The following is a 71785-nucleotide window of genomic DNA, read 5'->3' as shown; positions in this document are numbered from 1 at the left end:
AAATGTCTGCTCATTATTGGGAACATGTGTTTCTTTTTTGTTGTAAACCTCTTCCCCAATCACTGAGAGAAACACACACTCGCACAAATCTCCAGTGAATACTGGATACAAAGTCATGCACTTTCTATTGGTTCTAATGACCACTCGTGGGAGCACAGCTAAACAGAGAAGGAGAGATTGCAGACAGATGTATGCACAGGTGCACAGCCAAATAAATAATGGGCTGCTATTCATCAGTTATGCCAGATCTCCTGATATGTAGATGTTCTGTTATTATTGTTTTCATCTTGCACTCAAGTATATTGTATACTGTTATAAATACTCTTTTTTAAGTATTCTAGTGTAGTTCTTCTTCACAAAGGTAATGCTTCATATTTATCTTTCTGTGTGACAACCTCACATTCATGAAAACAAACCTATGCAAACTAGACACAAAGTTGAGTTCACTTGTTGGGTCTAACAAGTACGATTCAGCTCAAATGTGTTGGTCACTAGTTGCTGTCCGATGCCAAATCTCTTTCCAGAAACAAAACATCTCATTGACACTTTCAGTGAACATTAGCTGTACTTGCAATCAGATTGACCTAAACACATCTTAATACAAGCTCTAAAAATCCTTATAAGATAACTGAGCTAAGCAAAGTTTTGTGATGGGAAATTAGGCTCGATGGAGGTCTTACATCCCTCCAGGAGAGTGGAGAGAAATATCTGTTGTAGGAATGACTTTTTACTCGGATATTGTTAGTTAATTGCACAAATATTTAGAAAGAAATTGCAAGTAACACTTGCATTATTGAAAATTAATCATGCACTTTTTGAAGTCTTGTAAAGCATACTCCATTGATCTTTATTTTATTTGCAACGTGGGAAAGTTTAAATGCACCAACAGGTTTTAGCAATCAATGAACTCTAAAGTCATGCACTACAGAAATGTGTAACTAAATGTGTAAAAAATGTGAAACCTTTTAACCATATGTCCTTACCATAAATAAACCCTTCTCTAAGGTCACTGCTTATGATCAGAGAGTATTTCTACCCAGGAAGACTTTGTTGTCTAAAGAAGAGCAGCTTAAATGATTAACATAACATAGTACTTTAGATTTAGTAGTCTTCTGGTTTAAAATACGCCAGTGAAAACACTTTGATCACTTTGTTAAGGTTTGATTCAAGTCTGATTTATTTATTAACCCCTTTAAAACTACAATGTAGACAAAAGGGATGAACATTATGGAGATACTCCACCGCAAAATGAAAATGTTGTCATTATTCACTTACTCCCATGTCGTTCCAAACCGGTAAAAGATTCGTTGTCTTCGGAACACAATTTGAGATATTTAGGATGAAAACCAGGAGGATTGTGACTCTCCTATAGACTGCCAAATAAATAACAGTGTCAAGGTCCAGAAAATTATGAAACTCATCATCAAAATAGTCGTTTTTTTTCTTCTTCCTGTACAAAAAGTATTCTTGTCGCTTCATAATGTTACGGTTGAATCACTGATGGCAGATGGACTATTCTGATGATTGGCAGTCTATGGGACAAGCCTCCCGGTTTACATCTAAAATATCTTACATTGTGTTCTGAAGTAAACTAAGCTTGTTACGCATGTTAAGCATGTGAACGACATGGGGCTAGGTGAATAATGACAAAAATCATTTTTGGGTGGAGTAACCCTTTAAAGAAAAAAAATGCAACCAGCCATATTAATTTACAGTACCCTATATTGCAGTATGTAAATATTTTTCATTTATACACTGTAAAAAGGAAACAATATTTTGTTTTTGCAGTATTTGTGTTGTCAATCAGGTTGACGTATTCTTTTAAATGGTCTTAAAAAAAACTACAGCTTCTCTATAATCTAAATCTTTAAGGAATGTATGCAAGGCATCAAGCACAGTCAATCATGTTCTAATGAACACAGAAAGAGTAAAACAAAGCGCTCGTTACAGTTCATTCACACCACTAAAAACCTGACTGTGATGTGGGTTTACAGAGCAAACTCTACAACTGGCAAAGTGCCAAACCATTTCTGCCATAATACAGTTGAGTTAGGGAGAAAAAAGAGCACCCGCTCGTTATCCAGTTAAAGAAGTGAAAGAGAGGGAAAAAAACAGATTTCATGGAAACCTGATGCTCTAATGGTGGGGCCAGTTCTGGAGCTTTAATAAGTCTGATCCATCAAGCAGCCCAATTCTTCTGAATGGTTTGCAAGGTACCTTCTCAGGTACAGGTTTTCACAAGGACCCCCCCTTACATTGGGGAAAGCCAAAGCATTGGTTTCACTTGCACAGAATCACAAGCTATTTAATTTTCTGTTACATTTGGACACAAAATTCATGACATTTTATAACTAACATGGAACCAAAGCAACACTACATGCCTGCTTTCCCCCACTAGACAGAGCACATGATCATAACCATCTCTGCCACTATGTGACTGCCATCACAATGACCTCTCACAAGATTAAAGCTCTACATTCACGAGCTAATCTTATATTGGTTATGAGATTTATCACCGGAATCCAGCAGTACAGTTTATAGTGTTTCTCTGTCTGAGCTGCCATCCACTTTCAAGACAATCAATAAGCAATCAGTAGGAAGCACACTGGGACATTTGGCCTGCATTCTTGAGCACATCAGAGCTGGAGTTGATACGCGAGCGGCCCAATACTCTGAGCGATCGCTGCAGTTTAAAGAGAATTCTCAATCAGATCACTCACTCTTGACACATCGGCGCTGTTTGATCTCCGGCACAGCAGCTTCTGAAGAGTATATAAATAGATGTGCTAGCATAGATAAAATAAGAAGGGTCGAGTCTCTGGACGTCTGAAGAGGAATCCAGGGTACATATAAAATGACTGAGATTATTCATTTAAAGAGCTGATGTGTCTCAGAGCATGAAAAAATCTGCCTACATTAAACAGTACTGAACTCATATAGAGCTGCTTAAAGGGGCGTTTACTTTTACACACACTGTGTTAACGGCGTAACCCCGTAAGCAGCTTTCTCCACACCTTTATTATGTTACAAATACTTTACATAAGCCACATTCCCAGGCAGAAAGCCAGAAAATGTTTGTCTTGTGACTTGGTGATGGTCTGTAAACATGTGTTATAGGTCTGAACTGCAGGTTAATGGGGAAACCTTGTGGGGTGAAGAGAAACGTGGGGTTGAGGTGTGATTTTCACACTTCCTGAACACATAGTCATTACAGAATCCATCAAAGACATCCAAGAGGTGCTATTTGATTAAAAAAACACCCTATGACAAGTGCAAATTGAATTGGTTTGTTGATCCACCCCCAACCATCAGCCTTTCCATGTGGACCCTGATGGATGTTCCTGCCTTGTAAAAGTACTTGAGTCACTCTGTCTTTATTAGTCGATCAGTCGACTAATACATATTCACTCCTAAGCCATGCCTTGTCTGTAATGTATTTGACTTGATAAGGACCTAAAACAGTGTATCACACTTCCACATGATGAGCTGCAGAAATCTGAACAAACACTCACTGTGGATGATGTAGTTCACAGTATATTATTCTAGTAAACTAGATCTGTCTGGTCCTTGAAATTCACACAAATGTGCATTTCAAAATGGTTCTGCTGCTTCTCAGATATGCATAATTCATCAGAGGTTTCCTCAGAACTATTTTAAGAGTAGCATTTACTAAACCCTAGGGAAGCAAAGCTCCGTCAGTATATATATCTAATTTTTGAAAGTGTGAAAGTGTCTATAAAATGACTCTGGTCATAAGAGTGAAAGGAAAAGGGAAAGTTCTCAACAGCTGAAAGAGTGATAGGAAGTTCCCCTCCTCCCGCAGGCAGCATGTGTCAACATACGGACGCATCCGTGCAGATAACATCAGATTGTACCTGTCCAGGACAGCAGTGCCTCATTGAGCTATTGTTCTCATTCAATTCCTCTTGCTAATGATGCAGCACCCCCCCCCTACACCAAACACTCAGATGCAGTCACACACATGCAGATGGACGTAAAGTGTCTACTCACAGCCTCTCTGTGTTTCGGGGTATGTTCCTGGGCATGGTTTTGAGCTTCAGCCCGTGGCAGTCCACTGTGGTGCCGCTGCAAGTGCAGAGCGCAGGGCATGCCGTGGCAGCCTTACACAGCAGCAGAATCTGGATACACACCTCCACCAGTCTGCCTACAGAGTGTCCTCCTCTCACAGGCATGATCTTGTACGCTAGGCTTGTGCTCTCCTGTTTCCAGAATGTGAGAAGAAAAACAAACGGCTCCTGCGCTCACACGATTCACTTTGTGCACAAACTCTCCTTTTCCTCTTCTTAGAGGAGTTGCTTTGCCGCTTCTGTGTGTAATGCGCTCCTGCCTCACTGCTTTACTCAGCAAAGCTCTGCCGTGAAGAAAGAGGGATACTGAACAGCACACAAACAAAAAATCTCTATCCTCGCTTACACACACACACACGGCAGTAATCCATCACAAGGATCTACAAATAGCAGTTCCCGGACTCCTCCCACCCCCTACCCTCTCTCACACCCCTCCCTATCAAACCCTGCTCTCCCCCACCCCTGCCAGAACCTTAAACTCCCCTCACTCAGGCTCACAGGAGCTCCTACAGACAGACGGCGCAGCGATGGCCTCCCCACATGGCACGCTGCAGCCGTCCTCAGGCAATGGCCCCTGTGAAGAGAGTGGCCCGGGGAGGGGTCCACTGGGGAAAGGCAGTGTGCCCATACCCCCCACCATCCCTCCCCTCCCCAAAAGAGCAGTGTATAATCATGATTTGGGATGGGGGAAGGTTAGAAATGCAGAGAGCGAAATGACAGAGCCTTTGTGGAAAGCATGGAGAAGGATTTTTTTTTTGTCACTTGACTTCTTCATTGAAAACCAAACCTTGGCTGAAGTTTGAAGGAGATCTTGTGAGCATAACGTATGCATAACAATTTAAATCTGCTATTGGAACAGAGCTCTTTTTCACAGCCATTTTTCTGCATCTGATTATGACATTAATGTTGATTGTCTCAGTACTACGCTTTGATTAAAAGGGGGTGTTATTACCTTGTAATAAAGTTTATAACAACAAATGCAATGAGATCGTACTATGTTGTTTAGCAACATTAGATTTTTGGAATGTAAGACATTGTCAGCTTTTAGCACTTCATCACCATACTCATACTATACTAGCAAAAGGTCTAATCATGGATATACTGAAAAATGTGAATACTGAGTAAATTAAACCCCTAGTGAAAACATGATTTCCAAACTCTATGACATTCACTATAGGCAATGTTTGAAAACAAAAAGCATGAAAAACATATATCTTCAAGCATTAAGCAGTTCTGTCATGTTGCATATTCATCCAGTGCAAAGGGTCAGAAACACTAACAATAACAATGTGTCCATCTTAATGAAACGTTTTTCTGGACAAAAGGACATGCTGAAAAGACTTCTCCACATTTACCATCTGATTACTTACCTCCACTGCTCCCCCTTGTGGCTAAAATGAAACAATAATTTTGCAAAAGTTTCTCACAGTTGATTACATGCTTTTCTTTATATGGTCTACTTAATAAAAACCCAATGCATTTTTTTAAACAACCAGTTACACATTTACCTAATTTAATTTTCAAAAAGCACCAAAACATGTCACATGTTCTTGATTCATTCCACCACTAAATAGCCTACTTTGTTTTTTTACGTGGAGCTGGAGTGAGCTCTGGGGCTGGAGCCGACACTGGACTGAGCTCTGGGGCTGGATCTGGAGCCCTTCCTGGGCTGAACTGGGGATCTGAAACCTGCCCTGGGTTTAATGGGGAAACAGGAGCCCTCCCTGGGCTTAACTTGGGATCAGGAGCACTCCCTGGGCTTAACTGAGAATCAGAAGCCCTCCCCAGGCTGAACTGGGGATCTGAAGCCCTCCCTGGGCTTAACTGGAGATCAGGAGCCCTACCTGGGCTTAACAGGGAAACAGGAACCCTCCCTGGGATTAACCTGGAAATCAGGAGTCCTCCCTGGTCTTAACGGGGAATCAGGAAGCCTCTCTGGGTTTAACTGAGAATCAGGAGCCCTCCCTGAGCTTAACGGGGAAACAAGAGCCCTCCCTGGGATTAACGGGAAATCAGGAGCCCTCCCTGGGCTTAACGGGGGAACAGGAGCCCATCCTGGGCTTAAATCCGGGAACAGGAGTGTTTCCTGGGTCTAATTGGGGAACAGGAGCCCATCCTGGGTTTAACTCGGAACAAGAGCCCATCCTGCACCAGAGTTAGTTTTGGGACTGCAGCCGACACTGGGGCCTCTTGAACACCTGGAGGGCTTGCCGTATTAATGTTCAATGGGCTTGCCATATTAATGTTCAATGGGCTTCCCATATTAAAGTTTGGCTGACTGGGCTTAGGAACTGCCGGCTGACTGGGCTCGGGAACTGCTGGCTGACTGGGCTCGGGAACTGCTGGCTGACTGGGCTCGGGAACTGCTGGCTCACTGGTGCTTGGAAAATGCCAGCTGACGGGGCTCAGAAACTGCTGGCTGACTGGGCTCGGGAACTGCCAGCTGACTGGTTCCAGATCGATATCGGAGACTCTCGAGACAGGGGTGCCGCTTACAGTGCTGACTGGTTTTCTGTCACTGGGTTGCTACAGCGCAGGAACGAGGAGACCAGGAGTTCAGATCCAAGGAGTTTAATCAACATAATACCAGACAGAGAACTAGGAACTAAGAACACTATTTAAAGGCATGGCTATATAAGGGGAGGACAAGGAACACCTAGGACTAATAGACACAAATGGGGAAAACCTGGAATCAAATCAATGAACAACCTTACAAGGGAACAGGAAGGACCAAAAAGGACATACAGGAACTCAAATCATGGAACATAGATTTGGATTACATCAACACCACCATTGACAGTGTTATACCAGAGAAACAGATCACAACATACCCTAATCAGAAGCCATGGATGAACAAGGAGGTGCGACTTCTGCTGAAAGCCCACAACACTGCCTTCAGATCAGATGACGTTCAGGCCTACAGCAAATCTAGTGCTAACCTAAGGAGGGGCATCAGTAAAGGCCAAGTACTGCTACAATATAAAGGTAGAGAAACACTTTTCCAACTCTGATCCACGACGCATGTGGCAGGGCATCCAGGTCATCAGTAGGGTTGGTTACCGAAACCCGGTGCCAATATGCAAATTCACCAGTCAATCCCCTTAAATTTAATATGAAATTATTCATTTTAATAATGATCTAGTGAGATTTTTGAATGCACAAGCAGTCTGACAAAAGCTGGTGCTCAATATGGAGATCTGATCTCACCATCAACGAATGTGTCTGTGATTACATGAAGAAACAGATGAAACTGAGACAAACTAAATTCAGAAGTACTGTGGTCGTATCTCCAAGATGCTTGAAGAAACTTTATTGCAAAGCAACCTGAAAAAAATGTGCAAAGGACTAATATGCCTAAGACTTTTGCACAGTACTGTACTTTACAAACAACATTGTTATTACTTTATAAAGAATGACCATACAGTCATTCACAGAACTGATTAAAGACAGGGACAGACAGCACTCATTTTAACTAAATATCTGTCATAGTTCATGGGTCAGTGCGTTCATCTTGCGTCTCTGTCTGATTGTGTGCGTCTGTTAACTAGCAGCAGATGCGGTCTATGAGCGCCAGCTGCAGCTCATTTGCGCTGCCTTTAAGTTTGGCTGGCATCCTGTTCGTGTTGTTGGTTCATTGATTTCTCGTCTGTCTCTCTTGTCTATTCGTGCCCTGTCCCTCCAGTTGGGATTCTCTGGACCTTATTCCTCGCCCGCCTGGGTTTCCTGAGCTGGGTTTGAGTCACTGCTGCTTGAGTGGTCTAGACGTGATTCATCTGGGGTTATGCCATCGTCTTCCTACGTTCTCATTGCTGGCTATCTGAGTTACAAATAAACCATTTTTATCTGGCACTTGGATCTCGTGACTCGATCATTGTGACAGAACGAACCAACCAGAATGGATCCAGCGAGCTCGGCAGAATTACGAGACTTTTTAACCAGTAGTAACTCTCGCATGGAACGCCAAGAGGACCAGATGATGGCTATGGGTCGCGCTGTCCAAGCCGTGGTCGCTCAGGTTTCGGAACTTACCACTCAGTTTCAGCGCTTCAAGTTACAGACCGTTTCTTCTCAGCAACCACCTGCGTCCAATCCACCTGCTGCCGTGGATCAAAGCACCCGTTCTCCTGAGCCTCATCTGCCACCACCAGCCCCAGTTGTGTTGCTCATTTTTGGCTAAATGCTCCCTCTATATTTCTCTTCAACCGTCATCGTTTCCCACCGAGGAATCTAAGATAGCGTTCATTATAACTCTGCTCACAGGACAAGCGGCAAGCTGGGTAACCACCGTGTGGGAACAGAGACTTCCTTACTGCACCTCCTTCCAAGCATTTGCGAAGGAGCTGAAGAAGGTATTTGATCGCGCTGCTTATGGCAGGGAGGCAGCTAGACTTCTCGCGGAGCTGCGACAAGGGGATCGCACTGTAGCCGATTATTCTATCGAATTTCGCACTTTAGCCGCAGAGTGCGGCTGGAATTCTGAGGCACAGTTGGACCTGTTTCTTCACGGACTTTCGGACACCATCAAGGACGAGATTGATTCCTCGGATTTAGCCGCGGGGGTGGATAAACTCATTGAGCTGGTTATTCGTGTGGATGCCAGAGTAAGGAGGCGTGACGTCACTCATCATAGCAGCCTGTTATCAGTCACTGAGGAGAGTGAGTTCTCTTTTCCAGATCCCGAGCCCGTGCAGATGGGCAGGTCTTGTCTTTCACAGCAGGAGAGGCAGAGATGCAGAGAGAAGGGTTTATGCTTGTACTGTGGAGCCACCGGTCACGTCATTCTGCAGTGTCCAGTAAAAGCCGGTGCCCACCAGTAGGTAAGTGGTTACTGACGGGTGGAGCAACTCTTAATAAATCCTCTCTTTCGGTCACGTCGCTACCGGTAAGGCTGACAGTCCATTCTCTAACTTTTGACTGTGATGCTTTGGTGGATTCAGGGGCGGAGGGTAATTTTCTAGACATTAATTTTGCGAAAAGACTTAAGATACCTATGGTGGAACTCTCTCAGCCCATCTCTGCGGTGGCACTAAATGGTCAGTCGTTACCCTCCGTCACACATTCCACAGTCTCAGTTAAACTCATCATCTCCGGACAACACAATGAGAACATTGACTTTCTCTTAACTGACACCACTGCTGCTCCTGTGGTTTTGGGGCATCCTTGGCTTGTGCTCCATAATCCCCACATAAACTGGGGAAAAAATTCTGTTTTGTCCTGGAGTGAATATTGTCATGCCTGTCATCATGTCTGTTGTCTGGATGTTCTCCTGTGTCTTGTTCTGTGTTTCAGGATGATCACACTGACCTGTCTAACATGCCAAGTGAGTACCTCGAGATTTACATTACATTTATTCATTTAGCTGATGCTTTTATCCAAAGCAACTTACAATTGCTATAAATGTCAGAGGTCGCATGCCTCTGGAGCAACTAGGGGTTAAGTGTCTTGCTCAGGGACACACTGGTGTCTCACAGTTGATTCGAACCCGGGTCTCTCCCACCAAAGGCATGTGTCTTATCCACTGCGCCAACACCATCCTGACACTCGACCTGAAGAGAGTGTTCAGTAAGTCTCGGGCTGCTTCTCTACCTCCGCATCGTCCTTATGACTGTGCTATAGAGTTATTGTCAGGTACGTCTCCGCCTAAAGGCAAATTATATTCGCTTTCCATTCCAGAGAGGGAGGTCATGGAGAAATATATTTCTGATTCTCTTGCAGCCAAGATCATCCGCCCCTCTTCCTCTCCAGCAGGTGCAGGATTTTTTTCCCGTGAAAAAGAAAGACGGCTCTCTTCGTCCCTGTATTGACTATCGAGGGTTGAATGACATCACGGTGAAGAATACTTATCCTTTGCCATTAATGTCGTCGGCTTTCGAGCATCTGCAGGGGGCGTCATTTTTCACAAAATTGGATCTCTGTAACGCTTATCATTTGGTTCGCATAAGAGAGTGGGATGAATGGAAGACCGCTTTTAATACCCCCAGGGGGCACTTTGAATATCTTGTTCTTCCTTTTGGTCTTTGTAACGCTCCGCTGAATTCCAAGCACTCGTCAACGATGTGTTGAGAGATATGGTAGATCAGCTCATTTATGTCTACCTGGATCACATACTGATATTTTCTCATTCTCTCCAGGAATATGTTCAACACATCAGGCGAGTGCTTCAGAGGATGTTAGAGAATGGGCTTCTTGTCAAGGTGGAGAAATGCGTTTTCCATGCACAGTCTGTTCCTTTTTTGGGATACATCGTCTCAGCCGAGGGGGTGTTCATGGATACCGACAAGATTCAGGCTGTGGTAAATTGGCCAACCCCAGAGTCTCATAAGACCCTGCAGAGGTTTCTGGGCTTTGCCAATTTCTACCGGCGGTTTATTACAAATTTCAGCCAGTTAGCCACCCCTTTGACTTCCTTAACCTTCATCAAGACTGCCTTCAGGTGGTCTAGTGCAGCGGAATCTATATTTTCCAAACTGAAAAGCTGGTTCATTTCAGCTCCCATCCTTATTGCCCCTGATCCTTCCCGGCAGTTCGTGGTGGAGGTTGACGCATCAGAGGTGGGGGCTGGCACAGTTCTATCCCAGTGTTCCCTCACGGATGGTAAGGTGCATTCTTGCACGTATTTTTCTCAGCGTTTGTCCCCCGCTGAGCGTAATTATGACATTTGTAACAGAGAGCTGTTGGCAGTCAAGCTCGCTTTGGAAGAGTGGCGTCATTGGTTGGAAGGTTCGGGGGTTCCTTTTATTGTTTGGAACGATCAAAAAAATCTTGAATACATCAAGTCCGCTAAAAGATTAAACTCTAGGCAGGCTCGGTGGGTTCTTTTTTTCGGTCGTTTTGATTTTTCTATTTTTTACTGTCCAGGTTCTAAGAACATCAAACCGGACGCGTCATCCCGTATTTTTGATGTTTTGGATAACCCATCTTTTTTCCAAACCCATTTTACCGCAGAAAGTCTTTATTTCTGCAGTCACGTGGGACATCGTGTCGAAGGTTCGCACAGCCTCGCAAGGGGTAACGCCCCCACCTGGATGCCCACCGGGTCGGTTGTTTGTGCCAGAGGCTTTAATGTCCGAAGTTATCCGATGGGGTCATTATTCCAAGGTAGCTTGCCATCCTGGGGTTAATCGTACCATGTTTCTCATTAAACAGCGGTTTTGGTGGCCAGCCATGGCTCGTGACAGTAGTCTTTTTGTTTTGGCTTGCTCTGTCTGTGCTGTATCGAAGTCTTTCAATCGACCCCCTGCTGGACTCCTATAGCTGTTGTTAGTTCCTTCTTGACCCTGGTCCCACATTTCGCTAGATTTCGTTTCAGGTCTCCCTCCCTCACAGGGAAACATGGTGGTTTTGACCGTGGTGGACCGGTTCTTGAAGGCAACTCATTTTATTCCTCTGCCTAAATTACCTTCTGCCAGAGAAACAGCGGTTGCTGTCTTAGATCACGTTTATCGCTTACATGGCCTCCCGATGGACGTGGTCTCTGACAGGGGGCCTCAGTTTGTTTCCAAATTTTGGAGAGAATTTTGTAAATTACTGGGGGTGACTGTTAGTCTTTCTTCTGGATTTCATCCTCAGTGTAATGGTCAGACAGAGAGGGCCAACCAAGATCTAGAATTAATGTTGCGATGTTTGGTTTCTCAGAACCCATCCTCTTGGAGCCAGCAGCTCTCATGGGTTGAGTATGCACATAATTCGTTACCAGTTTCAGCTACGGGCCTATCGCCTTTTGAGAGTATCCAAGGAGCGTGTGAAAGTTATGGCTTTATTTTAAATATTTTTCATGTTCTTTAATGTTATCCATAGTTATTTGTGGCTCTTTTTTTTAAAGTATCGTTAAGCACCGGAATCATAAAAAACCCAATCGATACTCAACCCTAGTCATCAGTGACTACAAGCCAAGCAACTCCACTCCAACAGTCACAGACGTCTCCTTCCTTAACTATAGCGTTATATGTGTGCCTCAATCCTGAGCAAGTAATTGTAAGTTTTGAGCACCGAGAACTATATTTTGCAAGCACATTACATTTTATTTTGAACAGAAATTAACAATCGCAAAAAAATAAATTCGTTTGAGCAAAGAAAAAACAATTCCGTGCTCAAAAAATGTATTTGCTTGTTTGCTATTATCCATATGAACGTGCAGTAATAACCCCTCTCACGCAGTTTACTCAGGTGCTCTCCCACAAACTCTCTCTCTCTCTCTCATCCTCTTAATTCTGTGCGCGCTCAACTCTTGACACACGCTCGCTCAACTTACAACAGCGTTACAAGTGTGCCACAAAATCAACCAATCGGAAAATTAAAGGTCAATTGTTATTGGCTGTTGGTTTCCAATCAAATCGCTAGTAGAACCAAAGCCCCCCTGATCCGTGTACGTTTTGATCAATTCATTTCCTATTTAGAATTCAATAACGAATTAAAAAAATAATAATAATAAAAATTTTCAAAGCTCTTTACATTCTTGCATGTGATTTATCAACACCTAGTACATCTTTAAATATACAGCTCATGAAAAATAAAAGTTCCAGATGGACAAACATTAAATGCATAAACCAGTGTAAATCCTGTCGCCCCCTCTAGTGAACATTAAGTGTTAAGGCCTTCATTGCTTGGGTAACAAAAGTCACTAGGATTTTTTTGGGAAGTTAAGTCTGACCAGTTATACAGCAACGAATCAGACGAGTCTGAAAATCTGAGCTGAATTTGGTGAAACATTAAAGTTCTAGTCGGTGTCAATTATTCTCATAATAAATAATAATAATGTTCAAATATATATTGGCTTTCTCAAGCCCAACAAAGACTAAGAAGAGAAACATCATTCAATTTAGTATGTAATAAAACTAATATTACAAATTTATTTTATAAATTTAACTATATTAATTTTCACAATTATTTATTAATGTCACACACACATACTTAGTGACTTTAGACTTCAAAGACGAGAGTAATAATGTTATAGACATATTATTATGGAACTTTTCAGTCTATTATGGTTTTTTATTTCCACTTCACTTTTATCCAAGGAGACAGAACTATTTGCACTGTATTTATGGTGTAACACTATTCATACAATACTATAACCTAGAAATAATTTAAGCAGGACAAATTATGTGACCAGCAATATCTACTTCAAATATTATGCTAATTAACAGTGGTGAGTGGTGGTTTCAGACATGAAAGTGCTGCACTGGCACTGACTCTTATTCTGCCTGAAAGAATTAAAAGTCCTGCTGAAGGTGGAGCGATTCGACCAGCGCCGCCCACATGTGCGCATGAAATATTGAAGCCATAATCCGATTTGTAAACCCCAAATGAAAAAATGAGCTATCGAGCCAAAAACTAATTTTCCGTTTGTTAAACTAAATGGAAAAACTAATAAATTAGGCATTTTTCCATTTCTCGTTATTGAATTCTAAATAGGAAATGATAGGGCTTTGGGTTCTACTAGCGATTTGATTGGAGACCAACAGCCAATCACAATTTTGTGGCACACTTGTAACGCTGTTGTAAATTGAGCGAGCGTGTGTCAAGAGTTAAGCGTGCACAGAATTAAGAGGTTGAGTTCACTTCAATAACTAGGTTTGTTTACACCAAATCCATCTCTGGTTTTGTTTCAAAAAGATCTATTGTTGTCACATTTGAGTATAGGATCCAGTCCAGTTGAAAGTTCCAGCTATGCATGGCAAACTGTGGATGTATGACTATGTTCTTTGAAGACATCAAAGGCTTTATATGGCAAACAAGGTGCTGTTATGTAGGTGCTGTCATTATAGTTGTGAAGACTTTTTGACTTCAATACCTAACATCTGCAACATCTGTTGGAGTTTGTTTGGCCACTCAAACATCCTCCTCTCTGTGTGTGGGGCTGTTACACACTTGATGTTATAAAGGGGATGACTGCGCAACATTTAAGTGAGATTTCAATGTAGCAGGGGGTGCAAATAACAAAGGCAACCAATGAAACAAGTACTATGAAGAGTCTCATTTATTAGTGAGAGTGCAGTGTATAAGTTACAGACTATATAAATAAAACAAGAAAATACAAACACAGAGGGGAAAACAAGAGTCGTCAAAACAAAGAAATAATCAAAACCAAACATTTTCCATAACTATTCTGTAACATTTAAGCTAACTAAAAAAAGAAAATGTGGAAACAAAACAGAAAACTTCAGCATTTATGATGCCTTAATTACACTAACTAAAACCATACAATAGGTGTTTACACATCTTGAGTAGTGAGCCAGATCAGCATCAGACTTCACTCAGTTCTGTGCCTTCAGTCAAGCCATGAAATTCTAGTCAGTGATGATTGATTGTTAATATGTTTGGCATGTGGTTAAGAGCCTTGACACATCTTTGGGTTTGTTCTTTGATATGTACTGCATTATTCATTGCATTTCTGAGACTACACTGTTTCAGCGTTAAGACTTATGTTTTGTGTCAAGTGCAAGTTTGTGAAGACGGTCTTAGCGCTACACTTGTGTAACGCTTGTTCCCGCTAGTAATTAGCCAGAGTGACAAACGCGATGTGTTGTGGTTAACTACTTGGTCATAATTCTGAGTTCTTTACTTGACTTTACATTGCTGCTTTGCTCATGAAATGGGCCCAAGATTGGACTGTGGATGATAGGAAGAAAGTGGCCTGGTCTGACGATTCAAGACTCCTGGTGCATCACGTTGACGGCTGAGCGTGGATACACCGATTGCCAACAGAGGCTATGGAACAACTGTTGGGCAGACACAGGTCAGCAGCGGCTGTATTATGCAGTGGGTGATGTTTTTTTTATGACACTTTAGGCCCCGTAATCCCAATAGCACAATCCCTGACATTAGTCAGGTATCTGAACATCGTTGTGGACTAAGACACCCATTCATGGCAACTGTGTTCCTTCCCAGTGATGGCCATTACCAACAGGACACAATGCCACACTCCCAGCATCAAGGTGGTTCGGAAACACGATGGAGAAGTTAATGCCTTAATGTAGTAGTGTTTGAACAGTGATTTAAAATACATCCTTATAAAGCACTCTGTCTGTTGTTCAATGAATTTAAACAGGGAACTGCGCCACCGCGTGTATGGAAGCATATGGGTAGCAATATTCAATTTGGAATGTAATATGCAAAATGACAATGCATTTCTGTATTTACATTTACATTTGATGTGGCCAGCATCATCGGATTCAAATATTATGCTAATTAACAGTGAGCGGTGGTTTCAGACATTACAGTGCTTCACTCGCACTGACTCTTATTCTGCCTGAAAGAATGAAAAGACCGAGCTGAAGGTGGAGCGATTCGACCAATCAGATGAAAGCAGCGTTTCAGCTCCGCCCACAAGTGCGAATGAAATATTGAAGCCATAAACCGAAATGATCAAAACATACACGGACCAACGTGCTTGTCCATGTTCTCTCACTTGAATCCTCTTCTTGAGATTTGAGTCTCTTGACCTTCTGCAAGCCCCGCCTTGTTCACGCAGTGATTGACATGGCGGGAGGGGGCGGACACGTGATCGGCTCGGAATGCATTTTCAATGTGCACATTGAATTTTGCTACATTCATTGCGGTACATTGAATGAAAATGCAATCGTAAGTGTCTTGACTGTGAGTGTTAATGCATTTAAGAAAAATAGCATTTAAATGATAATTTTGCCACAGTTTTTGCTTGAACATGTTATACATATCTAATCATTTCTGTAATACATTTTTTTATTTTAATTTTGCAACTTATAAAAAGTTAAAATTAGTATTCATTTTACATATTAAAACTGGTGTATGAAATGCCAAATGAAAATTATGTAATTTAATTTTCATTTTCATTTTGCACCAAACGTTGCACAAATGTATTGGAAAATGTAAATGTAAATACAGAAATGCATTGTCATTTTACATATTACATCCCAAACTGAATATCGCTACCCATATGCTTCCATACGCGTGGCCATTTGTGACAAGTGGTTTCATTCTACTTTGAAACAGTTAAAATAACTTTAAACACCAATAAATCATAAAATGTTTGCAAACACATGTTCTGTAGAGTGAAAATTACTTGTGCAGTTTTTTAAGTTTTTGTTTTAAAATGTTTGCATACAAATGCATACAAAACAAAATCACACCATTTTTCACAGGAATCTTGGTTTTTAATTGCAACAATCTGACATTTTAAACCCAAATAAAGTAGCTGTATTGTAAATATTATATATATATAACATACACGTATATATAACATATACATATATATATATTTTTTTTAATTCATATTTTGTTATTTTAAGATAAAAGTTGATCCCTAACGGTACTGTCTGTCTTAAAAATGTACTGCAAATCTAAAGAATGCTGAAGGCGAACAGAAATGAGATATACATCTCTCTGTTTGCAGCGTGTAAGACACGCTTGTCAGGAAAGTGAGTGAAACACACACACACAAACACACGTTTTTATCAAATAATATGTCATTAATAGTGGTTTCCTTCCATGATTTGATACGATTGCATTCACATCAGCAGCGAACTGTACTCCAAACCACCCTTTTTAAGTTCGAAAGACAGCGTTCGCATCATCCAAACGAACTGAACTCTGACATCCATCGAACCCGGGTGCACACCAGAAATGCTAGTGAGAAATTATCCTGAAAGTCATGTGATGGTTGATCTGAGGGGGTGCATGAGAATTTAATTCTTTCTCATTACTCTTCATATATTTTGCTACTCTCAGTCCGGTGTTCCTGTGTCTTGTTTTTCTCCCCATGTGCCTTCCATGACCTAGTTTCTCCTGTGTTCCCTGCTCATATTTGGTTTTCCTGTTCATTATCCCATTTAGTTCCATATGTTTCAACCGTTTCTGAAAGTTTTGTCTTTTTCCTATGGTGATTGAGATCGCTGCAAGATACTCCACCCTAGCCCGCGGGGATTTCCTGTTTTAGGAATTCACTCAGTAATTCTGTGTACACTACATTCGCTGTTCTGGATCAGGGCCCCATGGACCTTCCAGACACCACTGGACTAAACTGGAGGGTAGGGATCCTCCGGTGTCTGGAGAGCGTTCAGCCCCGATCCAGAACCAGCCCACCGTCAAGTCCACTTGCCATTCCAGTGTCAAGCCCGGCGTTCAATTCACTCCCAAGCCTTCAGCTGACAGCAGCAGTTTCCTTCACCTCTGCTCAAAGAAGGAGAATGTGGAAGAAGAGAGCCGCTCCAGTGTCGGCTCCAGTCTCAACCCTCCTCCTGTTCCTAAATTAAGCCCAGAGAGGGCTGCTGTTCCTGTGTTGAGCACAGAGTGTGCTCCTGTTCTTGAGGTAAGCCCAATGAGGGCTCCTGTTCCTAAATTAGGACCAGTGTTGGGGGGGGGGGGGGTATTTGGTGAATATCGAGGCCAGGACCACGGAGGTCAGCATCATGTTTCGTCCATCTAAACTACAACGAATACACAAATATTGCTGGGATTACTGCAAATGTTTATCATAATATATAAAACCATGCCAGGCAAAAAACACATCAAAAATGTCTTGAAATGAAATGCAACATACCTTGAAAAGGGCACATAAGATTATTTAGAAGTGGAGAAGCAGTATCACCAATAATCAATGCGGGAGTGTGACTGTGGTCCCGGGAAGATCTGGTGACGGGGGCAGGTTCAGTTTCAGCTCGAGCATCATGGAACCATCTTTGCTCTCCTTAAAGATACCTACATCGCTTTCTCACCCATATCCTCCCGCATCAAACATAGTAAATCTGTATCTGACATCACAGGTAGCCAAGGGGAAAATAGAGTGTGCACTTTTGTAGTTAAAATCACTACCAGCTGAAGGGGATGTATTTATGTAAACACGTTTTCTGTCTATGCAGCCGACATAGTTCGGAAAGTTCCACAAGTGCCAAAAATCTTCTGCGATAGCTTCCCATAGCGCCACATTACAGCAAGGGAGGAACTCTGGCTGTAGGGCTTTCCAAAGTGCTTTACAGATCTCTGAAACAATTGAGGACACCGTGCACTGCACCAGTTTGAAGGGTAAGAAGAAGGGTCACTGCCAGTCTTTGCTGAAGATCAGTCGGCATACCATTGGTACACTGATGTGAAATAAAAGGCTGTAAACGACAAACCAAATCGTTGAATTGAGTTGTCAACATGTAAACAACATGTATCGGAAATGAATCTGTTCATCTGTGCCCTGCATTTGTTGAACAAGCATGACAATTTCTCCCACCTGTTGTCTTGTTTGGTGCAATGGCCATACATCTTCTCTTGTTCCATTGTTGACTCCTGTATTTTTGTTGATATTTGTTGGTATTGATATTTAACAACTCTAGCTGCAAAAGAAGTCGCTTTCTATTTGCCACCATCACTGCTGCAGCTTCTTCTTCAGCCTTTGCCTTGATACTGTGGGTTACACCAACAACATGCCCATGGACACTGCATACTAGCAGTCTGCATGAGTAATTGCATGTCAACAAGGACAACAACCCAAAAGTATAAATGAAAACGATGCGTAGCCTACAGTATAGGTCTGATGCAGAGGTATAAATCAGTCTTTAGGGGAGTCCAACATATGAGCAAATGGTGGCATTGGAAGAACTCAGAGTCTGGATGGACCCAGAGGAAGATCTGGTAAATGTATGGAGATAAAGCTGGTAAAGTGATAAGTCTGGATGTTTTCAGTGAAAAGGAGAAAGTCTTTTGGAATTGGGGGAGGGTGTTGTCCAGATATAGACAGATAGTGGTAGGAATCTGGGGGAGATGTAACAGAAAAACCAAGGAGGATGGAGAGAGCAATAATTGTTTTGTAAGCATTGTCCACTATTACTAATGGCCACCTGTTAAAAAGTGGTGATTATGGCCATTAACGATTACATGTAATCTGTTTATGTAACCAGATTCTAAAAAAATTAAGTAATTGTAACTAGATTAAATTACATTTTAAAACATGTGTAATCACACTACAGTTACTTTTTATTGATTACATTACATATTATTCACACAATAATAATAATACAAATAAAAAAAATATTCATAATTTATTGGTTCTCCCTATAATTCCTCTTTTTCTTCTTTTAAATGTTTCTTTCTAAAATAGCCTACTGCTTATATAGATTCAGAAAGTCTTCTAGTTTTGTGGACATTCACACAAAGACCAGTCACTAATCAGCTGGCTATAATTACACAGAAAACTGAGAGAGGCCACACAACATTTGACCACTGGATTTACAAAACTCATTTTAATTTTAAGAAGTATTATCTCAACATTTCTACTTTGTATCAAGTACTAATTAACACACATTTTTTTATTTGAATTATCACTCAGTCTGTAACCATGCATTACTATGTCTTTGGAAGGCTTTTACCTTTCAAACACATTCAAATGCACAAATTCACGTTATTTCTTATTTACATGTAATGTATGGATTCACAAACTTTTTTTTTTTTCTCAGCCAAATCTCTTTCACCCAATATATTTATTTGAAATTCCCCTTAGAGATTTAAAGGTAATACGTTGATGATTAAGTATCTTATTTGCATGCTCACGGTTCTCTGGCTTTGGTGGTTTACACATGCAGGTAAACAAATTATTATTATTATTTTTAGTAAACGTTTTATTTTGATAGTTTTTATTTTAAAATTATGTATTTTATTTATTTATTTATTAGCTTTTCATTAAACTTGTTTGGGGTAAACTTGACTTAATGTAATGTTTAGTGCACTTCATTATGTTAATAACGAGATTTTTATATCAATATGGTACAAGAGAATCCTATTTAAATCAAAATGATAAACGAGATAGGTCAAAAGTAATCTAAAAGCGATCAAAAAGTAGTCTGAGTTTACCTAAAGTGAGTAAAGTAATGGACTACGTAACTAACTAAATTCTTCTGTCATGTAATTTGGAATCAGTAACGCATTACAATTCATCAGCAACCTAACGTTACTCAGCTCTGATCGTTTATGTTTAATTATATTTATATTCTAAAAACATTGGTTTCTCTTTGCATTTGCACGACTTCACCAGCAGAAGTCCCCGGCGAGCGGAGTATCGACTCGAGCTCTCATAAACGTTTAGTTTCAACGAGTTTCGAAAAACCTCGCTTCTCCCATCAGCTACTGTAATATATCATAGACAGTAAAATATATATATAATATAAAGTAATATATATATAGTATAATGTATTTGGGGAACAGAATCAAATGATCTTCGTCGTCATCTTGCTCCGCCCCTTGCTCCTCGAGGTTTTCCAGGGGGAGGAGACTACATTACTACGCGTGACGTCACGCTCAGCAACAGGCGTCCGCCAGAGAACGAGAGGAAAAACACTTTGAACTGCAATAACAGACACAGAAAACACACTTCCACGCGAACTTGTATGGGTATCTGAACATTTACTGCTTCTGCGGTAAATACAACACTTAAAGGTATTCGTGATCCGTCGACCAATGTTCGCCAGCAAAATTCTCGCGGAAGGAAAGTTTGGGAAGGCCTCTGACGTCACGCCTCTCGGGACTCTTTAATCTAGTAACGTTACAGGAAAAAAACAAGAAGAAGAAGAACGTTACAGGACTGGGCGGTTTGTTTTGAACAACTATCTGTACTTTTAACTCGTTTTAAAAGGTAAACAGTCGTACAGTCCGATCCGGATTGAAGTCTTGGTGGAAAACATCGCTCCTGATCTCGCGACGCGAAAATGATGCCGGTGAGCTTTCATATTCCCACTTACATAAGAGGAAAAACTCTGTGTTTTGATTCTTTAATGTCTAATCTGAAAAGATATTGCCTGCAATGTTGTCAATCAACCATCGCTCGTGTGACTTTTCTCTTTAATGTTCGTGCTTAATGTAATTGTGCTTCAGTCTTGATGATTTAAAGGGTTATATATTGTGTTGTCTGTCTGTCAGTCTATCTAGAGTTTAATATCCATTGATTTAAATTGTGTTTGAATGTTTCTTTTCCAAATTCATATTAATATAAGTGACCCCCTCCCACACACACACACACACACACACACACACACACTGCATCTCATTACAAGTAAAAAAAAAAATATATGTGTATGTGTGTATATATATATATATATATATATATATATATATATACACATATATATATATATATATATACACACATATATATATATATATATATATATATATATATATATATATATATATATATATATATATACACACATATATATATATATATATATATATATATATATATATATATATATATATATATATATATATATATATATATCTCGGTGGTCTTTACAAGATTATGACTTTATTAAATCTAAATCATCCAATATTATTTGGAGGCATATTAACTGTATTGATGAGTTATGAGGGTCAGTCTTCATTGGCTGTCAGAATCACACACTCTCTCAGCAGGTGTTGAATATGTACATACTTCACGACCAGTAAAGTTTGTTTTATAGTATGAATGTAATACGGACGTCCTTCATCTGTCATGTTGTCCCTGATCCACCTCTCGTCCTCCACATCTGCTGGTGTTCTCCAGATGTTCCTGACCGTGTACCTCAGTAACAGTGACCAGCACTTCTCCGAGGTGCCCATCACGCCGGAGACCGTGTGCGGTGACGTGCTGGGGCTGTGTCAGGAGCCGGGCGAGGCCAGCTGTCACCTGGCTGAAGTGTGGAGAGGCTCAGGTGAGGCTCTGGTGAAGAACAGAGCACCAGTATTACACCGCAGTCTTTCAGAGCAGATCTGATTAGTCAGAACGGGTGGATCTAGAGCTCCCCATGGCTCTGTGTTCACAGAACAGGTCCAGAACCACACAACAGACTAATCTTTGTATTGCTACACGGTAAAGGAATCATCCAGATCACATTGGCTGTGTGAAGCTCTGGGGAAGATTGTTTGGCTCAGAAATCAGTAAGATGAAGATCGGTTCCAGTTGCTAGCAGCTGCCTCTCTCTGTTATGGCTTTCACCACACGTTAGTGCCATCAGCAGATAGTGCTATTGGATGCTACATTGGTGCGATGTGTGTTCTGAGTGTGTGTGTGTGTGTGTGTGATGACTGCAGAGCGAGCGGTCGGCGAGAGCGAGAGGATGATGGATCTGCTGCTGCAGTGGGGACAGGAGAGGCCCGAGGTCCGGTTCTTTCTGCGTCAGGGCAGATCACCCAACCTGCCGACAGGTAACACACCGCAGCTCTCACTGTAGCACTGACTGCTGGAGAAGTACAGGGAAGGACTGCTGTATTCACTTCTGTCACAGACTAACTGGATCTAAATATCACACAGAAGCACATTCACCGTATGGGTTACAATCAAAATGACTTTTCCAAATCTTAGGATTGTTTCAGTTTTTGACAACGTTTTTACAAATATTTCACACCGCTCAACATAAATGGTTGCCAACAGCCAATCTAATTTCAGGAGCTAATACAAATGGCTGGTTATTATGAAATGTAAGGCTGTGTAGATGAGGTTATGCGCCAAACATTAGCAATTTTTGTACTTGCTCCTTCTTCTGGTGGCATTACTGCTATAACAGCAACAACTTTGGACAACAATATTGGAGAATATTTTTTAAGACATTGCACAACTCTATAGTAAATTGTTTTGCTATATAAACATTCAGTCGATTTGAAAGCGTTAGAAGAGGTGAAAGCATGCAAAGCACAAAACATTCAGCACTCGCACAAACCCCAGACTGAGTCTCTCTTTCATATCTTCTTACACTTTAATGAACAAACACACCTTGCCAATTTGAACATTAAAGTGATTTTAACACATTCAAGAACAAGAAGAGGCGACTAACAACTCCGCTTAACCTACTGCTGTCGGTGTCCTTAATGTTATTTAAGTTTAACAATTAATCTGTATATTTAGTTTATTAAGTTGAAGAATATGCGGCGTTATTTTGCAATGAAGTATTCAATTTCTGGACTTGAACATCTACAAATCTAATGCATCTATCTATTTATTTATGTGTGCAGCTGCTTGTAATTAGTTCTTATTTACTGACTGTTCACTTGTTTGTAATGATGTTTGAACTTTATATTTGTTTGTTATATAAATTGTAATGGAAAATCGTAAAATTGAATTGGGATCGAAGATGTTGGTGTCATATAAGTTGATTTATTAGAATACAAGTTAACGGGTCAAAAACCATGAAATCAACAACTATTATTAGTTTATTTGATTGTATTTCTGTGGCAGTGCCAGAAGAGATATTGAGATACTGAATTAACATCCGTGTCTGTGAGAGTAGATGCTTCTGAATTGAGGTGGGCATGGTTCAGGCTTTGTGTTCGGGTGTCTTCTGCAGGATCTCTGGGCTCAAGCTTGTGTTTGTGTCTGTGTTTCAGACTCCAGGAGCGGGAATCAGAAGAGGAACGGAGTCCAGAGGCCCACAGACAGACGGCCGGAGAATGGAGTGAGTCTGTCTGCACTTGTGTGTGTGTAACGTGATCCAGAAGTTCAGAGGGCATGAGAGGAATGCAGTCTGATCGAACAGGAGATAGATGAGCATGTGATGATCTGATGTTTGTGTGTGCAGGTGAGCATGACTCTGTCAGAGCTGCAGGAGATGTCTGCCAGACAGCAGCATCAGATTGACTCCCAGCAGCAGCTCCTGGCCTCCAAGGTACAGGAAAACACATCAGTGGTAGATTAGACATGAACCAAAACAGACGCTGGGAGATATGACCAAAATCCTAAATAATATGACTTTATGATAACCATGTATATTACAATGTATCTTTGTTATTTACATATAAGATCACGGATTCAAATGACATATGACAGTAGGATAAATAGAAGAAGACGGTGTTGTGTTCTTCATCAAGTGCTGAGATGGAAAAGCTCCAGGTTCTGTGACAGAGGTTTTATCTTGATCTGAAGTGAGCAGTGAGTGAATGTGAGCGTCCCGCTGTCCTCTCTCTGTCCTGCAGGAGCAGCGCTTGTGTTTCCTGAAGCAGCAGGAGCACAGGCATCAGCAGACGTCCTCGCAGCAGAAGAAGCTGCAGCATCTGAGGGACGCCGTGGACAAACAGGAGGCGAAGCTGAAGATGGTGCGGGCTCTGAAGGGACAGGTGGAGCAGAAGCGCCTCAGCAACGGGAAGCTGGGTGAGCGCTGCTCAGTATGAGCTCGAGCAGTCTTGCTGCTGATATAACACACATGTTTCTTTGGAGATTCAAGTGAGGTCCGGGAAACAAGCTTTTCAAAGTACACCATGATGCATTCAGCGCTCTCTATATGACGGTTGGTTAAAAATGTTGCCTCCTTTATAAAGATGTGCTTCGGAACAAATGTAAAGTGTTTCTAAGTGCATCATCATGAATCATGTGCGTGTTAACTAGCACAAAAGTTAGCAAGCTCCTCTAAGAAAACTGGAGCAGCCATGAATGATTAATTTGTCAATCAACAATAAATTGATTCACTGACCGTGCACACCATTCTCTGGTCAAGGTCCATCTTCTTATTAAACCTATAGTTCCTGAAACGTTTGCGTGCTCCAGAAAGTCTACAGAGACAGGAATATTCATTATATAAGAGGAACATAAGAGATTTAAATCAAATAATGAATTAAAATCTATAAATTTTATTATTACTCAGACAAAATGCTGAAATATGTCAAATAATAAAACTAAATTGAAATGAAACAAAAATAACGACTTTATTAAACAATTCAAGTCTCTATGCTTAACAGAGACTTTAGACTTTTTAAGATTTTTTTCATGAATCCAATTAAAGGCTCTTTACACATGTAGCATGAGCAGTTTCTGATTTAAATTCGATTGTATAATTTCTCAATCTGAAGTAAAGACAGAATACCCTGACTTCTGCAAACAGCAGGGGCTTGAACGAGACGCAGATTCACGCTCTGACAGCAGGTGGCACTTATGGAGCAGCAGCGATACAACAATAACTTGGTTTACGCTGTAAACAAAGCAACACTGCGCTTATGAAATACTGCTCTTATATGCATTATACAGAGACGAGAGGAAATATGATCTAAGCTTTTCTGAAGATGCATTCATATAAACCTCCACCGACAGCCATGGTAACTGTTTTTGTTGCCTGTATGTCATGTGTGAGGCTCCTAAATCTGACCACATGCTTCCTGTGACTCGTTTGAATATTCTTGTGTACATCAGTGTTTTCAGCGCAGGATTTAAGCTTGTGCAGTGGAGGTTATTCTGTCTGTGTGTTTGTTTTAGTGGAGCAGGTGGAACAGATGAACAATATACTCCTCCAGAAGCAGAAAGAGTTGGTAGTCGCCGTGTCTAGAGTGGAAGAACTGAAGAAACAGCTGGAGACCCTGAAAAACGGGCAGCTGGACGTGCTTCACAGTAACCACAGCTCAGTGGCCGAGCTGGACCGACTCTACAGAGAACTACAGGTGAGAGCTGAGGAGAGTTCATCACCGCCTCAGGCCTCTGTCGAAACATCTCACCTGTGTGTGTGTGTGTGTGTGTGTGTTCACCAGATGAGGAAGAACCTGAACCTGGAGCAGAGCGCTAAACTCCAGAAGCAGAGAGAGAACCTGAACAAGAGGAACCAGGATGTGGCCAGCATGGACAGACGAGTCGGTGAGCTGCGAGATCGCCTGTGGAAGAAGAAAACTGCCCTTCTGCAGAAGGAGAACCTCCCCGTGAGCGTAAGACAGTTTCTCTGTTCACAGCGGTCAATTCAGAGAGGCTGAAGGTTTGGACAGGGACTGTTTGCCTCATGATGAAGGAACAAAAAAGCTGTCACTAATTCAGTGACAATCAATGTAAAGTTGCTATATATAAAGTCATCAGCAAAGGGCTTTTATAGGCTTTTTATTTCTTCTCAAAATGTAAACAATGAGTTTTGAGAGTGATATTGTGCATGTAAATATGTAATATTCACACCATTCGTTCCTTAAAAAAAGTGTGAAAACCCTAAGTTTTTGTGACCATGTAGCTGAATATTTGGATTAGCGTGTGTAGCGATGATCGGTGTGTGGTTTCACCTCAGATATGTTCTTATTCCAGCTGCCTTCAGATGGCCAGACAGCGCCGCAGACAGGACCGGCCCGTGTGGCTGCTGTTGGCCCTTATATCCAGTCCTCTCTGATGCCCAGGGGCCCCGTTAAACAGGACCTGTCCATTAAACACACGTACCCAGACGGCACAGCGACTGTACCTCATCAGCACAAGACCCCTCACCCAGACGCAGGTTTGTAGATCACTGGGCTGTCTGTTCAGTGTGTTCAACCATGTTGATCTGAGTTTCCTCTATCTTTGAGTTGAGATCCAATTGAGATGCTGTAATTATATTATATTGTGCATTCAGCCACAGATGAACAGTTCATAGCTTTATCATAAGAGACAAAAATAGCAAGTATAATTTGGTACAACATTACAAGAAAACTAACTTAGACTTGATGGATAGCATTTTAAAGTTACTATGCACTGTACACATCATATTCTCCTCTGTTTTTTTTTCTTTACAAACTTTTTTTTTATATATACATCTGGAAGATGTTCCCATAGCATTTTCTTTTGTTCATAGAGAAGCAGTGCTATGATAGTAACTGAGATGATCATTCTAAAATATAGAAAATAATCGTATGAATTGAACTTTTACTGTCCATTTCAGTTGTTACTCTTTTAAGGACCTTCTGGTGCATAGCTGTGTTGTTGTGAGAGACACTTCAGTCTAACTCCATTCCTGCAGCTCAGATAGTAGAGCACCGAACTAACAAAGCCAAGGTCATGGTCTGATTCCCATGTAAACACATATCGATAAAATGTGTACTTTGTCTGCCCAGAGTGTAAGTGTATGTGTAAATGATTACTTACTGGTGCTAATCTGGCACCTGCTGCCAATTTCCTTAATTCTGTGACAAACCGTATTTAACTGGCAGCATTCCTCCAGTTTTCACTGAGGTTGCAAGATGGTGGTGACTAAAACCCTGCAATGGGATGCTGTCCAACTGAAAGCCAAAGGGATGACCCTTTCAGCCATTGCAAGAGAAGTTTGTCATTCCAAATCTGTGATTTCTAGACTATTATAGCATTACAATGACCCTTAGTCAAGTCCTCTAAAAAGGCTGGTCTTCCCTGTAAGACAACACGCTAGAGAGGGCAGGGTAATGCAGAGACTCTCAATGGGAAATCGGTTCAACACTGCAGCTGGAATTGCTTTGCTGTTCAGTGCTGAACAGGATATGGATCTGTCTCGTTATGTTGAAGAGAAGTTGGACTGAAAACACACTCTGTAGTGATCAAGTCTGTCATCAGCAGAAATCGTAAGGCTAGTCTAAAGCCCCTTTCACTCAGAGAATCTGAATACATGGATAATGTGTTTTGTGATTTATCCTGGGATCGCTTGATTCTGCTTCATTCACACTGCCAGTAGCTATGTATCCATCCACCTGTTTTCATGCACATTTTGGATTATCACATAAAATACAGCTGGATGGAAACCAAGATGCGCATAAACTATGTTGGAAACATTTACCGAATGACTTCCACCATGCACATTAGGACTGGGACGATAAATCGATGCAGAATCCATTCGTGGATCGATTCTTAGATTTTCAGAATGCATCGCGATTCCTCTGGAATCGATTCTGAGGTGAGATTTTAACAGCAGGTGGCGCTCTAATCTAGTTTTTATCGGCACACTCAAATGCTCATGAAGAAGAGTGCTTAAGAGTGAGAGTCATGTAATTTCACCTCATCTTAGAATGCGTTTATGATGCAAGAGTAATGTAAACACAGCCCACTGTGAACACCTTCGTAATTCGCTTCAGCCTTTTCGAATTTTATGAATGATTATTTTAGGTTCAGGCGTCTGTAAGGATTTGGAAACAAGCAGAGTACGGGTGTTTCTAAAGCATGCAGTGCCATCTGCTGTTCAAAACTAAGCTCAGAATCGATTCAAGAAAGAATCGCCATGCATTCGGAAAATCTCACAATCGATGCTGAATCATTTCTCGATTCGCGATGCATCGATTTATTTTCCCAGTCCTAATGCGCATTGAAAAAGACAGATCACTTCACAGTGCCAGTTTACCAGGAAGTGACAATTTCTTCTCTTTGACTTGTTGGATGGAACCGGTGCTGAATTCGCAAATGTTTTATGCAATATTCCAGTTTTGAGCATAAGTTAAATTCATATCTTTGGATGGAAACATAGCTAGTGATTTTCCGTAATCTGTGTGTGCGTTCACAAACAATGAGGATTGTTCTCGAGCATCAGGCAAGTGCGATTGAGATTCAGTTTTTCCATTCAGTTCTCATTAGATTATCTTCATTCATGTTTCAAAGATGAATGAAAATGTTATGGGTTTGGACATGATGGTAAGTAAATGATGACAGAATTATCATCTTTAGGTGAATAACTAAAAATGCAGCAACTTAACAAGCATCATTCATTTTCATGAAAAGCAATGCATTACATTAATTTTGTGTTCATTTTTGTCACCTGGGCTGGACTTGCTTATTTGTTTTTAATATTATGAAACCCAAAAGATTAATTTGTAAATTGTAAAGGCCTTTTCACACCAAAAGTGAAGTTAATAAGCCTTACTGTGCGTTCACACCGCCGGCAGCGAGAGCTTCAAAGTGGCTGGAAGTCATTCATTTTCAATGTAAGCCAGCGGCGCGTCGCGACTTGGCCGTTGAGAGCGTTGAGGAGAGTTGAAATCAAGGCAGCTTTATGGTAATGAGCTATGACACGGTTGGGCAGCAACCAATCGGAACGTAGAAGTCCACCGCTTGAGAGGATCCCAGAGAACGCAGCTCCGCCCACATTAGTTCCCAAGCACAATGGAGGACCGGTTGATTATTGCTAGTTTCGCGTTTGCAATAATCTATGATGTGTCCCTGTTTGCGTACAGGGACATAAAAAATAAACGTAACTTATAACGTTACCCTCCTTGTGGTTAGTCTGCACGAGATCAACAAGCTTGTTTGCCTTGCGGCCGCTTTAAATACAAAATAAGCATTCGGTCTACGTCAGAGCGTCTGAGCGCTCACAAATCTTTCTGCAGTGTCGTGAGCGTGAGCAGAGGAGTGGTGGAAATTATGATTCTTTCTAGAGATTCCTTAATTTTCAGTTCGTTCACCAAAATGATTCGTTCAGAGATAATTTCTTCGTATTACACAAAATATGCCAGCAGGTGGCAAAAAAGAGTGTATTACGTGTTATGTCTTAAGTCAACCAACGTATTCACTTGTTACAAAAACTGATCTGGCTTTATTAAAATGTGTGTATAATCGCATTCAATATATAAAGTCTAATTAAGTTGTTTAGATGAACAAAGCACGAGGTTTTCTTGCCTAACTAGCATTTTAATTGTTAGGTCAGACAGTTTGTATATTATATATTCACATTCTAAAATCGGGGATTAAACGTGGAGTTGCTAAATATCAAAACAAGCGTATGTGCACAGTACTGTACCCAGGGCCGTATTAAGACAGTGTGGCTCCCCTGGGCACTATACATCAAATGCCCCCCCCCCCGACATAATTAAGGTGATCTCTCAAATCAAATGTAATTTATTAACTTGTCCAACTACCGTATTATTCGGACTATAAGTCGCACCTAAATTTAAGTCGCAGTAGTCCAAAAATACGTCCTGACAAGGAAAAAAACATTTAAGGTTAAGGGACCTCACTCCTATACAGCCTGAATGTGACCATTGAAATGAAACTCAAATGTAATTCTCTCTGTCGTGACTGCATTCAGGTAAGGTGTCGTCAAAGATGTTTAACTGGAAGATGGGTGGTAATGTTGGGTCGTCCAGTCTTCCACGCACGGTGGCCCAGGCATCTAAAAACCAAGGTGACCCTCTACACCTCGCATCCCCACTGGATGTATAACACACAGTTAGTCTCTGCTTAAATGTGTTCTGCCCCCTGTAGCAGATAACTCAGACGTGCTGAAGCGGGACCCCAGGGTGCGCCCGGTCTCCATGTTTGAGTCCATTGATCCACCGGCAGCTTCTTTACGGAAGAACCAGAGCAGTGAGGACCTTGCGTCTCCTTACACTCAGAGCGCTGTCAAGAACACAGTCAAGGTTCCTCCTCCAGTTCCAACTAAACCCAAACAGGCCAATCTTCCCTCTGGTGGCCAGATGGGATACGGCAAGGCTGCCCCCAGTGCCGGCACCTTCCCTGGGAAGAGTAAACCTTCGGCTCAGCAGCTGCCCACTGGATCCCAGTCTGGTAGTACTCTTCCCAAACAGGAGGCTCCCCCAGCTGCAACCGTATTCCCCTTCAGCCTCGAACCTCCTGGGGCCAAAGACTCCGGACAGGTCCTGCGTAAGCCCCAGATGCTGGCCACCAGCTCCATCTACTCCATGTACACGCAGCCACATGGCGTGCAGGGAACGCTGAGCCGACCCCAGACCCAGAACCGTGGCAGCAACTTCATCAGCGGTGAGTGACACTACAACACACATGACTGGATTCATCCCAACAGCCCTTTCACATCAGATTAATAGATGCAGCAACACTATCAGAACAACAGAAGAGTAGGCAAGGGTTATGGTTAGGGGTTAAGAGTGTCACTACAAATGTTCACTAAATCCAAGTACGTTAAACACATTTACTGCATCAACATGTATGTTGTATAAAATGTTAAATACAGTCAAAGCCACCTAATATGATGTGTGACTGATTTGAAGCCATTTGCTTGGTGGAATGTATTCGTGGTGGGATCATTGAAGGTCAGCAGCAAAAAACTGTTGGTAAATGAATTGAGAGCAGGTCCATGATCTGTATTTGTTTTATTTAATACACTGTATCTCAGAGTTAATAAGCCAGTACCACTTCTGGTCAAATCAGAACATGCAAGTAACACCTAGTCACAATATTGACTCTTCTGTATAGACATACATTTTACTGTAGTTAGACAGAACATCGGATACAATTTTTTTGTATTTAATTAGGTTTCTGACTTGTCTGCCAGCTCAGAAAAGCAAAAAAAACAGGTCTTGTGTCGACGCCCCACCGAAGAGAGCGGTTGGGGAGATCAGAGGCCATTAGCATTTAAAGAGACATGCACCGAAATGGCTCGTGTTTTAACTTGCGTCTGACCTTGACAGACTGAACAGAAGAAAATGATCAGAAATGATTCCCACATCAAAGTAGGCGGAGCCCCAGAGCGCACCTCCCTATTGGGTAATAACCACAGAGCACTGGTAGATTGGAGGTGTTCACCAGCAAACTTTTCTGTAATGTTTGTGTTGGCAAGCTGTTTCTAACACCCCAAACAAACTCAAACAAACTTCATTTTGGCTTGATTTTGTTCAAAATGACATCACATTAATTTGTTCTTTGCTTTAGCTTGAAAGTCTTAAACTAGCTTTGAGGGTCTTAAACTAGCTTTCTAATAAACTTGACACGGTGCACTGTGGATATTGTTGGTTCTGTGTCAAATGGCGTTGGATGAAAACAGTATAAAAGCATGAGATTATTTGTGATTATTTTGACCAGTTGACAGTTGTTTTTGTCTTCATGCAGTTTATGGTAAACCAGTGACCCCCGCAGGCCAGCAGTCTCAAAACCAGCCCCCTGAGAACCCGTACCTGGACTCATCCAGTGGCCCAGAAACAGAGACGGACCACAGCGCTGGAGGATCTGCTTCAGAGAACCATGAGAGCGAGCGGACCCCCAGACCCCTCAGTCCCACCAAACTGCTGCCCTTCATCTCCAACCCCTACCGCTGCCAGAGCGACGTCGACTTAGAGGCTCTCCGGAAGAAACTCTACAACGCGCCCAGACCCCTGAAGAAGCGCAGCTCCATCACGGAGCCCGAGGGCCCGGGCGGCCCCAACATCCAGAAGCTCTTGTACCAGAAGACCACTCTGGCGGCGATGGACACCGCAGTGAGTCCTCCTGGAGAAGAGGAGATGCCCGCAGATCCTTACAGCGCTGATGGAGCTTCTCTTGAGGGACCAGAGCAGCCTGTCCCTGAGCCAGTGGAGTCCACAGCCGTCCCAGACACTGAGCGAGAGGACATGCCTCCTCCACCACCCTCACACCCGGCCCCACAGCCCCACGCTTCCTTCCTCTCTCCACCGGACAGCCCTCCTCCTCCTCCTGCTCCTGACAGCTGCCCCGAGGACTTTCCTCCTTATCCTCCTCCTCCGTACCCCAGCGGCGCTGAGCAGGACAATCCAGAGGACTCCTTCAACATGAAGCCTCCTGAGGTCACCGGCCAGGTTCCCTTCCCACCGGTGAGTGCACGCTATACATCATAGACCTCAGCCAGCGGCATCTGGTTATCATCTCAAAATTAAATCTGATGTTTTTTCAGACCAATTTAGATTAAAAGCATATTTTGCCTGGTCTAGTAGGTTCTGCCAGTCATAAGTCACATGACTTTGGTTGCACTTGTTTTATATATATATAGACCACATATCATGTCATTAGCTTTGTATGATAACATGAATGTAAAAGTGAGAAAGGGAACCGAAATAAAACTAGTAGCCTCGACACACAGCTCCTCTGGGCAAAGCAACAATACTGACACTCAATCTAACCTAAATCATTTGAATATATTTCAATCCCAGTTAATCCAAATGTTACCTCAAACTCTCAAGCGATTAAAATGTTCAGTCTAATTAATTACACTATGTGCCAGCTATCTACTCAACATCTCACCATCTACTTAATTGCAAATTAATGACACCTAAACTTTGTCTGAGAAATCTTTAGCATAAAGTTATCAGTTTTGTTGGACTGCTGACTGTCAGTCTGGTTTGGTTTGAGAGGCACAAGCTTGTGATCCTGTCCTGTGTGATGATTGTGAAGTGTGTCCTGGAGAACTTGAAATAAGAGCCAGTCTTGGATACAAGCACGTGTCAGATGCATGAGTGTAAGAGTGTTTTGTGTGCAGGGTAAGAGGACGAACCTGCGTAAGGCCAGCTCAGAGCGCATCGACCACAGCATGAGAGTGCACTTCAATCCTCTGGCTCTGTTACTGGACTCATCGCTGGAGGGAGAGTTCGATCTGGTGCAGAGGGTCATTTATGAGGAAAGTCCCAGTTCACTGTGTGTGAGATGGTCATGAACTGAGGGATGTGGCAGGTGTGTGATGATGGGTGTTTTACAGGTGGAGGATCCCAGTCAGCCTAATGATGAGGGAATCACGGCGCTGCATAACGCAGTGTGTGCCGGCCACACGGAGATCGTTAGCTTCCTGGTGCAGTTTGGAGTCAATGTGAACGCCGCTGACAGTGACGGATGGTGAGTGTTCATTCACATGCTCTTCATCAGTGAACAGCAAGACTCCAAACGTGAAAAACTGAAAAATAGCTCTAACTATCAAGTTTGCAGTTTGCGGTTTTATCCACCCTTTCCAGTGCACATTCAGTACTGTACAATCATCCAGTTCAGTCAAAGCCGTTTTCATGCTTGTCATTTATAGCAGCTGAACGGTTATGTTTGTGATATCTAAAAAAACCTGTTCTCTCTGCATCAGTGTGAATGCAGTGATCACATCACTAATAGTCAAACACAAATAATGCTGGGAAATAAATCCCTTTATTACTTTATATTTGCTTGTATGTTTTGAAAATAGAATTATTTGGTTTATATTTATTCTGAAAGGGATAGTTCACCCAGGAATGTGAATCTGCTGACCCCAGGGCATCCAAGAGTGACTTTGTTTCTTCAGTTGAACACAAACCGTTGCAGTCTGTCAGTCTTATAATGGAAGTGGATGGGAATCACGGCTAAAACATATAATACAACAAAAAAACCATGCACAAACAAATCCAAATGAAACCCTGCTGCTTGTGACGATAGATTGATGTGTAAAGACACGAAACGATCAGTCTGTGCAAGAAACTGAACAGTATTTAAATCGTTTTCTTTACCTCTGATCCATGCAGTGTCCGAACCGTTATAACTCTCCCGAGCACTGTTATGATCCGGGATAGCACCTGTTCCCTAAACGGGATCCATGGTTTTCTCATCTACGGGATCTCTGTTTTTTTGTTGTTGTTGGATTATATGTTTTAGCCGTGATTCCCAAATACATTTGCATAATGTAGCTATAAAAAAATATACAGGCAAAATTATAGAAGAGTTTAAAATCAAATCAATATTTCATGTCCCATTTATTATTTGAGTGATATGCAGGAGGATCTACAGACAGCTGGTCATTAACCCTTACATGTCAAGCCAATGTTAACAGGTTACAATCAGACTGTCCTCAGCCACATGCTATGTGTGTGTGTGTGTGTGTGTGTGTAGGACGCCCCTGCACTGCGCCGCGTCCTGTAATAATGTGCAGGTGTGTAAGTTCCTGGTGGAGTCTGGGGCGGCCGTGTTTGCCATGACCTACAGCGACATGCAGACGGCAGCGGACAAGTGTGAGGAGATGGAGGAGGGCTACTCTCAGTGCTCTCAGTTCCTCTACGGTCAGTTCCTGCTGCTCTGAGCCTCTAGATCCACACTCACACTAGAAACACATTGTTCTCAGTTCCAGCGTTTCATGTCAGACATCACCACTTTATCATGTGCACATCAAACCTCAAATGATGAAATAATGATGATTGTGAGCAAAGATGCATTGTTTTTCCCACAAAATCTCTAAATATTAGGAGGAACTGGAAAATGAGTGGAAATTGCACTAACAAATCCTAACCAGGTGTTTGCCACAGCTGTGAGCACATTCAGAACAGACACAGAGCAGAGAGCTGTCCTTACTTCTGTTTACTGAACACAACTTTCCACTGTTCATTAAGCATTGCATGCATGAGGAGAAAACTCATGAGTGGCCCATAACACGACGCTAGCACAAACCTGAGGATGTAGACTTGGCCTAACATAACTACAGTTTCACTATAATCTCCTGAGTTGAGTTTTTCGGGCATGAGCACATGGAAGTGTGATGTGAGAATGAGAAAGGGCACGAGTCACTTCTGCTCTGAACAATAGAAACACATGTAGACACTCTTATAAACCTACAAGTGCTCTGTTCAGGCCTGGCATGTTTCTGTGCTGTGCAGGCGTCCAGGAGAAGATGGGCATCATGAACCGTGGGCTGGTGTACGGCCTGTGGGACTACGAGAGCGAGCAGGACGACGAGCTGTCCTTCAGAGCGGGCGACTGCATGACGGTGGAGCGGCGGGAGGACGAGGACGAGACCGAGTGGTGGTGGGTGCGCTCGGCCAGCGGAGAGGGATACGTGCCCCGAAACCTGCTGGGGGTGAGGCTCTGCACACGCTCACACTCACACGGGACACGAGGAGCCAGTCACTGCCTTTCACACTACACACATGTCTCAAACTGTGAAGGATTTCTTGTGTTATGTTTTTTACTCAGGAAGGTTGTAATTTAAGATCTAAAAATACAGAGAACATAATCCTCAGCACTCTAGTTTACTTCAATTACTTTAATATTGCTTCTTTAAAGCCTGTTTTTCAGAAAATGTATGCAGTGTTTGCAAATCTAGAATGGATATTTCCAACGGATGTACTAAAGCAGAATACATAAACTGTCTTGAGATGTTTTTGTGGAGCATCTAGTGTGCCTGTGCCTGAGATCACTGCATGTGTGTGTGTGTGTGTTATAATTGATGTTGTTTTTCTTCCTCCTCTACAGTTGTATCCAAGAATTAAACCTCGTCAGCGGAGTCTGGCTTAAGTGCTTGAGCGAGGACACTGTGTCCGACCATCTCCTCGTTTGACCCATGTGTATTGTTGTTGTTACTGTTGATATGTTACAAAAAAAGTCTTTTTTTCACAAAACGATTGAATAGAAATTATGTGTTTAGAATGTACTTTATATTTGTATATGTCAAGAGTTTTTCCACTGAAAGAAAGAAATGTAATAGTGGCCTGTGTTTTGCATCACAGGTATTTCACATAAGCTGTTCTTCAGTACTTTATTGAAAGGAAATTGATAGTGTTGGAGATCTTCTGAATCTTGGGGAACATTTTTCTCATGCACAATGCTTAACAAATGAAATGAAGTAGTTGTACAGTGCTAGTAAACTGGGTCAGACCAGTGGATTTCTGGCCCAGTAGGGAATATAATAGAAAGTGAGTGAGCGTGATCTCTGGATTGATCCCGCCGGAGAGATGATTTTCCTCTGTTCAGCAAACATAACCTGTTTCTACATCTTCATCCTCTCGAGTTATTGGATAAATCAGCTGGAGGTTCAACATGATTAAATACTGTGAACTGAGTTCTCATGAATACTGTCGTCTGTGAAGTGGGTTTTGTCAGTATATAGTAAGACATATATTATGCTGTTTTTCTGCACGATTAATAACTGTTCTGATATTAATGGGTTAGAGTCTGTATTATTAAATGGAGCTTCAGTGGCTTATTTTTACAGATCTTTGTCACATCTTGATTTTCACTGTAGAAAGTAGTGGCCAACAGTCAAATGTAAACCTTGAATGCAACGTTCGTCACTTTGGATGAACATCAAGAGCACACTTTACAGTCATAGTGAGGACCAGCTCCCCAATCATTCTGAATTTAGACATCTTTTATTTGGGTGTATATACATATTTTGGCCATATCACTGTATGTGTCCAGTAACACAGGAACTGGCTGAGCTTGGAATATTAGTCACCACTGCACCATCAGATGGGCAACCTCCACCTGGTTCTGCACCCCTCCTCTTCTCATTCACCAAAATACTGATCGCCATCACATAGTTTCCATCACAACCTCAATCATGCACCTTGTTTGTGCTTCTTTACCGTTGATGTGATTGTTTTCTATTCATCTCCCTCATTGTTTCATTGTTTATTACCATTTAATGTGAAATAAATTCCACTCACTGAAACAACCTCCTTCATCAAAAAGGAGAATGTGCATTCTTCAGCCTCTAAGCACAACTGGATTGTGCAACTACACAATGATCCACATCATAGAAGCACGTCCACATTTGAATGGCTCTTATGGAGTGGCCTAGTCAAAGTCCTGACTTGAACCTAACTGATATGCTATGGTGGGTAGATTGATATGCTAATGATATGGGGGATTGATATGCTAATGATATGGGGGATTGATATGCTAATGATATGGAGGATTGATATGCTATGGTGGGTAGATTGATATGCTAATGATATGGAGGATTGATATGCTAATGATATGGAGGATTAATATGCTAATGATATGGAGGATTGATATGCTAATGATATGGAGGATTGATATGCTATTGATATGGAGGATTGATATGCTAATGATATGGAGGATTGATATGCTATTGATATGGAGGATTGATATGCTATTGATATGGAGGATTGATATGCTATTGATATGGAGGATTGATATGCTAATGATATGGAGGATTGATATGCTATTGATATGGAGGATTGATATGCTAATGATATGGAGGATTGATATGCTATTGATATGGAGGATTGATATGCTAATGATATGGAGGATTGATATGCTATTGATATGGAGGATTGATATGCTATTGATATGGAGGATTGATATGCTAATGATATGGAGGATTGATATGCTATTGATATGGAGGATTGATATGCTAATGATATGGAGGATTGATATGCTATTGATATGGAGGATTGATATGCTAATGATATGGAGGATTGATATGCTATTGATATGGAGGATTGATATGCTATTGATATGGAGGATTGATATGCTAATGATATGGAGGATTGATATGCTAATGATATGGAGGATTGATATGCTATTGATATGGAGGATTGATATGCTATTGATATGGAGGATTGATATGCTAATGATATGGAGGATTGATATGCTATTGATATGGAGGATTGATATGCTAATGATATGGAGGATTGATATGCTATTGATATGGAGGATTGATATGCTATTGATATGGAGGATTGATATGCTAATGATATGGAGGATTGATATGCTATTGATATGGAGGATTGATATGCTATTGATATGGAGGATTGATATGCTATTGATATGGAGGATTGATATTCTAATGATATGGAGGATTGATATGCTATTGATATGGAGGATTGATATGCTAATGATATGGAGGATTGATATGCTAATGATATGGAGGATTGATATGCTATTGATATGGAGGATTGATATGCTAATGATATGGAGGATTGATATGCTATTGATATGGAGGATTGATATGCTAATGATATGGAGGATTGATATGCTATTGATATGGAGGATTGATATGCTAATGATATGGAGGATTGATATGCTATTGATATGGGGGATTGATATGCTAATGATATGGAGGATTGATATGCTATTGATATGGAGGATTGATATGCTAATGATATGGAGGATTGATATGCTATTGATATGGAGGATTGATATGCTATTGATATGGAGGATTGATATGCTATTGATATGGAGGATTGATATGCTAATGATATGGAGGATTGATATGCTATTGATATGGAGGATTGATATGCTATTGATATGGAGGATTGATATGCTAATGATATGGAGGATTGATATGCTATTGATATGGAGGATTGATATGCTATTGATATGGAGGATTGATATGCTAATGATATGGAGGATTGATATGCTATTGATATGGAGGATTGATATGCTAATGATATGGAGGATTGATATGCTATTGATATGGAGGATTGATATGCTAATGATATGGAGGATTGATATGCTATTGATATGGAGGATTGATATGCTATTGATATGGAGGATTGATATGCTAATGATATGGAGGATTGATATGCTAATGATATGGAGGATTGATATGCTATTGATATGGAGGATTGATATGCTATTGATATGGAGGATTGATATGCTAATGATATGGAGGATTGATATGCTATTGATATGGAGGATTGATATGCTAATGATATGGAGGATTGATATGCTATTGATATGGAGGATTGATATGCTATTGATATGGAGGATTGATATGCTAATGATATGGAGGATTGATATGCTATTGATATGGAGGATTGATATGCTATTGATATGGAGGATTGATATGCTATTGATATGGAGGATTGATATGCTAATGATATGGAGGATTGATATGCTATTGATATGGAGGATTGATATGCTAATGATATGGAGGATTGATATGCTAATGATATGGAGGATTGATATGCTAATGATATGGAGGATTGATATGCTATTGATATGGAGGATTGATATGCTAATGATATGGAGGATTGATATGCTATTGATATGGAGGATTGATATGCTAATGATATGGAGGATTGATATGCTATTGATATGGAGGATTGATATGCTAATGATATGGAGGATTGATATGCTATTGATATGGAGGATTGATATGCTAATGATATGGAGGATTGATATGCTAATGATATGGAGGATTGATATGCTAATGATATGGAGGATTGATATGCTATTGATATGGAGGATTGATATGCTAATGATATGGAGGATTGATATGCTAATGATATGGAGGATTGATATGCTATTGATATGGAGGATTGATATGCTAATGATATGGAGGATTGATATGCTATTGATATGGAGGATTGATATGCTATTGATATGGAGGATTGATATGCTAATGATATGGGGGATTGATATGCTAATGATATGGAGGATTGATATGCTATGGTGGGTAGATTGATATGCTAATGATATGGAGGATTGATATGCTAATGATATGGAGGATTAATATGCTAATGATATGGAGGATTGATATGCTATTGATATGGGGGATTGATATGCTAATGATATGGAGGATTGATATGCTATTGATATGGAGGATTGATATGCTATTGATATGGAGGATTGATATGCTAATGATATGGAGGATTGATATGCTAATGATATGGAGGATTGATATGCTAATGATATGGAGGATTGATATTTTTTTGCTTTAAAATGAATGACAAAATAAATACAACTTTTATTATTTGTTTACTCAGGATTCCTGTTTTATCTTGCATTTCATGTGAAGATTTAAAAGTATGTTTGTATGAAATACAAAAACAAAAGAAATCAGGATGGGGGCAAATACATTTAGCATAACACTGTATATTGCTTGTACTGAAGGATTTCAAGGCTTCAGGGATGTATCTTGAACTTTATAAACCTTTTCCAGAAAATGGACCAAACCTTGATGGAGGGATCAACATTGAGGAGTTCATGGAGTCATGTCAAAAGGTAGATTTGTTTTTTACCACTCATTTATTATTTTTATTATCATCATCATCAAAACATGAACAGAACATCGAAATCAGAGATTAAATATCTCCAGGGAATATTCCAGAGAGTAGGTTTAATATTTAGTAGGTTTAATGTTACTAACCGGACAAGCCTGTGTCTTAATTACATTTTTAATAAAATGAACATAGAAAACATCCCATTGAAAATAAAAATAAATACACCTTTTGGAGATGTGTTAGAGGAGAAACTTGGGTTTAAGATTCATGAGGTACAATAAACAGTGCTATGTGTCACAGTAATGCTATATAATGGTGGGCTGCCATGCACTGAAGGGAACACATGAAGCTGAGGATTCACCTCAAGTAAAATAACTCTGCACCACAGCTTCATGGAGAAAGTTGCTATAAAATTTCTTCTACTTTTGAGGCCTGAAAGTTCCAGTTAACAGCTAGGATAATTTATTAAAATGTATTACTACAGTTGCTTTCTGGAATATCCTGCAGGGAAATGTGACTCTTGCCATTTACTCTTCTTTCTTTTCTGTTTATCTGAGGATGCAAGATAATGTTTGTGTGTGTGTGTGTGTGTGTGTGTGTGTGTGTGTGTGTGGCTTAATTTGAATCCATCTGCCTGATGCAATAGTCTTCCGTCACAGAATCCTACTATGTTCACACTGTACTCATATATTAGGCATTTTTATAATATTTGTGTGGGCTTGCTTCTTTATCAAAGGCATGCCTTTAGGGAAGCACTTGATGAGCAAAAGCTCTTTAAATATTTCTGGGGACATCATTATGCAAAAATAAATAATAATTGAATAAATAAAATGCTATTGTTTTATCTGTAGCGTTTATTGAGCCTCATTCATGAAACATGAGTAGATCAATTTTATTTATGTATTTGTGTGTGTGTGTGTGTGTGTGTGTGTGTGTGTGTGTGTGTGTGTGTGTGTGTGTGTGTGTGTGTGTGTAAATCGCTCGAAAGGAACGCCTGAAAAGTTTGCCGTTGATGTCGGCAGATGTCTATATATATATATATATATATATATATATATAAATCACTCTGCACTTTACCACAAGTTAACAGTTTGTTTGTTTTTATTAATATATCATTCAGATATGAATACCTTTTATTGCTGTCACATGATCTTTCTCACCATATTCACCATTGTGATGACTCAAACCGTGATACATATAGTTGGAAAGAGTCATGCAAGGTTAGAAACAGAAGATGTTCAGACAAACAGTGATTTTTCCACTTTATAAAGCAAGTTAACAGTTTTTTTTTTTTTTTACTTTATGTAGGCTATTCATATAAATAACATTCAGATTGGACTTGCCTTTTATTTCTGTCAGCTTACATTTGACCATGTTTGTCATGTGACGACTCAAACCAGCACACAGAGAAAGAAATAGAAAAGAATATGTTCAGAATGAAAGAAAACAGCGATTTTCCAGAATTTACGATTCATGCTAAACTGTAACACAAGCTAACACCCTACAGTTTTTAATGCATTCACATGTTACACATTCAGAATTTTGTTTTTCTACATTAAAAAATTGCTTATCTTTTATTGCTGTCTTTCTTGCCACTCTTACATTACAGTTACATGACGAGGGAGAGAGAGGATGTTAAACACTTTCAAAAAAAAGTAAAAAAAAAAAAAAAAAAAAAAAAAATATATATATATATATATATATATATATATATATATATATATATATATATATATATATATATATATTGGTATGTGTGTGTATGTGTCAATGACGGTTTTTGTCACACTTTCTTCTCCATCAATCGGTTAAAATGATTCACAAATCTCGAATGGTTCGTTGTAGAGTCGACTGAGTCGGTTCTAGCGAATCTCTGAACAGAGATCGATGACGATGTCCGGTGCAGGGTTGCCAAGCCCTCTGTTTCCCGCCAAACTGACACCTTTCATTCATACTATAATAACGGGTTAAGAGTTCTCCTCCTCCACTCCTCTACTCCCCTCGACTTCGAAGGAGGTGAAAACCGCAGAAAAATATGGAAGCATATGGGTAGCAATATTCAATTTGGGATGTAATATGTAAAATGACAATGCATTTCTGTATTTACATTTACATTTTCCAATACATTGTGCAACGTTTGGTGCAAAATGAAAATGAAAATTAAATTACCTAATTTTCATTTGCCATTACACACACTAGTTTTAATATGTAAAATGAATACTAATTTTAACGCTTTATAAGTTGCAAAATGAAAATGAAAATGTATTACAGAAATGATTAGATATGTATAACATGTTCAAGCAAAAACTGTGGCAAAATTATAATTCAAATGCTATTTTTCTTAAATGCATTAACACTCACAGTCAAGACACTTACAATCGCATTTTCATTCAATGTCCTGCAATGAATGTAGCAAAATTCAATGTGCACATTGAAAATGCATTCCGAGCCAATCACGTGTCTGCCCCTACCTCCATGTCAATCACTGCGTGAACAAGGCGGGGCTTGCAGAAGGTCAAGAGACTCAAATCTCAAGAAGAGGATTCAAGTGAGAGAACATGGACAAGCACGTTGGTCCGTGTACAGTTTTGATAATTTCGGTTTATGGCTTCAATATTTCATTCGCACTTGTGGGCGGAGCTGAAACGCTGCTTTCATCTGATTGGTCGAATCGCTCCACCTTCAGCTCAGTCTTTTCATTCTTTCAGACAGAATAAGAGTCAGTGCGAGTGAAGCACTGTAATGTCTGAAACCACCGCTCACTGTTAATTAGCATAATATTTGAATCAGAGCTGGGCACATAATTTTGCCACAGTTTTTGCTTGAACATTTTATACATATCTAATCATTTCTGTAATACATTTTAATTTTAATTTTGCAACTTATAAAGCGTTAAAATCAGTATTCACATATTTCATTTTCATTTTGCACCAAACGTTGCACAAATGTATTGGCAAATGTAATTGTAAATACAGAAATGCATTGTCATTTTGCATATTACATTCCAAATTGAATATTGCTACCAATATGCTTCCATAGAAAAACGCCTCCAGGCTAGTTTTGATCCGTTTTTGGGCTTGTTTTGTTTTGAAGACCTGGCAACCCTGAGCCAGAAACACTTCCGGCGCTGGACGCTCACGCGAGGTAACGAAACTCAACAGAAAACAGAGCGTAATCGCTCATTACACACGAAACAAACACACGAGCGTGTTTAATGATATCAGTTCAGCACATGAGGTTTTAGGAGACACTAGTATCTTTCCTCCTTGTCTTCGGAGTGATTCTGTGTTCAGACTCAAAGCCCCCAGACTCCAGTGACTCTATATGACTCTAATAGCACTAACACATTTGGGAAGTCTCCCTCATCTGACACTTGTGTGGAACAGACTTAAACCTTTTGTCCTGACAGCTCATATGGTGTCATGATTTTTATTATAATTGTGATATTATAATTTCCGGTAATAAAGTATGTGTTTGTTGTGTCAGATGTCCGAGGGTTTCCTGATGGAGGTGTGTGTGGACTCGGTGGAGTCAGCCATCAACGCAGAGCGAGGAGGTAGAGTCTGACTCTGGTGCTGTGGTGCTGTGGTGAAGGTCTGGGCTCAGGTGTGATGTGATGTGTTGTTGATGTCCAGGTGCGGGGCGTATTGAGCTGTGCTCTAGCCTGCTGGAGGGAGGACTGACGCCCAGCACAGGTACCACACACAACAGTTCAGCTCTCAGCTCCTGTAGATTCAGATTCAGTTCAGGCCGACCGATGGGGATGATTCATCACCAGAGCTTGAGAACCTGTCACAATACAAACACACACACAAAAAAAAAACAATTTTGATGTATTTTAATGTATTTGTGGCCATTGGTACCAACATAGCCATGCTCACGCCTGGTGGAAATGGTTTTTTGCTGCAAGACATTGAAAGTAATATGTGAATCTAAATGTAAAATGTCCCTGATTCTTTACCAATGTGAGGTTTTCTGCATCCCAGCATCCCAGAGCTCACGGTTGTGATGGTGCTCAATGGCAGATTTATTCTGCATGTTTTAACAGTGTGGTCTTGGTCTTCAGGTCTGCTGCAGGTGGTGAAAGAGAGCGTGCGGATCCCGGTGTATGTCATGATCCGGCCCCGCGGCGGGGACTTCCTGTACTCAGACTGGGAGGTGGAGGTGATGAAGAGGGACATCGAGCAGATGAAGCTTCACAGAGCAGACGGCCTGGTGTTTGGAGCGCTGACAGAAGACGGACGCGTGGATAATGAGCTCTGCATGGAGCTGCTGGGTACACATTAAACCATCTCTCATACGTCTGGATAGAATAGTGTAGCTTGCTGTTAAAGGAGTAGTTCACCGGAGAAATAATACACTTAGCCAGGGTATGCATGAAGACACAGTTTGCTCTCGTGTGCAGACTCTATTTAATGTGAACAGAGCTGGTCTGAGAACTCCGTGCTTGTTTTATCGGCCTGTCATAGAGAGATTAATATGGCATCACAGCAAGTCCAAGCTTGGCACCTGGTTAAGATTGCAGGGAAAGAGGAATATCAGGCCCTTGGCTCTCAGTCAGTTCTCAGGGACACACAGGAAGTCTTCGCTGATCCACTGCATATGATAATGCACAGGCATTTAAAGGAAAACACCCGAAACCGACTGTTTCAGGCAGAGGATGACGAACAGTTCTGAATGTTTTTTGTCAAAAAAAAAAAAAACTCCTTAGGAAACATAATCAAATAATCGACTGCATGACTGATAATCAGGTTTTAGCAGTGCATCTCTATCTAACACCTGCTGGTTTTTTTATTTTCGTTTTCTCTACAGCGGCTAGTCGACCTTTACCAGTTACATTTCACAGAGGTAAAGGAATATTTGACTGAATATGCTGACAGGTCATTCCCTGAAGCGTCCGTTTCTCAAAAATCCCCTCTTTGGGTGTCTCCTCTCAGCCTTTGACATGGTCCACGATCCGGCGGTGGCATTAGAGGCTCTGATCTCGCTGGGCTTCGAGAGGATTCTGACCAGTGGTTGTGACAGCTCTGCACTGGAAGGTTTACCTGTAATTAAACGCCTGGTGGAACAGGTGAGACATCCATGTACATGTTATATTAGTCATTAAATAACTCACTTTATGCTTGACAGAAAGTTTGTCATGCACATGACACGTTGTCACTGCTTTATGACAAATGTTTTCTCTCTTTACACCAACAGGCAAAGGACAGAATCGTAATAATGCCAGGTATGTGGGTTGCTCGTTGTTTTTAATAACAGGTGTGGTATAGTTCAGGCGTGGTTCTGCATGGTGTTTGTGTTGAGCAGGAGGAGGAATCACCGAGAGGAACCTGCAGAGGGTTCTAGAAGCGTCTGGATCTCAGCAGTTCCACTGCTCTGCTCGCTCCAGCAAGGACTCCACCATGAAGTTTAGGTGTGTGACAGAAGGAAAGACCTTATTCCATTAGAGCAGCTTCGTTTTCCACAACATTCTTTGAAGACTCCCAATTTTGTTTACAGCATTTATTTTAATCCAAGGACAATCTAATAGTTTCTTTAAATTAAAATCAGTGATTATATTAATTATAATAAAAAGTAATATATTAGCATTTTCGGAGTTCGTGTTTTAAGAGTGTAATGTTTTTTTTTTACACATGACATTTCCAGTTAAGATTATGAATTCTTTGTAAAAATGCACTTGGTGTTAATAATTCCAGGTCTAGAAAATGAGGCTTCCTCATATATCCAGGTTTTCCAAGAACATTGGAAAAGTAGTTATTGAGGGTTTGACTTAAAATAAGAATTGTGTAGATTTTTGGTTTTAGCTTATTTTTGTAAGGACTGGGTTTATGTTTATGCTTTCTTCTGTAGGAATTCTAATGTGAGTATGGGAGGCTCTCTGTCCATACCAGAATATGCAGTAAAAGTGGCTGATGTGACTAAAGTACGTACGCTGAACGCCATTGCGAAGAACATAGTCTAGGATACGTGGAGCATCGTTCATTTGTTTCTACAGAAGTCAATAAGAGCTGTACAGCAGTACAAGAGGGACACTCTCTAGAATATTCATGTGAACCTAGTCTATAACAATTTACAATGAAGTTGAAACAAAAATAAAAAACTTGAAATGTGCCATGATCGGTAAAATCTTTTATTAGATTCGACATTTTGCAGGTGTGAAATAAAATCCTTCTATTCTCTTGAGCCATGGCATATGTTCATGCTAATCTTCTAATATTCCCTCTTTAAATAAAAAAAAAACATTTTGAACTTGTAATTTGTTTTGAACTCTTTTTGTAATGGAGATTGACTGATAATCAGTTTGACCAATATTATTGAGTGGTTTGTACATTTATCTACTTCATTGGTTATCTGATGGGTTTTTAAAGAGTGTGATCCATGGGTTCAGCAGGTAAGTAGCTTATTTAATGCATTGTAAATAAGATTTTGTGAAGAGATCTGCCCATTCACACCAACTTAACTATTGTTGAAGAATTACCATACTGCTGGGTTAAAATGAATCCCAAAATGGGTCAGAATATTTCACTTTAACATGCAGAATGACTACAGTAACAACACAGACTATGGTAATAATCAAAACGTGAAAATGTATTGATTACCAAAACATGCAGAAATGGACAACATCAGGAAAAATAAAAACACAGTGCACATATGTATGTGATTTGAGAAAAAGTGTAGCAAGAAGCAGAAACTGAGAGCCCGTCGGGAATAAGTTGTGCAATATAGCAAATGAACAGGACTGTATCCTCTCATTTTCATCAACTATACATTCTGTTCTGCTTTATTTTTACCCAGTATTTTACTAACGTGTTCCTTGGTTTCACATTGCTTGCTAATATTTAAACGTGCACGTGCGTGGGTTAAAGGGATATTTGTCTACATGGGTTAGAGGTATGGGACTATCTCCGGTTAGAGGTTTTTAATGTTATGAGCAGTAGCTATTCCTGTGATTTTCAACACTGATTATGTGGTCAGATGAAGTTTGGCTGAGAAATAAAAATTAAGTATAAAAATTAGACTACTGGGTGATCGTCGTAGCTAGGAAACTTTGTTTTATTTACTGTGTTTCTTACCCTGGTAAATATGTGCTGAAGTGGTGATTGGTTTTGCGTTTGTCTATCGCGGGACTGCCCAGTTTTGGTCTGCTAAATAGTGAGGCGTGGCCAGCTGACTTCAATAACAGGTAATCAGGCAAATATAAAAGCCCTCATGTGAAGGCTCCTCGTGTGAAGACCGACGCGTGTAAAGACCATCGACTCTACCTGTGCTTCTCCACTGAGCAAGGACACCGATAAGGCTCTTGCGTATTGCTTTTCTCCCCTTTCTTTACTTTTTGTGTAGCTTGTTCTCAAGTACTTATTTAGGTCACTTGTAGTCACTATGTGCTTTCAGATCTCTACTATCACTACTAACATGCAATGTATGTCGAAGGAAGGCCTATCCGACAAATCTACAGCCTGTCCCTCTGGCCTTTACTACTACGCTCTCTATTCCAGTTGGTCTCTGGAACTGCCAGTCTGCTGTTAACAAAGCAGACTTGATTTATTCTATTGCTACTCATTTCGGTCTCAACCTCATGGCGCTAACTGAGATTTGGATCAAACCTGAAGATACTGCCACTCCCGCAGCCCTCTCCACTAATTTCACCTGTTCCCACACTCCTCGTACGACTGGGAGGGGTGGAGGTACTGGTTTCCTTATATCAAAAGAATGGAAATTTGTTCAAAACAAGGACCATCAGTGATCAATTCTCCAAACCGCAGACTGAGGATAACTTCACAACGACTATTGCACACTTTCTCTCCTCCTCTCCACTCCACTCCAGACGGACGTTTCCAAACTTATCCTGTCCAATCATCCTACTACTTGTCCACTTGATCCGATCCCCACTCATATCCTTCAAGCGATCTCTTCTTCAGTCATACCTTCACTTACTCACATTATCAACTCCTCTCTTCACTCTGGAACATTTCCCTCAGCATTTAAGCAGGCTCGGGTAAGCCCACTGCTGAAGAAACCATCTCTAAATCCAGCACTTCTAGAAAACTACAGACCGGTATCCCTTCTTCCATTCATTGCAAAGACACTTGAGCAAGCTGTGTTCAACCAGCTCTCTATGTTCCTTGTACAGAACAACCTCCTGGACAGCAACCAATCTGGCTTCAAAAGTGGCCACTCAACTGAGACTGCCCTGCTCTCGGTTACTGAAGCCCTGCGACTGGCAAGAGCAGCTTCCAGATCTTCAGTACTCATCTTACTGGAGCTGTCCGCTGCTTTTGACACCGTTAATCACCAGATTCTCCTGTCCACCCTCAGAAAGATGGGCATCTCTGGAATCGCACTCCTGTGGTTTAAGTCCTACCTTTCTGATAGATCCTTCAGGGTGTCATGGAGGGGTGAAGTTTCTAAATCACATCAACTTGCTACTGGGGTTCTTCAAGGCTCCGTACTTGGACCACTTTCTTCTCCATCTACATGACGCATTACTGCATGTACTTTCAAGCCTCTGCAGCTGATCCAGAATGCAGCAGCGAGGGTTGTCTTCAATGAGCCAAAAAAAGCTCAAGTTACCCCTCTCCTCATCAGGTTACACTGGCTACCAGTAGCCGCTCGCATCAAATTCAAGGTACTGATGCTTGCCTACAAGACGACACTAGCACGGCACCACTATACGTAAACTCACTAGTTCAAACGAATGCGCCCTCCAAAAGTTTGTGTTCTGCAAGTGAACAACGCCTTGTGGTGCCATCCCAAAGAGGTTCAAAATCACTCTCACAGACCTTTTGGCCGTAAGGGGTACGGTCACAGACAGCCGTCTAAACGTCCCAGGGGCAACTCCCATGGAAATGGAAGAGTTGGTACTTAGTGTTCGCCATGATTCTGGCCTGCACTCCCCTCAGCATGGTGGCGTGGGTATACTGTTCCCCATGGCGACCCAAAGAGGACGCAGTTCAAAGTTCCCTTGAAAGGGAACATCTCGGGTTACGAATGTAACCATGGTTCCCTGTGTAGGGAACGAGACACTGCGTCCTCTTGCTCCCTGCCATGCCTTGGACGCAAGCTTCAGACGAAGAAGTGAATGACGGGTTCTCTCGGTGCCTGTCTATAGTCGCACCGGCAGTGACGTCAGGGGCTGTTGCTGGCCAACTCGTTGGTGTTTTTTGATGTTTTTTCAAGGTATGCTTCATACACGGGTCACAATGAGGTGTTCCCCAAGGCGACCCCTAGAGGACGCAGTTCAAATTTCCCTTGAAAGGAAACATCTCGGGTTACGAATGTAACCATGGTTCCCTGTGTAGGGAACGAGACACTGCGTCCTCTAGCTCCCTGCCATGCCTTGGACGCAAGCTTCAGACGAAGAAGTGAATGGCGGGTTCTCCCGGTGCCTGTCTATAGTCGCACCGGCAGTGACGTCAGGGGCTGTTGCCGGCCAACTCGTTGGTGTTTTTTGATGTTTTTTCAATGTATGCTTCATACACGGGTCACAATGAGGTGTTCCCCATAGCGACCCCTAGAGGACACAGTGTCTCGTTCCCATGGTTACATTCTTAACCTGAGACGTTTTCTCAGTGCTTTCAAGTTTGGTGGTCTCAGCACGACCATGACTGGTGGTCACAAGTCTCCCAAGTCCGGTGGTAGTGATTACACTTATATGTCTTTTATGTTTTTCTTTGTACTATTTTAAAGAAATTACTAGTTTTAGAGATAGGAAAGGGGTTATCTAAATAAATGTACATTGTAACTAAAATCATTGTCACTGTAAACGTTTTTAATATTGAAATGTAAAAATTTATATTCATGATATAAAAGATTTTGAAAATATATTGGATTGCTATATTTGTCAATCTGTTTATATTTAGATAATGTCAGTATGTCTATATTGTGCGTTTCGGCATTAATCCAAAAAATAAAAAAGGATGTTTTTGTACCTGCAAATGGTATGTATGAATACCAATAACAATATGACTGGATTGTTATCTGTATTTATGTAGCACTAAATATTATGACAGTATTGTTACGGAGTATGGAGAAACTTTGACATTGTTTTTTTTTTTTACCAGATTTAGCGGTCTAAACTTTTTCATATTTGTATTTAATTGAAATGTATTTCTCTGTTAAGTATAAATGTATTGATAGATTTCAGATTTTCACAGGAATTACCCAGGAATCGATTTTTATTTCTAGTTAATTTTCATCCAGTAATCTAGGTAATTTATTTCCTTTCGATTTATAGTTAATACATGTATTATGTATACATGTGTATTCAGTGAGGTATACATATTCTGGACTGAAAAAACAACAACAACAAAACAAACAAAAAAGGTAGCCCACCGATATCAGATTGTTATTGGCCTTTACTCTGCATGCATACTCAGATGTGCTTCAACTATGCCATATCATTTATTAATGCATTATTTATAATCATTCTGGTCTTTTATAATGAATAGCTCACTAATGAAGTTGAACTGTGTCCATTCACCCTTGCACATACACAGAGGGTATGTATTTGTGAATGGGGGAGGGGTGGAGTGGCATTCTCTATTACGATGATAATTAGAACGTAGTTAACATTATTAGCAATGCATAGAAACATGGTGCGAGAATAAATCACTATTCTAATTCTTCAGTATTTGCTCAGCAGATACATACTGCTTGCATGACCTGTCGTGCTAATTTGAGTAATTGTTTAAAAGTAGGGAGAAAAAAAAATCAGCTTGCTAATTATGAGACATCATTTTCATAGGGGAAGCAATTATGTGCAAAAATGCTGTGTATTTGTCATTTTGTCTGTCATGCTGATGTGTCTTTGTGTCCTCAGTGACTCAGCACACTGTATCTTATCATGTCTCATGTAATGATTAACTGTAAACAGTTTCAGTGGACAAAAGTTTATAATGTGAAAAAACAATAAACCTTTAAAAGGAATTTGAAAGTTGGTTTTTAAGCTTAGGCATTGCTTGTATATTTTTTGTTATATCCTAACCTTGTTTGGTATTAATCTGTTTTCATATGAATGGTGAATGTTGGCAGCATTTAGAGTGATGTCCTTTTTTGAACATAACTGACACAAGGGAAGTCGTGGCCTAATGGTTAGAGAGTCGGACTCCCAATCGAAAGGTTGTGAGTTCGAGTCCCGGGCCGGCAGGAATTGTGGGTGGGGGGAGTGCATGTACAGTTCTCTCTCCACCCTCAATACCACGACTTAGGTGCCCTTGAGCAAGGCATCGAACCCCCAACTGCTCCCCGGGCGCCGCAGCATAAATGGCTGCCCACTGCTCCGGGTGTGTGCTCACAGTGTGTGTGTGTGTTCACTGCTCTGTGTGTGTGCATTTCGGATGGGTTAAATGCAGAGCACAAATTCTGAGTATGGGTCACCATACTTGGCTGAATGTCACTTCACTCACTCACGTCACAATCTAATCTAATCTACGATGGAAGTATTTATGGGCAATTATTTGAGTGTGTGTGTGTTTGCTTTAGTAATTACCATTACTCACATTGTTAACTTGTTAGTGGAATTGTGGGATCCTAAACAACTCTCTCTCTCTCTCTCTCTAGGGATATATAAATATGTGTGTGTGTGTGTGTGTGTGTGTTTGTATGTATATTTACAATCTTCAAATAGAATCAGAAACTGATAAGATTGAAAGTGTACTCAGTGACAAACATAACCAATATTTTTCCCCCACATAACACGAACCACAGGCAGATCTCCGTTGTTTATCTTTCTTTAATGATTTTATATGAAAGGCAGGAAATGGCAGGAAACCCGTCCCTGTGCTCCTGAACCAACAGAAGCAGAGAGACGGAGATGTCCCCCCCCCCCCCCTCCCATCACATGTGGATGGCCGTGGTGCATCTGGACTTTAGACTGGTGAGTAATGAGAACTGAAGAGTAATCTCTGGGCCGTTTCTTTATGAAGAAGTGGGGAAAGGTTCAACTGATTTTTCTGCTTTTATTCAGACAGGACGCTCTGAGACATCAGTCACTCAGATGAACCCGTGTAGATGACGTCTCTTAGAGGATTGTTTCATACAAGACCAAAGTTAAGGGTAGATCGAGTCCAGGTTTAGTTAACTTATCACTTGTAGATCAGTATAGGTTTATAGCTGAGAGAGTGAGCTGGTCAGGTGTGATGGGAGAAACATGTCTGCTGCTCTAGAGGAATACTGTGGCTCCGTCTTCTGGGTATGTTTCATCAGCTTCAGTTTACAGAGCTTCTCATGTTCATGCTTACGTTTCTGACTGATAATACAGTGAGATTTCACTATTTACCACAGTACAACACACTAAAGGGATATGGTAGGATTCATATTCACAAACAGAGACCAAATTATATTTTATGTAATAGTCGCTCAGAGTTAAAATATATTCCAGCTGGACAAGTTATGATGAGACCATGCTTTGTTTCCTAATGATTATAGAGTTAACTGTTTTTTTGTTGTTGTTGTTTTTTAATGATTATTTTGTAAAAAAAAAAAAATTCTTATCTCCATTTACAATTGGTTCTGAGCATTATCGAGATATGGATTTGTTATAAAATATTTTCAGAAATTCTAAATAAATTAAAGCTCAGGTGAAATAACTGTAGATTTTAATGAAGGTGGTTTTATTACAAATATATTCATATTTAAGGTACTGAACTGTATTACTGGAAGTGGACTAAGCTTAAAAATATAGCTGTGTAAAACTGTGACGTAAACAAAGAATTAAATAATGCATTTAAAAACAAAGACCAAGAAAGAAAGAAGAATCCAGTCTTGCTGAAATAAAACTCCATTTGATTCAGTTTTAGCAAACATTTCAACTTTGTCAAACAGTTCTGGGGTTATTATATTTTATAACCGTATTAGACACGCAGTGCTCAAAGATGTTTACCCAACTTCTTTAATATTATTCTTAATGATCAAAAGATAAATGTCAAATATGAGTGACACCCAAAAATGGGATGAAATCACAAAGGACAAAAACACAAGCATTAAAACATTAAAACACGATGTCCGCTGGAATGAAAGGTTTGAGTAGATGAATGAAATAGGTAACTTCTGGAGAAAAGTTCATAGTGTTGTATTTTGATAGTGATGAAATGACTTCAGTCATTCATTGTTTAGCGTGTGTCTATGTGTTACTGTAATCTATGTAACTATTAACAGTCTGTGTGTGTGTGTGTGTGTGTGTGTGTCAGAATGCCTCGTCCCTGCAGCGTCCGGACCCAGATCTGTCGATATGTGTGGAGCAAACGCTGCTGGTGTGGTTTCCGTTAGCTTTCCTGTGGCTTTGTGCTCCGTGGCACTTTGCTAATCTCTGTAAGAAATCAGCTAAAGCTCCGCTCTCTAAACTCTACGTCTGCAAACAGGTGAAGTTATAATTCAATAACAGTCTTTGTCTGAATGATTGGCGGTCTCTTACCCTAGCCGTGCTCTTGTTGTGTAAAGGTTGTGGCTGGCCTGCTGTTTCTGACAGCCATAGCAGAGCTGGCTCTCACTCTCGGAGAGGATTATGGGCCGTCGAGTGATTCCTCAGCTCAGAAACATCCAGCCGTGCTCTACACCAATCCAGTTCTGTTCGCCGTCTCATGGGTAACGCTCGCACATCTTCATTAATAAAGCGTGTAGGGTTGAGATGACTCCGTATGTGCTGATGTGTTTGTGTAGATGGTTGTGATGCTGTGTCAGGAGTGTGTGCGGCGCAGGCCGAGAGCGGTGGACTCTGGGAGTCTGTTCGTGTTCTGGCTGCTTCTGGAGGTGTGTGCCGTCTTCCAGTTCCAGACCTTACTGAGAGATGCACTGAACAAGGTACTGAACGTTTGTGTCTCCATCTCTCACTCACTCAGCAGTGGATTGCATTGAATTATATGTTTGGATCATTTCAGTCTCATCTTAGAAGAGATATACAGTTTAAACTAACTTGACTTGATTATGCATTAAGAATGTCATGAATGAGCAATGACTGATTGTATATCTGTGAATTAATATTGACCAAGGCTATAAAGCAATGCTGTGTATTATTAGTGCATGCCCCAATGTGCCAATAATGGATGAACTAATGTAAGTTACTGTAGAGTGTTACTGAATGAATCATGTATTTGACATGTTTCTCCTGCAGGAAGACATCGCTGATCTTCCGCGCTTCTGCTTGTTCTACATCAGCTACGGACTGCAGCTGATCGCCTTGGTTTTATCAGCCATCGCTGACATTTCACCTGAGGTTAAACGCATTTCACACATGGTACGGAAAGCGTGTGAGAACTGTCACTTTAACATGCAGTGAATGCATATTTGTCCAGTTTACAGTGTACTCTCTCTAATTCATTGCAGAATCCTGAAGCCAGAGCAACCTTTCTCAGCAGAATTACCTTTAACTGGTTCAACAGGTGGATCTAAGTTTACTTCTGCTCGTCATTTGTCATTTTTATCGTCTGTTTTTCCTTCTCTTCACTGATGACTTTCAGCGTGACACTGTTGTGTCTGTCTAGAGTAATACTCTTGTGAATGGTGTTCCCCAGCATGGTAATCAAAGGCTATAAGAGGCCTCTGGTCCAGGAGGACATGTGGGATCTGAATGAGAAGGACTCCACTCAGGCCATCTGTCAGGAGTTTGAGGACACCGTGGCAAAAGAGCTGAAAAAAGCCCGCTGCAGCCTGCAGAAGAAACTAAATAAACTGAAGACTAAAAGTGATCTTCAGAACGGCTTGGCCAAAGGAATCAGTCAGGATGTTCTAGTTATGGTAAGCCAATCGCTTTCTGTAGTTGTTGAATGATTAGTGAATAAACATCCCTCAGCATTACTATATATATATATTTATATGTCTGTATGTCACTGAAAAAAGTGTGCTGAACTTACATGACTTAATCCTGTACATGAATCAATTAAATAATTAAATAACACAAACAAACCCACATAAATCTTTCCCACATAAATTCAGCATCATTAGTGAGTAAATTAATTAATCACCAAGTGATTTAATATGATTCCATGTCAGGATTTAATCAATAATTACAAATCAGCGTATCAGCGGATTGTTACTAAAGGTAAGTCAGTTTAATAATTGGGCATATTTTCACCTTAAACAAAACCTGAATTACCTATGATAATACAATTTTATCTTAAGATAAAACTAAAAACATGTTGTTGTGCAGTGTTTAATTTAGTTTACTTATTACAAATAAAGACAGCTTTAAAAGTTTAATATTTATTGCACTGTAAATTTCAGATTACTTGCTACCTTAGAAACCTAAAATATCTTGTAAATTTATTGCCTCAGAAAATCTAGTTAAGACTAGGGCTAGTTAGGCCCAGGCTCAGTATATTCAAGTTGACTCAGAAGCCAGATTTTTAGTCAAAGGCAACAAGTTTGCAAGGTTTTTTAAAGCAAAGTTAACAAAGTGAAATTAAGTGTGTTGGCTGTCTTTTTAAAATACTCTGCATCATGCTTTCTGTTACGTACTTAAAAAAAAAAAATATACTAAATAATGTTATTTTCTTTTAGACAAACTAAGCAGAAAGAATTTAAAACTGGAAACCCTTGGAAATTGCTCTTTCAATAAATGAAATGTTCGTTTCACTTTTTTTTGTGTTGTATGTAAATAAGATTTTTCAAATCTAAGGATCAAACACTGACAGATGCACTCACAATATTTGAATATCTAATTAGGAGGAGACGGGTAAGAAGAAAGAAAAGAAGAAGAAGGAAAAGGATTCTGAATCCGAGTATCCTAATTCCTGGCTGGTCCCCACCATCGCTAAAACCTTCAAAGGTGTGCTTCTAGAGTCGGCCTTCTTCAAACTGATTCAAGACCTTCTCTCATTCGCAAGCCCACAGCTTCTGAAGTAAGTGGCCTTCTTTTATTGTTTTATTCTTACTGATCTTCAGACTTGGACTTATAAAGAACATCATGTATTATTACCCTGTCAGTTCTTCACTTGATGTTTCAATGTGAGATGTGGTTTGTCCCAGGTTAATGATCTCCTTCACTCAGGACAAATCGAGTCATGCATGGACCGGTTACCTGTATGCCGTGCTGCTTATGGTGGTGGCTTTTTTACAGTCAGTTATTCTGCAACAGTATTTCCAGCGATGTTTTCTCCTGGGTATGAAAGTACGCACAGCTCTCATGGCTGCTGTTTATAAGAAGGTACAGTGATCTGTGTTTTTAGACATGATGTCCTAATCCCAGTGGATGATGTTGTGATGACTTGTTGCCTGCTGGTTCCTCTCAGGCATTAGTCGTGTCTAACGACTCTAGGAAAGAGTCGACCGCTGGAGAGATCGTCAACCTGATGTCAGCGGACGCCCAAAGATTTAACGACGTCACCAACTTCATCCATCTACTGTGGTCGTGTCCGCTGCAGATCGCTCTGGCCATTGCCTTCCTGTGGATCGAGTTGGGTCCGTCGGTGCTGGCCGGTTTGCTGGTCATGGTGCTGATGGTGCCCATCAACGGCTGGCTGGCCACCAAATCCAGGGGCTTCCAGGTGATTCACATGCTCTTTTAAAAGAGTTACAAAAAGAAATATAAAACACTGCTTCAATATCCACTAATGACAACGGGCTTCTTTTCAGATGGAAAACATGAAATTTAAAGACAAGCGCATGAAAATTATCAATGACATATTGAATGGAATAAAAGTAAGTGCACTCCTGTCACTCTCAGGTCACTGGGGTGGTGCCCTTTCAAAAGGTACACATTTGTACCTTATTTACCCCTAAAGGGTGAATTTTAGCACCTAAAGTGTACGTATGAGTACCTTCATGGCACATAGCATGCTTCAGATCATATTGAATTCAGTCAATCAGAATATTTGAAATCTTGGTTTGCAGACATCTCTGCTCATTTTCCACTTCTTTTTGTCACTGGTGTGGTAGGTTCTGAAGTATTACGCCTGGGAGTCATCTTTTGAGGCTCAGGTTCAGGGAATTCGAGAGAAGGAGCTGAAGGTGATGAGGAAGTTTGCCTACCTCTCATCAGTCTCCACCTTCATATTTTCATGTGCTCCAGCTATTGTGAGTATAACAGTGTTTTAGATTGATTTTCTATTGCACCAATGAATTTGTGAGTCAAAGGTATATCGATATCATATATATATATCATATCATATATCATATCATATATATCATATCATATTATATATCATATCATATTATATATAATATCATATCATACATCATATCATATATATCATATTATATTATATATCATATCATACATCATATCATACATCATATCATCTATCATATATCATATTATATATCATATCATACATCATATATTATATAATATATCATATCATATATCATATCATATATATCTTATATCATATCATATATATCATATCATACATCATATATCATATCATATATATCATATTATATTATATATCATAGTATATATCATATCATACATCATATCATACATCATATCATCTATCATATATCATATTATATATCATATCATATATCAAATCATCTATCATATATCATATCATACATCATATATTATATAATATATCATATCATATATCATATCATATATCTATCATATATCATATCATATATTATATCATCTATCATATATAATATCCTATATCATATATCATATCATATATATCATATCATATATCATATCATATACATCATATCATATATCATATCTTACATCATATATCATATCATATTATATATCATCTATCATATATAATATCCTATATCATATATATCATATCATATATCATATCATCTATCATCTATCATATCATATATTATATCATCTATCATATATAATATCCTATATCATATATCATATCATACATCATATATTATATCATATATCATATCATATTATATATCATCTATCATATATCATATCATACATTATATATTATATAATATATCATATCATATTATATATCATCTATCATATATCATATCATACATCATATCATCTATCATATATCATATCATACATCATATATTATATCATATATCATATCATATATCATATCATACATCATTTATTATATCATATATCATATCATATCATATTATATATCATCTATCATACATCATATCATACATCATATATTATATCATATACCATATCATATTATATATCATCTATCATATCATACATCATATCATCTATCATATATCATATCATACATCATATATTATATAATATATCATATCATACATCATATCATCTATCATATCATATATCATATATTATATAAAATATCATATCATACATCATATCATCTATCATATATCATATCATATATCATATGTCATGTCATGTTGTATCATATCGTCTGCAGGTGTCTCTGGCCACCTTCGCTGTGTTTGTGTCTGTGAGTCCTGATAACATCCTGGACGCAGGGAAAGCTTTTACCTCCATCTCACTCTTTAACATACTGCGCTTCCCCCTCGCCATGCTTCCACAGCTGATTTCCATCATGGTTCAGGTACCAGAAGAAATACATGCTATTAGATTTATACCGCAGCAAATATCATTAAAATATCATTGAACTAATTAGAAATCGGTACTCACTGTAATTTGTTTAGACAGCTGTGTCGAAGAAAAGACTCGAGAAATTTCTGAGTGGTGATGATCTGGACACAACGAGGATAACGCGTGAGGACAGCCACAGTAAGAAATCATAATCATTGTTATATCATTTCCTATAAGATTTATAGACAAACTTGAAAACAAGCTTCTAACTTTTGAAAAACTTCTATGAGATTTCAGATTGTTTAAGAATCTGGTCAATCACATTTTGACTCATTACTGTTTGCAGTAACAATGTACTTTTGAATAGTTACTTGTCATTTAACATACTTCAAGCTCACTTCAGAGTATAGTATTGAACCTGAAAGAGTGAACAGATGTTCTCATTTCCTGAATTAGGTGCCGCCGTGAGCATGACTGATGGCACTTATACCTGGGAAAGAGAGACAGATCCAGTTCTGAAAAAGTGAGGTTTGCCATGTTTCACTACAATATTACACTTTCATATGTGTACACTGTTACAGTGTACAACAGATGCAACTACAGCTGTTAGTATTACTGCTGTGTGTTTGCATGAGTGTATGTGCTCTATCTAAGCAATGATTATATTGTTCAGTGTCTCTCTGGACATTAAACCGGGTCGCCTGGTGGCAGTGGTCGGGGCTGTAGGGTCTGGAAAGACGTCACTGATATCTGCTCTGCTGGGAGAACTGCACAGCCTCAAGGGTCACATTAATATCAAAGTAATCACACAGGGAGTTTTTGAGCTCTGTCACTCTTATTTGCTGGCTGGACCGTTAGTTAGGTGTGTTTGCTCACGCATCTCGTCTTCTCTCAGGGGTCTGTAGCGTTCGTGCCGCAGCAGGCCTGGATTCAGAACGCCACTGTAATGGACAACATCCTGTTCGGCTCTAATCTGGATGAGAAGCGTTACCAGTCTGTGGTGGACGCGTGCGCACTCGGCCCAGACCTGGATCTTCTGCCTGGAAGAGATCAAACTGAGATCGGTGAGAAGGTAAAGTGTGTGACGTGTTGATGATAAAACAGTTTCTCTTTTATGTCACTAAAGAGCAGTGGATCCCAACCTGTCCTTGTAACCCTCCTTACATATAAGAAGACCTGAGAAAGGTGACCGTTAAGTTACAGTTTGCATATTCAGAAACCGATTAGACATGGGCATCTTATCAGAGGCGTGGAAAAAATGGCTGATTGCATTCCAGTACAGAAGAGATCAGGATTGGATCATGATTGCAGTGATTGATATGTTTCTGGCATGTTGTATGTTTTGCAACAGTTCTGTTAACCCTATAATTGAGGAAAACAACCATGTCGGAAGACGTATCCATGTACATATTCCACTGTGACAATGGCAAGATTCACCAGGCTCAGTTTGTGAAATAGTAGTTCATTGTACACAATTTTCATCAATAAATTTGCCACCAAAGAGTCCTGATCCCATTCCTTTTACTGAGAGACAGGACTAAATGCATTACTTCGTAGGTTGAGAACCTCTGCACAGTTAGCTTTAGACGATCATATCCTCATAAATATGAAATGCTTTTAAAATCCTCTTTTAAAACTTTTATGATTTTGACTATATTCATAAACACATATTAATGTAAACACACATTGATTTACCATTAAAACACCTATTGAGTTCTGTAAGTATTCACACAGAGGTTATACACATCAACAAGCACAGGTGAAAACAAAAATGTAATAGTCCTATGTATCAACCAAGAAGTGGTTGATTTTTTTTTGCGGATGTTTTTTATTTTCAATGTTATTAGCACAAGCTTAACCAATCATCAGAAGTATGTCATTTCCAAACTCTACAGGCTTGTCAGTGGATAAATTGTCTAGATTTCAGAAATGTTGCATAAATTTCATTGTTGATTATTAAAGTAGTATGATATAGCTTGTATATTGGCCCTATATCAGCTGTCAGCCACCCTGATGTCCAGATTAACACAAGCAGTACACATTTTGGACGTCTGACTCATCTGATCCAGCTCTTTGAGTGTCAAATGAGCTCAATTATTTGATTAGGAAGAGCTAATGTGCCTCCAGGATCATGTTTGGGAAACTCTTTCATGTTTCATATTCTGTTCCCCAGGGCATCAATCTGAGCGGAGGACAGAAACAGCGGGTGAGTCTGGCCAGGGCGGTCTACAGCTCCGCAGACGTCTATCTTCTGGATGACCCACTGTCCGCTGTAGACTCACATGTGGGGAAACATCTGTTTGAGAGGGTGATCGGACCCAAAGGACTGCTCAAAGACAAGGTGAGAGACTAATGTCCATATTCTGTCTACACTAAAAAGCTTAAAAGTGCTACCAATTGTATTTTCTATGGCACCTGACTGCCAGATTTTCTTCAGGCTGGCTTCTAAACTGATCTCTGATGAAAATACATTGCTCAATCACTTAATAAAGCTTGTTTTCTGTCTTGCCTAAATTGCTGCACTGCTGTTCTGTAACACATTGCTCTGTTTTGTCCTCGTCTCTTTCTGTAGACTCGTATCCTGGTGACTCATGGGATCAGCTTCCTGCCGTATGTAGATGAGATTGTGGTTTTGGTAAATGGGGTGGTGTCTGAGGTAGGATCATACGACGGCCTTCGAGCAAGTAAAGGAGCTTTCTATGAATTCCTGGAAATATACGGCAAAGAAGAAAGCAGCAACACTAATGCCAATAAAGGTTTGTCTCCCGTTCAACAATTGCATTTTCTTAAGAGCTTCAAATATTGTTCACTATATGAAAACAACAGTTGAGTTAATGAGCCAATAAACATGAAACCTATGGTGTTATTATTCATCTTGATTTCTCAAACGCTCCTTTGACCTCATGGCTTGGCTTTTGCTCTGAGATGTGGTTTCAGCTGTTCGAGACATGTGTGCCTTTCCAAATCATGTCCAATCAATGGAATTTGAAGGCTGCAATTCCATCATAAAGCAGCTAAATAGTGAAACTATTATTTATTTTTACAATACTATTGCACAATTAGTTTTATTTTTAATAAAGACAGCTCTTAAATTCACACAATAGCATTCACAAATCTGGTCACAAAATCCTCTACTGTAGATGATTGGTTGTGGGCAGTATGAATAGAAAACGCATGCATGGATCAACATTGTGAAGCTTCACTGGAAATAGTAGACCATTCGGGCACCTTTGGCACAATCTTTTCAATATACTTTGATCTCTAAAACATTACAGAGAATTAAAAAGAAAGCACACTGACATGTCTGCTATTATCAAAACATGCGGACAAGTCTCTTCACACATGAACTGTATTTGTTGTTCTCACTGTTCGAAAAGCATCAGCTCAGGAGTCAGACTTTGAGCAGATTGAGATGCTGCCCGAGGGTTTGGAGCCACAGGCTGATGGCTCTCCTGAGGACATTGTCTCAAGCACACTAAAGAGAGAAAACAGCTTGCGCCACAGCCAGCGGCACAGCAAACTAAATGGAAGGTAAACTCAACACACCATAGAGTAGTATTCCTGGTGTCAGAAGAACACTTCTCTCAGATATAACCGAACGTTACCCCAGCTGAACAAGTGTTGTCATGATCCTCACACATGCTACTGAAATGAGCAACAACAGTCTTCATTGCAGGAGTGCATTTTTTATTTTTTGACTTTAGTGTGAGATTGAGGAAAAACAGCTCTGTTCGATCCAAGAAAGACTCTGGAGATAAGAAGGGACAGCGACTGATTGAGAAAGAAACAATGGAGACAGGAAGGGTACATAAACTTAACTAAATGCAGATTTGACATTCCATGGTTTGTTATCCATTCTTCCTCAACTAACTTTGTGCAAATGATTTTTTGATCCATGTGCCAGGTGAAATTCTCAGTGTATCTTCAGTATCTGAGGTCTATGGGCTGGTGTTTAATCACCTGGAGTTTCCTGTTCTACTTCATCCAGAATGTGGCCATCATTGGTCAAAACCTGTGGCTCAGTGACTGGACTGAGGACTCTGTTAAATATTTCAACACAACCTACCCAAATCATATTAGAGACACGAGAATAGGTGTCTTCGGAGCACTGGGATTGGCACAAGGTATGAGCAGAAAGAGGTTTAATAAACACTGGTACGAAAAGAATGAAATGGAGGACAGCCTTATATATATATAAAAGTGTTTATAGCTGCAAGCAGTAATGATGGGTTGACGAGTGGGTCTAAAAAAACATTTAGGAGTACTGTTTCAAAGTGCTATAAGCTTGGGATACTGTGACCATCAAACACAATAGCCACTGTGAATAACCATCGAGCTCTAACCCAATCAATGCACACAGATGTGAGTTAGGATCTAAACTCTCCCTGTTTCCTTTTTAATTTGTAATGGTATGTCTTTCTCTGCCAGGTTTTTTGGTGTTTTTAGGCACTATACTCCTAGCTGATGGATCCATTTCTGCATCCAGGACCCTCCACACAAATCTGCTGTCTAACATTCTGAAAGTACCCATGGTGTTCTTCGATACCACACCTTCAGGACGAATAGTCAATCGTTTTGCTAAGGTATAGATGGGCCTGATTAAACACTGAACCTGTAGCCTATAATTAGTAGATTATTGTGCAGTATGAAATATGGTCCACAAATAAATAAGATTAAATTCACTGCTCAAAAAACAGCATATACTGGTTAGGTATGTTTTGATGCTGGTTTATGCTGGTCCTTTGCTAACACATGACTGCCTTAAACCAGCAAAGGACCAGCATCCCAGCGTCAAAACATGCGTAACCAGCATATGCTGTTTTTTTTTTCAGCAAGGTTTTTATTTTTAGGATGATTATTATACTTTATCTGTAAATATCCTATTATATTTTTCGATTGGGCTTATATTTAGGATATATTTACGGTGGATGAGATGATCCCGATGTCCTTCAGATCCTGGATTCTCTGTCTTCTGGGAGTTCTAGGGACATTGTTCGTTATCTGTCTGGCGACTCCAATCTTCACCGCAGTTGTTGTACCAATGGCTGTTGTCTACTACTTTGTCCAGGTAACACAGCTAGAAAGAGTACTCAGTGTGGACACTAGGTTTTCAAAACTTTGCAACAAGTTTCTCCTACATGTAGTACTAAATTAAAATCAGCCATTTAAGTGAATGAATTCAAATGTTCCCTGCTATTGTGAAGTAATGTGCTTCCTGTGTTTTAGAGGTTCTATGTCGCTACCTCCCGGCAGCTCAGACGACTGGACTCTGTATCTCGATCTCCCATATACTCCCACTTTGGAGAAACGGTATCAGGCATCTCTGTGATAAGGGCATATGGGCACCAGCAACGTTTCCTAAAGCAAAACGAGGACACCATTGACCAGAATCTCAAAAGTGTCTATCCTTGGATTGTTTCTAATAGGTCAGAATTGGTACTCTATATCACGTTTTTTGTCAAGAGATAAATGGTCACATTTTATTTGAATGTCTAGTTCTCGGTATTAACAAACCATTAACTGATTTGCTGCTTATTAATAGTTAATGAGGTTGTGTTTGGTTGAGGTATTGGGTAGGATTAGGGATGTAGAATAAATGCTTTAAACAGCCAAAAGGTTAATAATAGGCATGATAATAAGCAACTAGTTAATAGTGAGAATTGGTCCAAAAGCTAAAGTGTGTTAGCAGATAAATCTGTTGTTGGGTTTCAGGTGGTTGGCCATGCGTTTGGAGTCCCTGGGCAATCTGGTGGTGTTTTTCTCAGCTTTGTTTGCGGTGATCTCTCGTGACTCTTTGAACAGTGGACTGGTTGGACTGTCCATCTCATACGCCTTAAATGTGAGTTTTTGATTCTGATGTACTTGTGCGAGTCAGTCAAATAACCTCAAGTGTGTTAAGTAACACAGCGTGCCACTGCTGATGTTCTTATTAGGTGACTCAGACTCTGAACTGGCTTGTGAGAATGACATCAGAACTGGAGACCAACATTGTTGCTGTGGAAAGAGTGAGAGAATACGCAGAGATCAAAAATGAGGTGTGACTTTTTTTTTTGACTGTAGACAAGCCTAAAACTGCATTGGGCTTGATAAAAAAAACAATACTGCTCACCACACAAGTCAAACCTTCCAATGGATTTTTTCCTCACTAATTCAAGATTCAAGATTTTTATTCGTCACATACAAAATTATATAGAGCATATATAACCAGCAGTGAAATGTGAGTCAGGTCCGCTCCATGGACAGTGCAATTATTAAAGAAAACAACACAGATGAAAATATACATAAATATAGCTATGAAAGAATGAAATAAAAGTAAACAATAAAAATAATAAAATATAAAAAAGATGTATATTGTAGAATTAAATATAGAACGCAAAATAATGTGCATGAAAGTAAACTGTAGTCTTAAATATTAAGATACACAGGAATGTACAAGAGGCAAATGTGCAAACAGGTGATTATTAATACAAATTATTAATGGATTCAATTTTAAAACCTCCAGATCCAAAACATTTGGGACATTTTGTACAATGCAATAAAAAAAAATAAAAAAAATCTGTGACTTGTTAATTCTCTTTAGCCTTTATTTAATTGACAAAGGTAACATCAACTGTCCTTTTAATTACAATGTTTAATCGTTTTAAAATGTGACCCTGCAGCACAAAAGCAGTCTGAAGTCTCTGGGGTGTATTTGTAGCTATAGCCAAAAATACATAGTATGGGTCACAATTATAGATGTTTCTTTTATGTCAAAAATCATTAGGATATTAAATCATGTTCCATTAAGATATTTTGTGAATTTCCTACCATATATATATATATATATATATATATCAAAACTTAATTTTGGATTAGTAATATGTATTGCTAAGAGCTTCATTTGGACAATTTAAAAAGCGATTTTCTCAATATTTTAATTTTTTTGCACCCTCAGATTCCTGATTTTCAAATAGTTGTATCTCGGGCAAATACTTTCAGATCCTTATAAACCATACATAAAATAAAAATAAAAGTTAAAGGTATTCTTGATTTCACTGCATTTAACAAAAGGTCCCAACTTTTTTTTGATGGGCTGGTTCAGGTGTGTTTAATTAAGGTTGAAGGACAGTGATCCTGCCGTCTGGTTCCTGTGGCTCAGTGGTAGAGCATTGTGTTAGAAGTCCAACAGGTCGTGGGTTCAATTCCCAGGGAATACACATAGTGGTTAGAAAAATAAATAATAATAATGATATCCTAAATGCGCACTGTAAGTGATTTTAGATAATAGCTTCTGCTAAATGCATAAATGTAAATAAATTTAAGGGAATGTTTGCACAAACTCACTTCACCAGTTTTATCACATTTGAACAGATCCATGTGAAATCCAGTGATTTCCAGTTTTAGTCTAATAATACGTGTGTCTCCAGGCTGCATGGATCTCCAGTAATCGTCCTCCAGAGGACTGGCCCACAGCTGGGAATATTCATTTTGAAAACTACAAAGTTCGATACAGGCCTGAACTGGAGCTCATTCTGCATGGAATCACATGCGATATTCAAAGCACTGAGAAGGTGAGGAGACATACCTGATTCATAAATTATCATGATTTTTTCTTTGAAATATTGAACATGCCACTTGATTTCCCCCAGATTGGCATTGTTGGTCGAACAGGTGCAGGCAAATCCAGTCTGACCAACTGTTTGTTTCGCATTATTGAAGCTAGTGAAGGTCAAATCCTCATTGATGGGATTGACATCTCCACCCTGGGGCTTCATGATCTCAGGAGCAGACTTACCATCATTCCACAGGTGCGTGAAGTACACAACATACATTCACATCCACCAAAGGATTGCCAAGTAGCACAGTTGTTACCAAAGGTTTGAGAAGTTGGAAGTTGAAATATTTCTCACTCACATATTTAAGAAAAAGTGGGTGAGGCCTGGCTGAGCTGTGCTAGAGAAGACAAAGAACAAGAGTTGCTTTAGTGGCAGTCACAACACCCTCTGCAAGCTACATTTCACATTACAGAAGGAAGGGCTTAATTGAAACACAAACTAAACGGGCACGTGAGACCGACGAGAAAGAGAGGTGCTGCAATAATGTAAAATACATGAAACATGATGTGTTTATGGAACAATCGAGCATGAAAACCTATTCTAGCACACCCCAAAAACCAAATCAAGACTTCATAAGAGGGCGTAATGGGACCCGTTTAATGGAACGTAGCATCTGAGAGTGAAAAGGAATAAATGAATGCTTTCTAACAGGACCCGGTCCTCTTCTCTGGGACTCTGCGGATGAACCTGGACCCTTTCCAGACGTTTAGTGACGAGGAGATCTGGAGCGTTCTGGAGCTGGCTCATCTCAAAGACTATGTGAGGGGTCTGCCAACAGGACTTCAACACGAGGTCTCCGAGGGGGGAGAGAATCTGAGGTCTGGGGAACATGATCATCTTCAGTTGATGCTGATTTGAATATATATAGTACACACTAGCGTGTGTTGGGATGCATTAACATTGTGCTGATTAAGTTTGTTTAGACTCTAGCATTATTCTATGATAATGAGAGTCAGCTAATCTTTATATCGTGGATACAGAATGTCCTGCAGATGCGTTGTTGTTTTAATTTCCGGATGCATGTTAGTTTCTAATGTTTACATGTTAACGGTTCTCTGACAGTGTCGGTCAGAGGCAGCTGCTGTGTCTCGCCCGGGCCTTGCTCAGGAAATCCCGTATCCTGATCCTGGATGAAGCCACCGCCGCCGTGGATCTGGAGACAGACGATCTCATCCAGAACACCATCCGCACTGAGTTTTCCCACTGCACCGTGCTCACCATCGCACACAGGCTCAACACCATTCTGGACAGTTCACGGTGAGCAGCCTTCAAGACGAGTCCTCTCTCTGTTTCTAGAGCTCGAGTCAAAGCAGCTGTACAGAGATAGAGCAGGAATACTGTATTAAACTGAATAGGATTCTCACTTGCAGCTCCATTTATCACTCCACTCAAAATACCTTCGTACATTTGATGGTAAATCCGCAGTCAAAAACAATGTGGCAAGAAATTAAAAACTCAGCCAGTTGACTTAGACTACTCTTAATCATCACCATGATTTCAATGTACAGTACTAGTCCCAGTTAAATTTATATTTAGAAATGTGTCATTGGAAGACACTCCTTTTAAAATGTTGAAAGTTAATTATTGTGCTAAAATTGATTAAATACAGTTATAAGTTAATACACAGTGATGAAGTATTTTTCAGTAAACATTGCTTTAAAAATCAAGAGAGTCAGTAATACAGTGAAGAAGATAGGAACACAATCAGATCTTAAGGCCAGTGCTGTAAATATCATACATATGCATATTTTATTATATAAGGAATATGCTAAAAAAAACACATTTTAGTCTGAGTCACAAAAAATGGAGGCATACAGCTGGAAATTGTAGTGACCTTTCTTCTGTTTTGTGTTTTGTAGGGTGCTGGTCCTGGACTCTGGTAAGATCGTGGAGTTTGATTCACCCAGTGTACTGCTTAATGACAAACAGGGACATTTCTACGCAATGGCTAAGGATGCTGGGATCAGAGGAGGGGAAACGAGTGAACCTACAGATATATCTACTGACCTATGATGCTTCACCTTTTCTATTTGTCTTTTAAAACTTTACTAGCCTCGAGGAACAAAATATTAAAATATTAAGCAATTATATTATTATTCTCTATAATCCTGTTACTTCTTGTTGATGTGTTGACATGGATTTTATATGTTGTGGCAATAAAGTTTATTAAATTGTGCATTTTATGTATGCCTCTGTATTTCAAGAAGATATGATAAGAGAATCTAAAGGGAATATAGAAGTTAGAGAATTACATATTCTTGGTGCTAACAACTCACAACAACAACAACAACAACAAAAAGATATATAAACGGGTTATTCCACCATTTTGTATTTTTCTAGTGCTCAAATAAATCACTTATTTGATGGCTAAGTTTCTGTCTAGTGTTTTATAATAAAAAAAAACTATGCAGTATGTTTACTGACTAAATAGTTTGTAGAAGCCTTCAATACAGTTGGTAAATATTTGTTATATTTGGGGGGGTGGGGGTGTAGACATAGTCTCAGAAAAATATTTTCGACTTCCGGCATGCAGTTGAGTGAGTGAGGCGCGCCCGGGAGTTGCTCCGTAAATTTTATTTCTTTTCAATAGTAAACGGGAACATTACATATTCATAATAATTTAAGACGGCGTATACAACGCTGGAGAGCATTTGATTGTGTGCTGTAGCCTGTTATTTCCGTTGCTATGCCTAAATCTAAACGTGCTTCTCCCGCTCCCGATGAAGCTGACGAAGGTTTGTGTGTTGTATTATGGGTGATGTTTCTTCTACTTATGTACATGGGTGGGTTTTTACTTTTCTTCTTCTTTAATCCACCTTCTTCTTTTCTTACCAGTCATTTCATATTTGTCAAGACGAAAGCCGTATTCATGTTTTCTTCATTTATATATTTTTGTGGTTGCTATTATAACCAATGACCACTAGGTTAAGCAAGGCTCAGTCTGGGGATTCATGTGTAACTTTTACCAGTTGGAATGTCAAAGGTTTAAACAATGCAATTAAACTTAACAAGGTCTTATCACATTTAGAACATTTAAATACTCATATTGGTTTTTTGCAAGAGACCCACTTAAAAAACCCAGATCATGCCAGACTTTGTAAGAAATGGATTGGTCAAGTATTTCAATCTAAATTTCTCAGTTAATCTAGAGGGGTGGCAATTATTATCATTAAATGTATACCATTTTCTCCCTCAAAAACTTTAGTTGATTCCGGTGGTAGATATATTATTGTTTCAGGCCTTCTTTATGGTTTAACAGTGACTCTTGCAAATATATACGCACCAAATTATGATGATGAAAATTTTATCCAGAAAATATTTTCTTTACTCCCCGACTTAAACTCACACTATCTCATTATGGGAGGTGATTTTAATTGTTCTCTGAACCCTTCTCTAGATCGTTCATCTACTAAATCTACCCACCCCTCTAAAATGGCAATTATGTTCCAATCGCTTTTGACAACTTGTGGTCAGGCAGATGGATGGCGTTTTTTATATCCCACAGCACGACAATACTCCTTTTTCTCTCATGTTCACCACAATTACTCCCGTATTGACTACTTTTTCATAGACAAGAAATTGCTGTCTAAAGTAAAGGCCTGTTCTTATGTCAGCATTGTTATATCTGATCATGCTCCACTTTTACTTTCTCTTCAGTTTCAGGATAAGATGTCGGGTTCTCGAAGTTGGAAATTTAATTCTTTACTGCTCTCTGATAAGGCTTTCTGTGATGCTGTAAAAAATCAATTAGATATATTTTTGGAGATAAACACCATCCCTGAGACCTCACCTTCCATAATTTGGGAATCTTTTAAAGCATATGCTCGGGGTCAAGTCATTTCATACTCAGCCTGTGTAAATAAACAAAGAAGGAAGAAGAATTATCTGTGGAGATAGCTCGGCTTGATTCAGCTTATGCAGCTTCTCCAGATCCTGAAATGTATAAAAAGAGACTCAAACTTCAATCTGATTTTAATATATTATCATCCCATCAGGCTGAAAAGTTATTGCTAAAGGCCAAACATGCATTTTTTGAACATGGTGACAAGCCAAGTAAACTTCTTGCACTTCAGTTAAAGGAAAAGTCAGCTCAAAACTTAATATCTAAGATTCGGTCCTCCGATGGCCATTTGATCACTGGCCCTGTTAGTATTACTAAACAATTTAAAGATTACTACTCTTTGTAAGTCGGAACCCCCCACAGATAGGTCCCTTATGGAAAATTTCTTTGAATCATTACCCATACCTACAATACCAAACGCAATGAGAAAAGAGCTAGAATTACCTTTTTCCGCACAGGAGATAGTACTAGCAATTGAGAGGATGCAGAATGGCAAGACCCCTGGACCGGACGGGTTTCCTGTTGAATTTTTTAAGACGTTTTCTCAAACACTTAAAGCACCACTCCTAAACATGCTGTTAGATTCACTCAATAACGGTTGCCTGCCTCCAACCCTCCATCACTCTTGTATTTCTTTGATTTTGAAAAAAGACAAAGACCCGCACGAATGTGGCTCGTACAGGCCAATTAGTCTTCTGAATGTAGATGTAAAGATTCTGGCTAAAATGCTCGTTCATATCCTGGATAAAACTTTTATATTCTTCCCCAGTATGCTCTGTTCGGGCCAATGGTGTATCCTCCTCTATTTTCCCCTTAAAACGTGGCACTAGACAAGGCTGTCCACTTTCACCTTTGCTTTTTGCATTGGTAATCGAACCATTGGCAATTGCCATTCGTAGTGAGAAGGCTATACAGGGAATTAGGAGAGCTGGTGCTGTTCATAAAATGAATATTATATGCAGATGATGTGCTGCTCTATATCTCTGATCTTGTTGTTTCTTTACCCGAAGCTCTGAGAATTATAAACTCCTTTAGCCTCTTTTCTGGCTATAAATTGAATATAAACAAAAGTGAGTTATTTTCAATCAATTTTAAAGTTTCTGATGTACCAATGAATACTTCAATGTTTAAAGTCGCTTCACATAGTTTAAATTATTTAGGAGTAACAATTACACGTAATTGTTTAGATTTACTCAAGGATAATTTGAGTCCCGTCTTGGGTCAGTATTGAAGAGGGTTCCTGTTTTCCTGCCTCGCCTGCCGCACTATTGTGCGGCCCTCTTACTGCTATCTCACGCTGCCTTTATGGTAATTCTATTGTCCAGCAATCATTAAGAATTTGGTTCCAATTCCGAACCCATTTTGGTCTTCAGTGCTTACCATTGGTTTCACCTATAAACCGCAACCCCTTATTCCCCCCTTCACTTAATGACAAAGCATTTAACATTTGGCAGAGAGCAGGGATTTCAGTTGTCAATGATATTTACATGGATAATATTTTTCCCCGTTTTTCTCAATTGACACAAAAATTCTCTCTCCCTAGTGCACAATTTTTAGATATTTGCAACTTCGAAATTTTGTTAAAAACTCATTCCCTGATTTTCCTAATCTTCCCCCAAAATCTATGCTCGATCAGATTCTTGAAGTAGCCTTAAATAAAAGAGGTGTGTTGTCTACGCTATACAAGCTAATTTCTTCCATTTCCACTTCCTCTCTCTTGTTAAACAACAATGGGAGTCAGATCTTTGTCTTACATTTG

At 40.0% G+C, this 71785-nt stretch overlaps 5 protein-coding genes across 9 annotated transcripts in view; 3 read left to right on the top strand and 2 right to left on the bottom strand.

Annotated features, from left to right (window-relative positions):
* slit1a (slit homolog 1a (Drosophila)) overlaps nucleotides 1–4464 on the bottom strand; it is a 63667-nt gene extending 59203 nt beyond the window's left edge. The window contains exon 1 of the mRNA XM_059518172.1: nucleotides 4012–4464. Coding sequence (XP_059374155.1) covers nucleotides 4012–4193 — 182 coding nt within the window. The 5' untranslated portion in view covers nucleotides 4194–4464. The remainder of the gene's footprint in view (nucleotides 1–4011) is intronic.
* Nucleotides 4465–20333: 15869 nt separating this feature from the next.
* LOC132111016 (apoptosis-stimulating of p53 protein 2-like) lies at nucleotides 20334–35724 on the top strand. Of its 4 annotated transcripts, XM_059518181.1 has the most exons (17): nucleotides 20334–20761; nucleotides 21589–21736; nucleotides 22116–22229; nucleotides 23406–23473; nucleotides 23597–23683; nucleotides 23991–24165; nucleotides 25261–25442; nucleotides 25530–25694; nucleotides 26062–26245; nucleotides 29768–29863; nucleotides 29947–30459; nucleotides 31546–32261; nucleotides 32924–33082; nucleotides 33140–33273; nucleotides 34285–34451; nucleotides 35043–35242; nucleotides 35638–35724. In XM_059518181.1, the coding sequence occupies exons 1-17, from the start codon at nucleotides 20753–20755 to the stop codon at nucleotides 35677–35679; spliced, it is 3159 nt and encodes a 1052-aa protein (XP_059374164.1). In that variant the 5' UTR covers nucleotides 20334–20752; the 3' UTR covers nucleotides 35680–35724. The 4 variants fall into 4 exon arrangements, with proteins under 4 accessions (XP_059374164.1, XP_059374163.1, XP_059374161.1 ...); XM_059518180.1 differs by lacking the exons at nucleotides 33140–33273; nucleotides 34285–34451; nucleotides 35043–35242; nucleotides 35638–35724 and having other exon boundaries at nucleotides 29944–30459; nucleotides 32924–33112; XM_059518178.1 differs by lacking the exons at nucleotides 33140–33273; nucleotides 34285–34451; nucleotides 35043–35242; nucleotides 35638–35724 and having other exon boundaries at nucleotides 25530–25700; nucleotides 32924–33112.
* A 2307-nt stretch (nucleotides 35725–38031) lies between these two features.
* On the bottom strand, nucleotides 38032–39351 carry LOC132111045 (dynein heavy chain-like; the record flags this gene model as incomplete). Its single annotated transcript, XM_059518217.1, has 3 exons — nucleotides 38032–38205; nucleotides 38686–38733; nucleotides 38971–39351. Coding segments are annotated over 3 exons (603 nt in total), but the record flags the coding sequence as incomplete, so codon positions are not given.
* A 3822-nt stretch (nucleotides 39352–43173) lies between these two features.
* cutc (cutC copper transporter homolog (E. coli)) lies at nucleotides 43174–46391 on the top strand. Its single transcript, XM_059518382.1, has 9 exons — nucleotides 43174–43283; nucleotides 43626–43695; nucleotides 43775–43834; nucleotides 44206–44415; nucleotides 44952–44987; nucleotides 45077–45210; nucleotides 45339–45366; nucleotides 45447–45552; nucleotides 45990–46391. The coding sequence occupies exons 2-9, from the start codon at nucleotides 43626–43628 to the stop codon at nucleotides 46099–46101; spliced, it is 756 nt and encodes a 251-aa protein (XP_059374365.1). The 5' UTR covers nucleotides 43174–43283; the 3' UTR covers nucleotides 46102–46391.
* A 5608-nt stretch (nucleotides 46392–51999) lies between these two features.
* Nucleotides 52000–68368, top strand: LOC132111010 (ATP-binding cassette sub-family C member 2-like). 2 transcript variants are annotated; one of them, XM_059518171.1, is made up of 33 exons: nucleotides 52000–52014; nucleotides 52105–52329; nucleotides 53327–53497; nucleotides 53577–53720; nucleotides 53796–53936; nucleotides 54247–54369; nucleotides 54459–54514; nucleotides 54647–54869; nucleotides 55797–55972; nucleotides 56100–56277; nucleotides 56363–56617; nucleotides 56706–56771; nucleotides 57009–57146; nucleotides 58457–58603; nucleotides 58704–58788; nucleotides 59047–59113; nucleotides 59264–59390; nucleotides 59486–59662; nucleotides 60764–60931; nucleotides 61163–61346; nucleotides 61968–62121; nucleotides 62295–62394; nucleotides 62495–62714; nucleotides 63019–63173; nucleotides 63503–63658; nucleotides 63817–64016; nucleotides 64303–64429; nucleotides 64524–64625; nucleotides 65997–66140; nucleotides 66219–66377; nucleotides 66837–67003; nucleotides 67248–67442; nucleotides 68045–68368. In XM_059518171.1, the coding sequence occupies exons 2-33, from the start codon at nucleotides 52288–52290 to the stop codon at nucleotides 68196–68198; spliced, it is 4701 nt and encodes a 1566-aa protein (XP_059374154.1). In that variant the 5' UTR covers nucleotides 52000–52014; nucleotides 52105–52287; the 3' UTR covers nucleotides 68199–68368. The 2 variants fall into 2 exon arrangements, with proteins under 2 accessions (XP_059374154.1, XP_059374153.1); XM_059518170.1 differs by lacking the exon at nucleotides 52000–52014 and having other exon boundaries at nucleotides 52037–52329.
* The last annotated feature ends 3417 nt before the right edge of the window (nucleotides 68369–71785 follow it).

Source organism: Carassius carassius, chromosome 30, assembly GCF_963082965.1.
Source record: "Carassius carassius chromosome 30, fCarCar2.1, whole genome shotgun sequence".
Taxonomy (NCBI): domain Eukaryota; kingdom Metazoa; phylum Chordata; class Actinopteri; order Cypriniformes; family Cyprinidae; genus Carassius; species Carassius carassius.
This window is presented reverse-complemented; position numbering and strand designations above follow the sequence as displayed.

What these genes read in the sequence shown, in the direction of transcription:
- LOC132111016 (XM_059518181.1), top strand. An exon ending in ACAGACGGCCGGAGAATGGA is followed by an intron (nt 23,474 to 23,596) that starts GTGAGTCTGTCT and finishes TTGTGTGTGCAG; the next exon opens with GTGAGCATGACTCTGTCAGA. An exon ending in GACCCCTCACCCAGACGCAG is followed by an intron (nt 26,246 to 29,767) that starts GTTTGTAGATCA and finishes GACTGCATTCAG; the next exon opens with GTAAGGTGTCGTCAAAGATG.
- cutc (XM_059518382.1), top strand. Translation starts at nt 43,626, where the DNA reads ATGTCCGAGGGTTTCCTGATGGAGGTGTGTGTGGACTCGGTGGAGTCA. An exon ending in GCTCTGCATGGAGCTGCTGG is followed by an intron (nt 44,416 to 44,951) that starts GTACACATTAAA and finishes TTTTCTCTACAG; the next exon opens with CGGCTAGTCGACCTTTACCA. An exon ending in ACCAGTTACATTTCACAGAG is followed by an intron (nt 44,988 to 45,076) that starts GTAAAGGAATAT and finishes GTCTCCTCTCAG; the next exon opens with CCTTTGACATGGTCCACGAT.
- LOC132111010 (XM_059518171.1), top strand. Translation starts at nt 52,288, where the DNA reads ATGTCTGCTGCTCTAGAGGAATACTGTGGCTCCGTCTTCTGG. An exon ending in ACAGATCCAGTTCTGAAAAA is followed by an intron (nt 59,114 to 59,263) that starts GTGAGGTTTGCC and finishes TATATTGTTCAG; the next exon opens with TGTCTCTCTGGACATTAAAC. An exon ending in CACAGCAAACTAAATGGAAG is followed by an intron (nt 62,122 to 62,294) that starts GTAAACTCAACA and finishes TTTTGACTTTAG; the next exon opens with TGTGAGATTGAGGAAAAACA.